The 72089-nt window shown below is 40.2% G+C and overlaps 4 protein-coding genes and 1 pseudogene across 4 annotated transcripts; all 5 read right to left on the reverse strand.

Annotated features, from left to right (window-relative positions):
• Positions 1-1962: 1962 nt before the first annotated feature.
• LOC150068879 (proline-rich nuclear receptor coactivator 2-like) lies at positions 1963-2363 on the reverse strand (annotated as a pseudogene).
• A 3133-nt stretch (positions 2364-5496) lies between these two features.
• LOC150068880 (olfactory receptor 7G2-like) lies at positions 5497-6432 on the reverse strand. The gene has a single exon (XM_090341862.1). It carries the CDS (start codon positions 6430-6432, stop codon positions 5497-5499), a length of 936 nt encoding a protein of 311 aa, XP_090197988.1.
• A 25323-nt stretch (positions 6433-31755) lies between these two features.
• On the reverse strand, positions 31756-32712 carry LOC150068881 (olfactory receptor 7E178-like). Its single transcript, XM_090329434.1, has one exon. It carries the CDS (start codon positions 32710-32712, stop codon positions 31756-31758), a length of 957 nt encoding a protein of 318 aa, XP_090185560.1.
• An 11034-nt stretch (positions 32713-43746) lies between these two features.
• Positions 43747-44682, reverse strand: LOC150068882 (olfactory receptor 7G2-like). Its single transcript, XM_090341837.1, has one exon. The coding sequence runs from the start codon at positions 44680-44682 to the stop codon at positions 43747-43749; it is 936 nt and encodes a 311-aa protein (XP_090197963.1).
• A 25932-nt stretch (positions 44683-70614) lies between these two features.
• Positions 70615-71571, reverse strand: LOC150068883 (olfactory receptor 7E178-like). Its single transcript, XM_090329448.1, has one exon. The coding sequence runs from the start codon at positions 71569-71571 to the stop codon at positions 70615-70617; it is 957 nt and encodes a 318-aa protein (XP_090185574.1).
• Between the last annotated feature and the right edge of the window lie 518 nt (positions 71572-72089).

Raw genomic sequence — 72089 nt, forward strand, 5'->3', positions numbered from 1 at the left:
ATTTCATTTACAAAAAAATTCAATATACAATACTGAGAATTCAAATCTGGCTGCATTCATTCCATTTCTTTTTATTCCTTTTTTAATTGTGATTAATAAAAGGGTTACATTATATTCACCAGATAGAAGGAGAATAACTTCACAAACATTGATACCCTTTCTCATGACATGGTTCCCATTTTCTCCCACCCTCCCCCCACCTTGATGTCTCCCCTTTCCTATCCAATTTCAAATAACCAAGTAAGCAAATATAAAATACATCAGATAAAAAGTGAGATTCTGTAACAATAAAAGATAACCAAGGGACAGCAAAAGAGATGAGAGATAACATAGTATATTAAGGACAGCAATCACTCATTCTATGGCTTTTGTTTCTATATCCTAGAGGTCCTTTCATTTAGCGTCATATTCTATGGCCTTATGTATTTAGGTTTTGCTCTCTTGCAAATCTCTACTAGGAGAGCCCAAGGTTTCCACAGTATATTACAAATGAGGGAAACCATTGAGCCTATGTTCCTTTGAGTCTGGCTTACTTCACTCAGTGTGATTTTTTTTATAAGTCTTTCCATTTCCTAACAAATGGGGCCATGTCATTCTTTCTGACAGCTGCTTAGAATTCCATTGTGTACACATATCACATCTTGTTGATCCACTCATCAACTGAGGGACATCTGGGTTGGTTCCATATATTTGCTATGGTAAATAGTGTAGAAGCCCTGTTTTTGTGATTGTCTCAACCTCTATAATGTTCCATATGTAGATCTGATATGTACCACTTTTACATTAATTTGCTATTTTACTAAAGAGAATTGAGAGAAAAAACCCAATGGTGCCATAATAAATATGTAATCGGTAGCACATGTATATAGTATGTTCATATATATACCTATATATACTGCCAGTATTGGACTTGAGCTCTTGTCCTGAGCCCTGTCCTTGGACTTTCTCAATGCTAGAGCTCTACAACTTGAGACTCAGCAGTACTTTTGGTGACATTTACATATTTAATAATATGAATAAGTAATAAACAATGATATTTACATATTTATAGCCTTTATTGTTGAATATATTTTAATATCTATAAGGCATTCCATCTATAACATTTCTTCATTATATTTGTCAATGTATTAAATATTATTTTACAATTATATATATAGTCCCTATCCTTTTCCAAATAAACAAATATATATACAATATATCAGATAACAAGGTACAAATGTCTGCAATCTTTATTTTTTGTGGGTCATGGAGCTTGAACTCGGCCTGGCATTGTCCATGAGCTCTTCAGCTCAAGGTTACCGCCCTACCCCTGGGCCTGGGTATTGTCCCTGAGCTCTTCAGCTTAAAGTCACTACCCTACCCTGAGCCAAGCTCCACTTCACATTTTCTAGAGATTATAGATAAGAATCTCAGGTTCTTTCATGCATTTTTTTTGGCCAGTCCTGGGCTTGATCTCAGGGCTTGACCACTGTCCTTGGGCTTTTCTCAAGGCTAGAGCTCTACCCCTTGGGCCACAGCACCACTTCCGACTTTTTCTATGTATGTGGTACAGAGGAATTGAACCCAGGTTTTGGTGCATGCTAGGCAAGCACTCTACCACTAGGCCAAACTCCTGGCCCTTCTTTGTATATTTTTACAAGTCAACCTAATCCGCAAACTGTAGGTTGCTATCTCTCCCAGTAGAAAGATGAATAATTCCTTTAACATTCCTCCCAAATCGAATCTTCAGTGATTTAACTTGCCAGTTACTCCGTTGAGAGCACTTACTTCCAAGTACAATCATTTCGTTAGCTGAGGTCTCACTGGTACTATTACACAGTGCACATTAAAACACGATAGAGTCTATGCTTTGACATCATTAGCAGTTTTCACAAATTCATTCTCTAAGGAAATTTGAGACAGGTCAAGCAGCATTACAATTGTGGCTCCATCTCAAGAGTATGTAGTGTTACGCCTGCACTTTCAGGTTTTCAGTTGGGAAGTCTTCTCTTCCTTAAGGGAAGGATTCCAGCACAGAGAACCCAGTGGCTGGGTGGCATCGGGAGAACAGTTGGAGAGGGAGTCATAGTAAATTTGGCTCCAGCATACTTAGGACTAGGTGGAGACTTCAAAAGTAAGCGAGGACTTCTTAAGTCCGAGTTCCAACCTGGATTATTTGCGAAGTTTTTGGTCTTCTGCCCATGTTGCATGGCTTGCCGTGTAGCTGCTGGCAATTTATAACCATGTCCTCTTTCTTTTCTCATAGGAACACTCTTCAACTGGGAATTCTGATCCCTGGTCTTCTGTCTGTGGAGCTGTGGCTGGTTCTCCCTGACATTTCCAGATGGAGGGTCTGGAAGGTTTGATCTCTTTGCACCACCCATGTTCAGCTTCTGGGTCCCCTTTCAGTGCGCTGTTCAGATTGCTGGGTTTCCACCTGGACTCTTCTTTGCCGCCAATCCCAGGATAACAGGTGTTGCTTGTCTTTGTCTCCACAGAGAAGTTTCCACGGATCAGCCTGCCGCGTTCTGTCTAAGAACTGAGGGCCAAGGTCTGAGTCTCCTCAGCACACAAGCTGGCGACGAGTCCTGGCAGCTTGGAACCCCCTGGATGGCAGTGGCTGTCTTCTGATGTGGAGGCGTCCTCCTGTCCAGGGGAAGACCAAGGCTCGGGTGGAGCGTGGCCAGGAAGATCCACGAGCTGGCTGTGGATGGCCTGAGCCTCAGACCCAACTCCTGCCTACAAAAAGGAGAGGGCAGCGGGCTGAGGTCTCTCCAGCTAATCAAGGTGTTGGTCTATGCCCTGAGGATGTGGCCAGTGGTAAAAAAGGTATCGCCCTGAGGGTGTGGCCAATGGGAAGAGAGGTATCGCCCTGAGGGTGTGGCCAATGGGAAGAGAGGTATCGGACTGAGGGTGTGGCCAGTGGGAGAGAGGCAATGCCCTGAGGGTTTGGCCAATGGGAGAGAGGCACCGCCCTGAGGTTGCAGCCAATGGGAGACCGGAAGCCGCCTCTTTCTGGGATTAGGGACGGAGTCAGCCCAGGATTTGAAATCCTGTGGGAGGAGCAATTAGGGAGTAACCGCCGGACCCGCCCCTTCGAGTCTGGCCTTGGACCTGCCCCCAACTACCCCACAAGACAGGGAGACCCACAGCTTGGGGTCGCCCTGGAGTCCTCAGGACTCCTCAGTAGGGCCTCATAGATGTTCAGAAGTCCCCTGGAGCCAAGGTGGCCTCGGGCCAATTTGGGCCAAGCTGGTCCAAGTTGGCCCCCATCTTGATTTTCCCCCTTTGCTATCCGATTTCAAATAACCAATTAAGCATATATAAAATATATCAGATAACAAGGTGAAATATTGAAGTAATATGAGATCACCAAGGGATGGCAAAATAGATGAGAGATAACATAGAACATAAAGCACAACAATCACTCATATGGCTTTTGTTTCCTTATCCTGGTAGTCCTTTCAGTGAGTGTCATACTATTTTGCCTTATGTATCTAGATTTTGTTGTATTGTAAATGTTTGCTAGGAGAGCCCAAGGTTTTTACTTATTATGACAAATGAGTGAGACTAATGGGCCTATGTTCCTTTGAGTGGACTTTCTTCACTTAATATAACTTTTTCTAAGTTTTTATTTCTGTTTTAAAATTTTTATTGACTGGATAATGTATAGAGGTGTTTAGTAACGTTTGTCAGGCAGCAGATCTATTACTTCTTGCACATTGATACCTTTTCTTATGTTTTTGTCACTGTTTCTCTCCCCTGCCACATTCATTCCATTTCTATCGGCTGGGTCATATGATATGGAATTACATTAAGTTCCTGGTACTTTGGAATAAACTTCAATGTAAAGATCACATTTGATTATAATTCTAATTTAATTTTAAGTTGTATTAAATTCCCATTTATCACTATGCAAAGACCGTATTTGGTCCTAAGTCTAGTTGAATGTTCAATATGCATCATCACAGGAAAGGAACAGTAAAGTACAAAAATATTGTTTGGAGGGGCTGGGAGTTTGGCCTAGCATACATGAAGACCTGGGTTCCATTCCTTGGTACCACATACATGGACAAAATGTCAGAGTGTTGCTGCGGCTCAAGTGGTAGAACTCTGTCCTTGAGAAAACCCCAGGACAGTGCTTAGACCATGAGCTCAAGCCCAGGAATGGCCAAGAAAAAGAAAAAGGGATATTATTTGGGAACCACCTCCTAAACTGTATCTTGAAGATCTCCATGCAAGTTTGGAGCAATGGCCACTATGGTGGACCAAACAATTTAAAATATCTGCAATCATGCCTGCCCCTGGAGACTCTCATCAGTTCATTAGTAAACAGAGACCATGCTATCTCATGTAGGGTCCTTGAAGCCTATATGATCTGATATTTTCAAGTGCTAGTGAACAATAATTATGTTATTAATTATCACTAATATCATTATCATAGTCTCATTAATCAGAAGTGTATTATTTTAATAGCTATTATGTATCATTATTATATATTAGAGTATTATGATTAATATTTTATTAGTGTTTATTAGTATTGACATCATTATTTTCTCACCATAATGGAGATATTGCATCTTTCTCTTTGAGAAACCTATCAAGGAACCCTGATAATTTTGGAAATGATTAAAAAAAACAAGCTGAACTTATATAAAGAAGACCTTGTAAGGACAGAAGGACAGATTTTTGAAGAAGACCCTGGTTATTATTTGAGTATAAAAATTCAATCATAGCTGGGCGTGGTGACTCATACATATAATCCTAGCTACTCAGGAAGCTGAGATCTGACGATCTTGGCCCAAAGCCAGCCCCGGGGATACAAAGATCTCTCATTAATCATTAGAAAATAGGAAGTGGGGCTGTGGCTCAAGGGTAGGGTGGTAACCTTGAGCTGAATACCTCAGGGACAGTACCCAGGCCAGAGTTTAAGGTCCATGACCCCTTTCTCCCCGCAAAATTCAATCATGTTGTGATTTTCTAAGAAACACAGCCCAAGTGTACTTATCTATATTATCAACGGAATTGAGGCTTCACACAGGAACTTGACATTAAAAATAAATCTATGAAGTGGCGCTGTGGCTCAAGGGGTTAGGGCAGAAGTCTTGAGCTGAAGAGCTCAGGGACAGTGTCCAGGCCCAGAGTTCAAGTCCCATGACCGACACACACACACACACACACACACCCCAATCTAACCTCTAGCCACCACTAACATTTTTCTTTTTTGGACACAGATTCATGAAATTTTTTAAAGAAAGAACCCACCATGCAGTTTCTGCCTTACTTGGTTTAGAAGAACAAAACAGATGGTGTAGACTGAGCTCACACAGGAAACGTTACTCAACGAGGCAGGTAAAATCAGAGACCAGATTGAAATCATAAATGGGATTGTAGTATATAATCATTGGATTTCGCCATTTTGCAAGTGGGGAACTTGGTGATGAACCATTCCAGGTCTTTGGGCTCATTGGTATGTCTACATTTTCATTAATTTTTGAAACCAAAATGTTGATACAATCACACAGAAAGCTTCCCAAGGAGGAGACGCTTGAAGGCATCCTTTATCTCTCTGTTTCTCAACCTATAGATGAAGGGGTTCAGCATTTGAGGGACCACAACATACATCATCGAGGCCACCATATTTTTAGTGGAAGAATTAGCCATCTCTGAGCTCATATACAACCCACAAGCTGTCCCATAGAATAAGGAGACCACAGAGAGATGAGCCCCACAGGTAGAAAAGGCTTTGTGTCTTCCCTTCACTGTGAGGATCCTCAAAACAGACGAGACAATCAGGGTGTAAGAGAAAATAATCCCCAAGAGGGGAACACCAGCAAAGGCACTAGTTGCCACGTAGGCAAGAATGGTATTGATAGAAGTGTCAGAACAGGCCTTGTTCATGATCTGGATGAGCTCGCAGAAGAAGTGGGGCAGTTCAAGGTCGGTGCAGAAGGACAATCTCAGCAGCATGAGGCTGTGGAGCAAAGCGTTCATGGAAATAACAAGCAGGGAAAGTATAACCAGCAGGACACAGAGGTGGGGATGCATGATGGCTGTGTACCTCAGAGGGTGACAGATGGCCACATAGTGGTCATAGGCCATCATTGTAAGGAGACAACTTTCTAACCCACCAAAAAGCAAGACAAAGCAGACTTGGGCAAGGCACCCAGCAGAGGAGATGCTGTGGTCCTGGGCCTGAATGTTCACCAGCACCTTTGGGATGGTAGTGGTGCTGGTGCAGACGTCAATGAAGGAGAGACTGGACAGGAAGAAGTACATGGGGGTGTGGAGGTGGGGGTCAGAGCTGACGGCGAGGATGATGAGCAGATTCCCCAGCACGGTGATCAGGTACATGGACAGGAAGAGGCTGAAGAGGAGGGGCTGGAGTTCTGGGTCATCTGTGAGTCCCACAAGGAAGAATCTAGCTATTGCTGTTTGGTTTATGACTTCCATGCTCCCTCTGGAAATTACTGGACTAGATGAAGTGAAACGTGAGATCACACGTGCTACTTGAAGGGCAGAGATCAAGAGGATCACAATGTCTATGAGACTCTTATCACCAATTAACCACCCCAAAACCCAAGAGTAGAGCTGTGATTCAAGTCCTACACTGCCAGCCTGGAGCAAATAAGACATCATACCTATGCCTTAAGTTCAAACCCCAGGAACAGCACAAAAAAGAAAAACGAAGGCTGGATTAATGTCCTACAGGAAAAACAAGTTTTGTGCTCTTGGAGAATCAGCCAGCAGAGTGAGAGTAGGTAAACACTAATGTCAGTACCAAGAGATTTTTGTCTACACACAGTAGACAGGAGGGCTGGTGATTAGAGTGTAGGCATTAATTCCCACAACCCCTACCCCATTTCCAAAGCATTGATCAGGGCCAGGGCACCAACCTGGCTGCCTCCACGCCTGGCCTCTTGCCTGGATGTAGAAGACAGGAGCTCTTTCTGTCATCAGGGCAGGGCAACACAGGGTTACAGGCATCTGATTCTTGCCCAGAACGGCTGCCCTGGCCTGGCTTGGGGCTTAGGCTTTGCTTCCTGACTGGCCTGGGCTGTGAAGGGACACGGCAGCTCCTCAGCCCCTGTAGCCCTCCTGCTCAATATCCAAAGCTCCTCATTACACAGCTTTTGTACTGTCACTGGAGTCCCAGGAGAGCATGTCCTGGAAGACTCTGGGCCCTGCGGGGAGGAGGTGAGTATGGTGGATCCACTGAGCTCTGAGTCCAAGCGTGTGACATCCACATCTGTGGGTTGCCTCTGCCCAACTGCTTTTTCCTATCTTGCGTGCACTGTATGTGTTGCTTGCCCAGCTGGCCTTGAACTATGTACTCCATGCAGCTTTGACTTCCGTCTTGTTCCACCTCCACCTACCGTGTGTTGAGATTTAAATTTTGTGCCACTGATACACAGGCTGCTATATTTGCTGTCTTTGATAATTTCTAATATTTATTTTTTTTGAATGTGGAAATGGTAAACAGGGCTGGGAATAGACAGATAACTTTAGAGTACCATTCAATGTACAATTGTATTAACCTCGCCTATGACTTGTTAGATGAATGTGTGACCTACCCTCAAATCAGTCAGTGTCCGTTATGGGTGCTGGTTGGCTTGTGCTTCTAATCCTCACTGCTTAGGAGGTGGAGCTTAGGCAGAAAAGTCTCCAAAGCTCTTTTCCAAATCAGCAAAGAGCCAGCAATGGAGCTCTGGCTCTAGTTGTAAAGTGTGAGCCTTGAAAGTAAGGGGCGGTGTTTAGGTCCTGATTCATGGCCCACGAATGCACTCGGGCATACGTACAATCAGTAGCATGAATTGAAGAGCACAGATTTGGCTGCTGAAGGGTGAAGGTGAATTTTGTGTTAAAGAAATCAAGTCAAATTCTTCTTGCACTGAACTTAGAGGAAAATAAAGAAGCTTTGGGAAGAGTACTTCGTATTCAAAGATCTTAAGAATTTGTGCTAAAGAGAAGAGATGGGATGGTATATGTCACAGAGGATCCAAAGTTTAGTGCTTGAAGTCAGAGCCTGGGCCCTGTGCCTAGCTTCTTTTGCTCAATGCTAGTTTTCTACCTTTTGAGCCACAGCACCAGTTCTCTTTATATGGTGCCATTTCTCTTTCTATAGTGCTAAGCAGTGAAACTCAGGGCTTCATGCATGTTAGGCAAAAACTCTACCACAAAACCACATTTCCAGCCTCAGAAATGGTTTTCATTGATGGAAATGCATATACCAGGTACATTGCATGCTGTTAGAAATAATCAGTTGGAAAGTTGGAGAGAATTACCTTAGCATGGTAAAAGTGTATGCAATCTATGCAGGAGAAGGATTAGACTTGCATGCATTCTCAGTGCCAAACTATGACTTGTCAAGAGAAAAGAGGAGAAATTTTCTTGGTTTCCACAAATAATGTAAATTTACCAGTACTCTATCGCTACGTAGACAGAGCTCTATTTTTTTAATGAAAATTCAACAAGCAACTTCCACTGTATGAATTTTAAGATTAAAGAAGCTTGTCCCCCAAAAAATACACTAAGGGAACGTTTTGCTGTTCACCTTGGAGACTGATGCTAAAATCTGAAAAGGTGATCCAAACAACGACATAGAAAAATTCAACTGGGCAAAAACCAAGAAGGGCTTGGCACAGTGGTTCATGCCTGTAACCCTAGCTACTCAGGATGCTGAACTCTGAGGAGCAAGGTTCAAAGTTAGTCCAGGCTCAAAAGCGCCTGAGACTCTTGTCACCAATTAACCTCCAGGAAATAGGAATTGAGGCTTGGCTCAAGGGTAGGTCAGTAGCCTTGAGCTGAAGAGCTCAGGGAAAGCGCCCAGGCTGAGTTCAAGCCCCATGACACATGGAAAAAATAAAAGCAAGAAGGCAAGAAGAAAGGAAAAGAACAGAGATTAAAACATAGAAGTGAGTCTGATGCTGAATGAGAAGTGACAAAGAAAGGGAGAGCCAAGGAGAAGAATTAAAGAAAGATAAAGTAGAGGGAGGAATAGAAAGTGTAGGAAAGAATTGAGTACAAGAGTTATGAAGGCAGAGGAAGAGGATGAGGAGGAGGCAAGGAGGAGGTTAAATAAGGTGAAGAACGTAGTATTTATATACTGAGCTCCTGCATGGCATCCTATCCTTTTCCTGTCTACTAACCGTTTTTAGAATCCCACCTTCAAGGGAGGACACACATGGAGCATTCCAGGAGATAGCTATATGTCACAGAAACTGCCTATCATCCTCCCCACTACTGGTGCTATGGAGGTGGAGGACTTCCTCTAAGCTGGGCCTTGGTGGTAGGGTGTCCAGATCCTGTTGGCACATAGTTACAGATCCAATAGTGGCAGAAGAGGGAAGTAGTAGTCTCAGGCATCTCAATTACTCCTCCTCCTACTACTACTACTGTACTGGTTCTGGAGCTTGAACTCAGGAGGACCTGGGCATTTTCCCTGAGCTATGATTTTTTTTTTACTACTACATGAGCCACATATCCACTTCTGACTTTTTGGTTGGTCATTGGAGATAAGAGTGTTATAGACTTTCATGACCAGTCTTTAAACTAGTGACTCAGATATGGAGTAACTGGGATTATAGGTGGGATCTACTGGTAGTTAGATAAGTTTTATTTATCTACTTATTTATTATTCAGCCTCAGTTTCCCCCTTGAATTGGCCATTACTGAAGACCCAGGAGTTAAACACCAACTTTCATCTGGGATGAAATGGATGGAAAAGAGGGGTGATCCAATTTCTGAATGTCCTAAAAAGTGAAGTCTATCGCATCTATACCAAGAGACAAAGGAAAGAGTTGAGAAAATGTACTAGAATTGTTTTTTTCATATATTTTAATTGTAATTATTAGAGGGATTATATTATTTTCACCAGATGGAAGGTGCATTACTTCACAAACATTGGTACCCTTTCTCATGTCTTGGTCCCCATTTCCCTCCTCCCACCCCGCATTTTTGAAATGCTGATTGATGGAGAAACCCAGCACTGGTGGCTGAACACCTGTAATTCTAGCTACTGCAGAGGATCAGATATGAGGATTGCATTTTAAAGCTAACCTGCGCAGAAAGTCTGTGAGACTCTTCTATTTAACCACATAAAGTCAGAAGTGGCTCAGGTGGTAGAGTACAAGCCTTAAGCAAAAAAGCTTAGGCCTTGAGTTCAAGCCCTGCAGATGACAAAATATTTAAAAGAATGCTTGGTGTAGTAGAATATAATCCTATCTCTACAGAAAGCAGAACTAGGAAGATGATTCTGCAAGTCCCATCCTAGAAGATAGCAAGGACTTTTTTCTTAATTTTATTTTATTGTGAGGGTGGTATATAGAGGGATACAGTTACATTTGTAAGGTAGTGAGTACAGTACTTCTTGAACATTGTCACCGCTTCCCATCATTTTCTCCTACTTACCCTTCTCCCAACCCCTCCCAAGTTGTAAAGTTCATTTCTAGTATATTGTCATGTGAATATCGCTGTTACACTGGTTCTCCCTTCGCCCTTTGTCTCGTCATCTTGTTTTTCCCCTGCGCCTGCCTGATTCATAAATACTTAAAACCCATCAGATACCAAAGTCAGATACAACAACATGGCATAAACCGTAATGGAAAAGGGAAAAAAAACAACAGAAAATCAAAAACAAAGTAAGAAAATAACTTCACATAGTATATTGAAAACAACATCTGCAAAAATAGACCTCTTTTTTCCCTATCCTGGAGTTCATTTGCCTTAGTCTCATGCTATGTGATCATATGCACATAACTATTGCACTCCTCTAATAGGAGAATCCTAGATGTATACTTATTATTATAAACGAAGGAAACCATGGAGTCTATGTTTCTTTGGGTTTGGCATACTCCACTTAACATGATGTTCCAAGTCTTTCCATTTCCTTTTGAATGGGGCAATGGCATTCTTTCTAATGGCAGCATAGAATTTCATTGTATGTAAGTATCACACTTTCTTGATCCACTCATCTACTGAGAAGCATCTGAGTGTGTCCATATCTTAGCTATGGTGAATAGCGCTGCAATGAACATGGTTGTGCTGGTAGCTTTAGACCTTGTTTATGAACGTTTGGGTAAGTGCCCAGGAGTGGAATTGCTGGGTCATAGGAGAGCTCTTGTTTAGTCTTTTGAGGAATCACCACACTGCTTTGCGGAGTGGTTGAATAAGTTTGCACTACTACCAACAGTGTTGTAGCATTCCCTTTCTGTCACATCCCCATCAGCATCTGTTGTTATTAGAGTTCTTGATAATATTCATTCTAACTGGAGTGAGGTGGAATTTTAAAGTTGTTTTCTTTTCCAGTTCTTTTATTATCAGAAATATCGAGCATTTCTTCATGTGTCTATAGTCCACTCTATTTCCTCTTCAGAGAAGTCTCTCTTTAAATTGTTCTTTTTTCAGTCCTGGGTACTGAATACTGTTCTTGGGAAGTGACATTCATTTTTATAACTAAGGCAATCCACAGTTACAATTATAGCCACAGTTGCCTGAAAATGGGCTATCGTAACCTACACTTGAGGAGGAAATGAAGAGAGGTACCTGGATGAAGACCTTGGCTCTCTGAGCACATTTGACCATCATCAGTCCCATAAGTCACGAAATACCTTCCTTCCTCAAGCATACCTGCAGTTGTTGCTCTGTAGATCATTTACTTTGTAGTGTTTGTAAGACAGTACACTAAGACTTTTTTCATATATTTTTATTGTAAGTAATAGATGGGTTACATTATATTTGCCAGATAGAAGATTCATTAATTCACATACATTGATACCCTTTTTCATGTCTTGGTCCCCATTTCTCTCCCTCCAACCCCAACTGTCGTCTTTTCCCCCCCTTCTCTGTCCAATTTCAAATAACAAAATACAAATATATCCAATATATCAGATAACAAAGTGAGATAATGTAACAATATGAGATAACCAAGAGGCACAAAAGAGATGAGAGATACCATAGTACATTAAGGACAACAATCTCTTTTTATATGGCTTTTGATTCTATATCCTAGAGGTCCTTTCATTTAGCATCATACTATATAGCCTTATGTATCTAGTTTTTGCTCTATTGCAAATCTCTGCTAGGAGAGACCAAGGTTTGTACTGATTATGCCAAAGAGGGAAACCATTGAGCCTATGTTCCTTTGAGTCTGGCTTACTTCACTTAATATGATTTTTTCTAAGACTTTCCATTTCCTAACAAATGGGGCGATGTCATTCTCTCTGACAGCCGCATAGAATTCCATTGTGTATAAATTTTCCTCTGAGGTCTACCTTTGCGGTGTTCCGAAGGAGCTGTTATTTTGTGTGCTCTTATTGTTACAATTCATAAACTGTTGGATTTCTGTTCTGATCTCCTCGATGACCATTGTTGATTCAATAATGTGTTGTTCAATCTCCATGAAATACAGGGTTTTCCTTGGTGGAGGTGGGTGTTCAGTTCCAATTTGATGCCTTTGTGGTCTGAGAGTGTGCACGGAATAATTTCAGTGTTTTTGAATCTGTCCAGGTTTGTTTTATGTCTTAAGATGTGGTCTATTTTGGAAAATGTTCCATGTGCTGCTGAAAAAAATGTATATTGTGTTGTTTTGTGGTGGAATATTCTGCAGATGTCTGTTATATGTAGTTGACTATATAGTTGTTGAATTCTAAGGTTTCTCTGTTGAGTTTTTGCCTTGCTGATCCGTCCATAGGTGACAGTGGTGTGTTAAAATCACCAACAATCACTGTGTTTCGCTCTATGTATGGTTTCAGTGAAAGTAAAGTTTGCTTGATGAAGTTCTGAGCTCCGGGATTGGGTGTGTAGATATTTAGGATCGTTATGTCTAACTGGAGGAAAGATCCCTTTAGTAGTTTGTAGTAACCTTCTTTGTCTTTTTTTTTCTCTTTTTTTCCCTTTTTTATTGTAATTAGTAAAAGGGTTACATGATATTTGCCAGATAGAAGGTGCAATAATTCACATACATTGATACCCTTTCACATGTCTTGGTACCCATTTTCCTCCCCCCCCCAACCGTCTTGATTTTCCCCCCTTCCCTATCAAATTTCAAATATCCAAATACAAATAAATTCAATATATCAGATAACAAAGTGAGATACTATACCAATATGAGATAACCAAGGGATAGCAAAGGAGATGAGAGACAACATAGTACATTAAGGACAACAATCATTCATTATATGGGTTTTGTTTCAACAACTCAAAAAAAAAATTATACACTATGATCAAACAGGATTCATCAGAGGGAGACAAAGCTCGTTCAACATATGCAAATCAATTAATATAATTCAACACATCAACAGGAGCAAGGACAAAAATCACATGATTGTCTCAATAGATGCTGAAAAGGCATTTGACAAGATCCAACACCCCTTTATGATAAAAGCTCTGGAGAAAGTAGGAATCCATGGAACATTCCTCATTATAATAAAGGTTGTGTATGACAAACCCACAGCTAGTATTATATTAATGGTGAAAAGCTAAAGGCATTCCCTCTAAAATCAGGAATGAGACAAGGATGCCCACTCTTTCCACTAATCTTTAACATAGTATTAGAATTCCTAGCCAGTGCAATAAGGCAAGAAGCAAACATAAAGAGGATCTAAGTAGGGAAAGAGGAAGTCAAACTATCCTTCTTTGCAGATGACATGATTTTGTATTTAAAGAATCCTACAGACTCTATTCCCAAGCTCCTTGAGCTGATTCAAAACTTTGTAAGGGTAACAGGCTATAAAATTAACCCTCAAAAATCAACTGCCGTCCTCTACACCAACAATGAGAGGAATGAGGCAACAATTAGGAAAGCAACTCCTTTCACAATAGCCTCAAAGAAAATAAAGTACCTAGGAATTATCTTAACTAAGAATGTAAAGGACCTTTTTGATGAAAACTTTAAAACCCTGAAAAAGGAAATTAAAGCAGAACTAAGGAAATGGAAAAACCTCCCATGTTCCTGAATTGGAAGAATCAACATTGTGAAAATGACAATCTTGCCAAGGGCTATCTACAAATTCACCACAATACCCATCAATATCCCAATGTCATTCTTTCAAGAATTAGAAGAGACAATCCAAAATTTCATATGGAATAATAAAACACCACGTACAGCAAAAACACTTCTTAGCAGAAAGAACAGTGCAGGAGGGATTTCAAAACCAAACTTTAGACTCAATTACAGAGCTATAATTATCAAAACAGCTTGGTACTGGCACAAGAACAGGCCTGAAGACCAATGGAATAGAACTGAAGACCCAGATATTAAACCACAGACCTATGGCCAGCTAATCTTTGACAAGGGAGCCAAAAAAATAGAATGGCAGAAAGATAGCCTCTTCACCAAATGATGCTGGCAGAACTGGTTAAGCACCCGCAGAAAACTAAAGTTGGGTCCTTCTTTGTCACCCTGCACTAGAATTAACTCCAAATGGATCAAAGACCTGGAGGGAAAAGCTGACACACTGAAAACTTTACAGGAAGGAATAGGAGATACACTAGGTCTCCATGGCACAGGTCGAAACTTTCTAAATAAAGACCAAGAATCACAAGAAATCAGAGAAGGCTGGATAACTTGGACTGCAATAAACTGCAAAGCTTTTGTATGGCAAAGGACATAGCTAGTAAATTAATTAGGAAGCCTACCGAGTGGGAGAAGATCTTCACCAACCATACAACGGACAAAGGCCTCATATCTAAAATATATCAACAGCTCAAACAATTGAATCACTCCAAAACTAATCTCCAAAGTAACAACCATCACATTAAAAGATGAGCCAAAGACTTAAAGAGAGTCTTCTCTGAAAAAGAAACAAAAACGGCCTATAGACACATGAAGAAATGCTCAACATCTCTGGTCATAAAAGAAATGCAAATCAAAACAACTCTAAGATTCCACCTCACTCCAGTTAGAATGGCCAGGATTAGGAAAACTAATAACAACAGATGCTGGAGGGGATGTGGCCAGGAGGGTTCACTACTACACTGTTGGTGGGGGTGCAAACTTGTTCAACCACTATGGAAAGCAGTATGGCAGTGCCTCAAAAGACTAAACAGAGCTCCCCTATGACCCAGCAATTCCACTACTTGGCATTTACCCAACTATCCAGAAACTAGGGCATACTAAATCCAGTACCACAACAATTTTCATTGCAGCATTATTCACCATAGCAAAGATATGGAACCAACCTAGATGTCCCTCAGTTGATGAGTGGATCAACAAGATGTGGTATTTATACACAATGGAATTCTATGCTGCTGTCAGAAAAAACGACATCGCCCCATTTGTTAGGAAATAGAAAAAATAACATTAAATGAAGTAAGCCAGACTCAAAGGAACTTACGCTCAATGGTTTCCCGCATTTGTCATTTTGTAGAAACCTTGGGCTCTAGTAGCAGAGATTTGCAATAGAGCAAAACCTTGATACATAAGGCCATATAGTATGAAACTAATTGAAAGGAACTCCAGGATATTGAAACAAAAGCCATATAATGTATGATTGTTGTCTTTAATGTACTATGTTATCTCTCATCTCTTTTGCTGTCCCTTGGTTATATCGTATTGTTACAGTACCTCATTTTGTTATCTGATATATTGGACATGTTTGTATTTGGTTATTTGAAATTGGATAGGGAAAGGTGGAAAACAAGATGAGGGGTGGGGGTGGGGTGGAGGGTAATAGGGACCAAGATATGTGAAAGGGTATCAATGTATGTGAATTAATGCACCTTCTATCTGGCAAATATCATGCAACCTTTTTATTAATCACAAAATATATATACATATATGTATAAAAATAATTCCATTGTGTAGAAATACCACATCTTCACATCAACTGAGGGACATCTGGGCTGGTTCCATATCTTTGCTATGATAAATAGTGCTGCAATGAACATCGTTGTGCTAGTGTATTTAGTATGTCCTTGTTTCTGGACGATTGGGTAAATATCCAGTAGTGGAATGGCCAGGGAGGTCCTTGTTTAATCTTTGGAGGAACTGCCATACTGCTTTCCATAGTGGTTGAACGAGTTTGCACTCCCACCAACAGTGTAGTAGTGATCCCTCCTGGCCACATCCCCTCCAGCATCTGTTGTTATTAGTTTTCTTGATCTTGCCATTCTAACTGGAGTGAGGTGGAATCTTAGAGTTGTTTTGATTTGCATTTCTTTTATGACCAGAGATGTTGAGCATATCTTCATGTTTTATAGGCCATTCTTGTTTCTTCTTCAGAGAAGACTCACTTTAAGTCTTTGGCTCATCTTTTAATGTGATGGTTGTTACTTTGGAGATTAGTTTTGGAGTGATTCAATTTTTTGAGCTATTGATATTTTTGATATGAGGACTTTGTCTGTTGTATGGTTGGTGAAGATCTTCTCCCATTCTGTAGGCTTCCTACTTAATTTACGAGCTATGTCCTTTGCTGCCGGGGCCTACAGGCAGCAAATTCAGGTTCCTGAAATAGGGGTCAGGGACTGGAAAAAATAGAAGAGAGACAAACACATGGAGTCCAGGAAGTCTGCAGCCCAGGTAAAGACTGCAGCCCTGTTTATTCTCAACTCAAGGCTTATATCCCTTCTGAAACCAGGGAACTTCCAGGTGTTACATTCATATGGTAAATCTCAGGTCATTTAAACAGAATAAGGCCAGAAAACTATAAGACAATAGAGCAATTGTCTGATGCAAATCAAGGTACAGTTTGATTCCACTCTGGCCTCCAACACTTTGCCATACAAAAGCTCTGAAGTTTATTGCAGTCCCACATATCCAGCCTTTCTCTGATTTGTTGTGATTCTTGGGCCTTATAAGAAAGTTTTGACCTGTGCCAAGGAGGCCTATTATATCTCCTATTCTTTCTTGTAAAGTTTTCAGTGTGTCTGCTTTTACCTCGAGGTCTTTGATCCAAATGGAGTTAATTCTAGTGCAGTGTGACAAAGGAGGATACAACTTAATTTTCTGCAGGTGCTTAACCAGTTCTGCCAGCACCACTTGTTGAAGAGGCTGTCTTTCTCCCATTCTATTTTTTTTCCTCCCTTATCTAAGATTAGGTGGCTATAGGTCTGTGGTTTAATATCTGCATCCTCAGTTCTATTCCATTGGTCTTCAGGCCTGTTCTTGTGCCAGTAGGAAGCTGTTTTGATAATTATAGCTCTGTAATTGAGTATAAAGTTTGTTATTGAAATTCCTCCTGCTCTATTCTTTCTGGTAAGAAGTGTTTTTGCTATCCCGGGTCTTTTATTAAAACATTGGGATAGTAATGGGTATGGTGTTGAATTTGTAGATAGCCCTTGGCAACACTGTCATTTTCACGATGTTGATTCTTCCAATCCAGTAGCATAGGAGGTTTTTCCATTTCCTCATTTCTGCTTTAATGTCCTTTTTCAGGATTTTAAATTTTCATCAAAAAGGTCCTTTACATTCTTAGTTAAAATAATTCCTAGTTACTTTATTTCCTTTGAGGCTATTGCAAAAGGAGTTGCTTTCCTGATTGTTGCCGCATTCCTCTCACTGTTGGCGTAGAGGTAGGCAGTTCATTTTTGAGGGTTAATTATATAGCCTGCTACCCTTCCAAAGTTTTGAATCAGCTCAAGGAGCTTTGGAGTGGAGTCTATAGGATTCTTTAAGTACAGAATCATGTCATCTGCAAAGAGGGAAAGTTTTACTTCCTCTTTCCCTGTTTGGATCATCTTTATTCTTGCTTATTGCCTCATTGCACTGGCTAGGAATTTTAGCCAGTTATGTTAAAGAGGAGTGGAGAGAGTGGGCATCCTTGTCTCATTCCTGATTTTAGAGGGAATGGCTTTAGCTTTTTGCCATGAAGCATAATACTACCTGTGGGTTTGTCATACACAGCCTTTATTATAATGAGGAATATTCCATGGATTCCTGGTTTCTCCAGAGCTTTTAACATAAATGGGATGTTGGATCTTGTCAAATGCCTTTTCTGCATCTATTGAGACAATCATGTGATTTGTGTCCTGTTGATAAGTTGAACTTTATTAGTTGATTTGCGTATATTGAACCAGTTTTGCCTCCCTATGATGAATGCTGTTTGATCATAGTATATAATTTTTTTGATGAGTTGTTGAGGATGCTTGGCCAGTAGTTTGTTGAGAAGTTTTGCATTGATGTTCATCAAAGAAATAGGTCTGTAGTTCTCTTTCTTTGATGAATCTCTGTCTATTTGGGGTTCTAAAAGCTTCTTGCATCTGGATGGGCCTGCCCTTCTGGACATTTGGGAAGTTCTCTGAGATGATTCCCTAAAGTATATTTCCAATACCATTGACCTCTTTCTCCAGACCTTCCTCAATACCAATTAGCCTTAAATTAGGCTTCCTAATTGTATCTTGGACCTACTGCAGTGTTTTCTCATATTTCCTGGATTTGGATTGACTCGTTTTCTGTTCTTTCTCTATAAAAACTAAACGATCTTCAACCCCAGAAATTCTCTCTTCTGCATTGTCTAATCTGCTATCGAAACTTTCTCCTTTATTTCTTCAACCCCCTTGCTTCTAATTGCTCATTTTTGATGGCTTGCATCTGTTATTTTAGATCATGTATGGATTTCCTTAGCTCCTTGATTTCCATTTGAGTAGTTAGCTCAGCAGCTTTATTCTCTTTGGACATTTGTTGGAGTTTGGTCACGTTTTTCTTTGTGGTTTCTATGAATGCGTTCATTTTTCTTTGAAAAACCTTTATTATGGCCTCCTTTATGGCTTCCCCTTTTTCACATATCACCTTGTTTATGGTTTTCTCTTGATTAGCTATGGCTTCCTCCCTTATCTCTTTCTATATTTTTTCACACTTTTTATAAATGATGTTTATCAATTGCATTTGTATAGCATTTGGAAGACTGTCCTCTCCATTTGCCACTGACTGCTCCATTGCCTGTTTATGTTGGGTGGGTGATGCTATTCCTTGATTTGACATTTTTCTTGAGTTTCTTGTTCTGTCCATTTGAAAATGGGAGCAAGATTAATACTAAACAAGATTATAATTTTTCAGCTATAGCCAACCCAGACCTTTTTAGTTTGCTGACAATAGATGTTTGCTCTTTTAGATTGGTAATATCACTCTCTCTTTCTTTTTGTGCACTTACATACAAATCTAATTCAACCACAGCTTATCAATTTATGACCAAAACAATAAGGCCCTCAGTCCAATCTCTATTGTATTTAAGTTCCTCTGGACCTAGAGTATAATTGAACACCTAGATACACAGCGTTGCTCAACAACCATCAAATGTAGATCCATGCATTATAAGAGATGAAGGATGAACAGATGACGAGAGATAGAAAAATAACATGAAAGACGACAAGGGAGGTAGGAAAAGAATACTGCAGGAGTGTAAGATTATTATAGTAATGAAGAAAAGGTATCATGTAAGGATAACTGACCTAAGATGATAGACAGGTAGAATATTTGAGTAGAAATTTAGAGGAGCTTAGATAAAACTTATGACAATATGAAGAGTAATAAGAGGAATATGTAGAGAAAAGAGCGGGGTAGATATAGGAGATTTCAATGATACAAACTTTAAAAGAAAAAAAAAACAAAACAACAAAATAAAAGAAAACAGAACACACACACACACACACACACACACACACACACAAAACAAAAAAACAAAAAACAAAAAACACACCAAAAAAAAAATAAAGAAAAGGTGTGGAGAGATTCCTCACTGTTGTGAGTTCTCACCCAATGGATACTAGGCTTGGGAACCAGGAGTTTAAAAAGCAGGTGATTGTATCAATATGGATATAATTTTTATTCAGACTGTACCCAAAGCTGTCACTGTGTTTCTAGAAACCACCAGAGTCACAGAAGGAATGCGAGAAAAGAGAGGAGGAAAAAAAAAGGAAAGAGAGAAGGAAGATGGTGCAACAAGTGGTGCTGGCAGAACTGGTTAAGCACCTGCAGAAAAGTAAAGTTGGATCCATCTTTGTCACACTGCACTAGAATTAACTCCAAATGGATCAAAGACCTCGAGGTAAAAGCCGACACACTGAAAACTTTACAAGAAGGAATAGGACATATACTAGGCCTCCTTGGCACAGGTTGAAACTTTCTTAATACGGACCAAGAATCACAACAAATCAGAGAAAGGCTGGATACATGGGACTGTATTAATCTGCGGAGCTTCTGTATGGCAAAGGACAAAGCTAGTACATTAATTAGGAAGCCTACTGAGTGGGAGAAGATCTTCACCAACCATACAACAGACAAAGGCCTCATATCTAAAATATATGAACAGCTCAAAAAATTGAATCACTCCAAAACTAATCTCCAAAGTAACAACCATCACATTAAAAGATGAGCCAAAGACATAAAGAGAGTCTTCTCTGAAGAAGAAACAAAAATGGCCTATAGACACATGAAGAAATGCTCAACATCTCTGGTCATAAAAGAAATGCAAATCAAAACAACTCTAAGATTCCACCTCACACCAGTTAGAATCGCCAGGATCAAGAAAAGGAATAATAACAGATGCTGGAGGGGATGTGGCCAGGAGGGATCACTACCACACGGTTGGTGGGAGTGCAAACTCGTTCAACCACTATGGAAAGCAGTATGGCAGTGCCTCAAAAGACTAAACATAGAGCTCCCCTATGACCCAGCAATTCCACTACTTGGCATTTCCCCAACCATCCAGAATCTAGGGCATACTAAATCCACTAGCACAATGTTCATTGCAGCATTATTCACCATAGCAAAGATATGGAACCAACCTAGATGTCCCTCAGTTGATGAGTGGATCAACAAGTTGTGGTATTTGTACACAATGGAATTCTATGCTGCTTTCAGAAAAAACGACATCGACCCTTTTGTTAGGAAATGGAAAGACTTAGAAAACATCATAGTAAGTGAAGTAAGCCAGATTCAAAGGAACTTAGGCTCAATGGTTTCCTTCATTTGTCATAATCAGTAGAAACCTTGGGCTCTACTAGCAGAGATCTGCAATAGAGCAAAACCTTGATACATAAGGCCATATAGTGTGAAGCTAATTGAAAAGACCTCTAGGATACTGAAACAAAAGCCATATAATGAATGACTGTTGCCCTTAATGTACTATGTTGTCTCTCATCTCCTTTGCTGTACCTTGGGTATCTCATATTTTTACAGTAGCTCATTTTGTTATCTGATATATTGAATTTATTTGTATTTGGTTATTTGAAATTTGATAGGGAAGGGGGAAAACCAAGATTGGGGAGGGAGCAGCGGGGGGGGGAGGGTAAAGTGTACCAAGACATGTGAAAGGGTATCAATGTATGTGAATTAATGTACCTTCTATATGGCAAATATCATGTAACCCTTTTATTAATTACAATAAAAATATTTAAAAAAAGGAAAGAATCATAACATTAGAAAAAAAGATGTAGGTAAAATGGCAAAGAGAAAAATAAGAACACCTAAAAATGCAAATGAAAAGGGGTAGAAGAACAAACAAAAAAATAAAGAAAAAGGGTATTCTTCACCTTTTTGGGGGGGGGGGCAGGATAGGAAACTTGTGTCTCCACTAAATTCGGGATCCAAACACTTCACAAAGTCTTTTTCTCTTGTGATTTGGCTTTGCAGTTTTTCGGGTCAGATTGGTGTTTGGTGATTTATTGGAGAGGAGAGTTCACAGACTGCACTGTCTGGGCTGACTTCCAATGGTGATTCTCAATTCTCAGCCTTCTGAGTAGCTAGAATTACTGCTGTGAGCCACTGGCACCCAGTTGCTAAATGCACTTCTGATTTAGAATATTCTCAAGATAGCATGAGTTCGCCAGGACACAATGTATTGTTAAATCAAGCACGTGAATGTCAAAATGTTTTCCAAATGCAGACAGGTGGATTTGCTGTTTCCTTGAACCCACAGATCAAAATAGAAAACCTTAATGTGGACAGTGGGCTGCTTTGTAGACCAGGAACCAAAGCGCTCTCTTGATGTCCTTGTTCTTCAAACTGTAGACAAAGGGGTTCAGCATGGGGGTGACCATGGTGTACCCTACAGAGGCCACCATCACCTTCCTGGGGGCATCTGAAACAACTGAACTGCAGTAGGCTCCCAGGCCTGTCCCATAAAACAAGCACACGACAGACAGGTGAGAGCCACAGGTGGAGAAGGCTTTGTATTTCCCCCTGGCTGATGGGACTCTAAGAACAGTAGAAACAATTTGGATGTAAGAATACAGGATCCCTGAGGCTGGAATCCCCCCAAAGAAAGCACCAATCAGATAGATGAAGAGGTTTTTGGTGGAAATATAATCACAGGCAAGCTTCAGGAGTTGAGAAGGGTCACAGAAGAAACTGGGAATTTCTATACCTGTACAGAAAGTAAGTCTCAACATCATTAAGCAATGTAATAGGGAATCCAGAAAACTGAGGAATAATGACAGCAGGACCAAGAAGCCACAGAGGTGGGGGTTCATCTTGGGAACTATGGCAGAGATGAAACCAAGGTCAGCCATGGAGAGGATGGAGAGGAAGAAGTACATGGGGGTGTGGAGGTGGGGGTCAGTGGTGACAGCCAGGATGATGAGCAGATTTCTGAGCATGGTGATCAGGTACATGGACAGGAAGAACCCAACTAGACCAACTAGTAGACCGGAGTTCTGGGTCATCAGAGAGTCCTAGGAGTTGAAACTGTGCTAATCCTGTGTAGTTTCGTGGTTCCATGAAGCTTGCACTCCTTATGAAAAATATACAATTATTGGAATAAATAAATGTAAAGGCAATCAACAATATGTCTACATTGTAAGATTTATATGCTCAAAATCCATTATTCACACTTGATTTTTGCAATGATTTGGATAAAATGGAAATGTGTCCTCAAAAGCCCACATGATCTAAGCAACATTTTGAGAAGGAGAATATGTATCCCTCGAGAAATGGGATCCAGTGCTTCTGTATCACACCAAGGTTTGATTTATTCCTTAACCATGAAAAGAAGATGTAAACCAGAAAGGAAAAGAAAAGAGAGACAGACATATTGATGGAGAAAAGAGTGAGAAAGGAAAAAGAAAGAAGCGAGGAGAAAGAAATGAAGAAAGGAAAAAGGAAGGATGAAAGAAAAGAGAGGGAGGGGGAGGAAGGAAGCGATGAAAGGGAAGGAAGGCAGAAAGAAAGGAAGGAACAGAGGGAGGGAGGGAAGGAAGAATAGAGGGAGAAAGGGAAGGAACAAAAGAAAGATGGATGGAAGGAAGGAAGGAATGAAGGAAAGCAAAGGCAAGGAGGAAGGAAGGAGGGAGAGGATAGGTGAAGAAAGGAGAAAGTGTAATTTTAAGATAGCCACCAAGGGGAAATGTGCTATCTGGGACAATGGCAGATTGTGTGAACATCCAGAAACAACAATCTCTCTGTGGCCATAACTGCTGGAGCTGTCATAGAATAGAGCTTGACTCCTGCAGGTTAACCTACCAGCTCCACTTAGAGCAAATAATCTCTGCTCTGAGTGTTGGGCAGAGAGGAAAGTTGAAACAGAATGGATCCGGGATGGATGAATGAAACACAGACAGTGTTTCTGTTCTGCCTGCATTTCCACTCCCTCTTGGCTTTCACTGCTGTTCAGTTCGGACCCAGATGTTGCTGGTTCATGGATGTGGCTAAAGACAGTACCTGCAGTAATTAGCTATGAGTGAGCAAATTACTTCATGCCAAGCATAAGTGGGTCCACAGAAAAATCTCCACGGAATTGCTTATCCTGTAAAAGCAGCATGTATAGTTCTTTTTAAAAAAATAATACAGTCAGTCTTTAGCTATCTGAATGATCAATAATATTCAACTATATAATGATGGTGTGTGTGTGTGTGTGTGTGTGTGTGAAGTGTGAATTCAATGTGTAGTCTACTAAATTAAGAAGAATGAAGGACAGGTTGGGTGTGTAGAATAGCTAACCAGGAACCAGAGATATGAGGATCATTTTTCAAAGCCATAATGGACAAGAAAGTCCATGAGATTGTCATCTCATATTAACTGTAGAATTCCGGAAACAAGGGTATGACTCAAATGATAGAATATCAGACTAGAGCCAAATAGCAGTTTACAGCCCAGGGCCTGGGTTCAATGCCCAGTATTGATAACAAAATGATGATGATGATGATGATGATGATGATGATGATGATGCTGCTGCTGCTGACCTTTTGTCTTATTATCTTGGAAATAATAGGTGGTTTATATTTTGCTTTTTTCCTTATGGAGAGGAGGAATTGTGGTAAGACAGGTAGAGAGAAATAAGGGCCACACAAAAAAATCTCAAGTTCACAGTCTAGGATTTGGAAGCCCTGGGGAAAATATTCTTTATTTCTTCCAAGATTAATGTTATATTGTCTGTCTATCTATCTATCTATCTATCTATCTATCTATCTATCTATCTATGTATTTACTATTTATTATACATCTTGAGATATATGTGGATAGATATTTATAGATGCAAATATAGATGTATATAACCAGCACTGGGTAAACTCAGGGCCTGGGTGCTGAACCACAGCTTAAAAAAACATAATAAAGTTGATGAACAGGGGGGTTACAATTACTTAAGTTATGTAAAGGGTAGATTTCTTTTTTGGACCATGTCACCCCTTCCCCCTCTCTTCCACATTTTCTGTCCCTGAGCTTTGTTCTTCAAGACTAGCAGTCTACCATTGGGGCCACAGCTCCACTTCTGATCACTTTCAACATTAATTTCCTGAAAAAGGACATAAGAGACACCTGCTCTGATGAAAAAGTGCACTCATAACCTAAGCAGGACAAAAACAAAGGCCCTGAGAGTCTCCCCCCTTCACCATAAGTGAGAACATAAACTTCATAGACCTCCAAGCTGAAGCCCTTACATACCTTATGCCTTCCTGTCTGGCTGCTCCCACCAGGCTTTGGCTTAGGAGGAGAAAGCAAGGTTGGGCCGGTCTTTCCCAAATCCCACATGTCCCATAGCACTTCCTTGTTGCACTAGATCTTTGCTGTGATACAACCAGAGAGCATTTATTTTCTGCCCCTACGTCTTGCTTAGTCTGAGCTATTGCAAGCTCGGTGCTTGGGGCTGGCAGAAAGACGTGACAATACATGTGTCTCTTTGTACAGGTGAAGAACCAAGAAGGCAGATAATGTGATAGAAATGCATTAGGCTGGAAGGAGACAATTGGAGGAGAAGCAGGCAGAAGGGATATTTATAATCAACTGATGTCGGGGCTCAACACACCATGCTGATCATTAGTCAAGTTGTTGCTCATACACTAATCTCTAAGGAATCGCTCTTCTCCATGGAGACATAGAAATGTTAACTGTGCAAAGGAGGAAATATGCAATATGTACTTAGGCCTTCTTAGTGAATGATAATCCTCATTATCCACTGTTGGGGGAAGTTCAAGAGTCAAACCCAGAGGTATGGGGTTACACATCCTCTCCCACGGTGGGGATATCATGAATTAATGCACCACATTGATTTCCTAGGGAGTTTGGCCTAGTGGTAGAGTGCTTGCCTAGCATGCACGAAGACCCTGGTTTGATTCCTCGGTACCACATACATAGAAAACTCTGGAAGTGGTGCTGAGGCTCAAGCCTTGAGATAGCCCAAGGACAGGGCTCAGGCCCTGAGCTCACGCCCAAGACTGGCAAAAAAGAAGAAAAGAAAAGAAAAGCAATAACTCAACAAGTAGCAGAAATGACCAGGTGATAATGTGCTATGAACTTGAGTGAGGACATCTTATAAAGTGGTCAGAAAACAACAACAACAACAACAACAACAACAACTCTGTAGTTGCTAGGGCCTAGGCTTCCTTATTAGTGCATTCTCCTTTCTAAGCCATGACTGCTATAGGATCTTCAGTATCTGATTATGAAAAGAGCAGAATGCAGACATAGTAATTATCTTTGAGTGAAATATTAGTGTGTGTGTGTGTGTGTGTGTGTGTGTGTGTGTGTGTGTGTTAGTTTGTTTTCATGCCAGTCTGGGGCTTGAACTCAGAGTTTGGGTGCTGCCCTTGTGCTTTTGTGCTCAAAGCTACTGCCTTACCACTTGAGCCACAGCTCCACTTCTGGCTTTTTTTTGCATAATTAACTGGAAATAAGAATCTCATTATCTCCAATGTCAGGTTCCTGAGTAGCTAGGATTACTCAGTACTTGGGTATGAACCAGTGGTGCTCAGCTAAAATGTACTTTATTATTCTTTTGATTTTTAAGTAATTTTACAAAGGGGCTTCAGTTCTATATGTCAGTACATTAGTACAGTGCATCTAGACCAATATCCTCCCTTTCATCTCTGAATGAAAAGTTTTAACAGGAAACAGAACTTGTGTGGACTGAGGCGAACACTGTGGATGGCAGATAGCAGATTCGTCAAATAAATTTAAGAAGTAAACCCTAAACCCAGAAGTACCCTGTGATCCATCGATATCACTGTTGGGTAGTCATCCAGAAGATTGGAAGTCAGCAGAAATGTACAGCCATGTTCTTTGCTGCAGTATTCACCATAGCCAAGTCAAGTTATGGAGACAGACCAGAAGCATTCCAATGGATCAAGAAAGTGTGATGAACACAAACACACACACACACACACACACACACACACACACACACACACACAGAGGCATTCATTCACCTATCCAGAAAAATAATAAGTCATATGTAGGGAAACAGATGGACCTGTGGAAAAATTATGTTAAGTAAATTATGTCAGGCTCTTAGAGCAAAGGATAAATGTTTTCTTCCATGAGCAGAAGCTAGATTTAAACTACAATCCTGTGTACATAAACAATTCACTACAGTCTAATGAAATAAATATCAGGATGCTGGACCATGTTTTATTGGGGTGGGGAGAGGCCAAGGAAGGAGGGGCAGATGAATGAAGAGAGGGAGCGTGGGCAAGACAGTCTTCATATTTACTGTACATAGGTGAAAATGGAACTAGGTAACTTGAAGTGGGATTAGGAGAGGTGAAGAGGCGGTGTCATTGATCAAGATACATTGTACTCATAAACATACATGTTGAATCAAAACGCCTTAAAGATAACTTAAAAAAAAAAGAGTTGTTCTCTTTTTTAAAAAGTTTTTGCTGGTCCTGGGGTTTGAACACAGGGCCTGGGCACTGTCCCTGAACTTTGTTGCTGAAGGTTGATAATCTGCCATGTGTTTCTTTTTTTTCATATATTTTTATTGTACTTAATAAAGGTGCTACATTATATTCACCAAATAGAAGGTGCATTACTTCACAAACATTGATACCCTTTCTCATGTCTTGGTTCCCATTTCCCTCTCCCCATCCCCTCCTCTCAGGGTGGTCTTTCTTAACAAGTATTTTCAGTGGCTTATTTACTTACTACATTGATAGTGGGGGTATAGTTTGGGATTCAACAAATTTAACTTTACCGGAAAAATGTATTTCCTGTTTTCTCAGCCTTATACAACTATTTTTAGAAAGAAGGTTGAATTTCAATATGTCCATTGAAGTGTGTTCACAAAACAAAACAAAAAAAAAACAGATGCAGACATAAAGATATCATGATAATAAATTATTGTCCTTAATAGGTGAAGAAAATTTTAGAAATAAGTGTTTGTTCTGAGTGTCTTATTCACAAAGAAGTTCCTTTTCTTCTGTGATTCATTATGCTGCAAAAGATGAAGATCCTTACTCATTCCATAATGCATACCTACATTGACAACAATATTCTATATGTATTTTTAAATGTTGTTTGTAAATTCAAAATTGATCTTGTACATATTAAGTATGACCTCAGAGTGGAGATCAGACATTGTTAAAAAGTGATCAGATTGAAGGACCCTCAAAAAATCTCCCTTAGGATTCTATCCTTTGAGAGTTTGTAAGTAGATTTACAACTCTACCAATGTTATAAAAATTGAGAAACAGTGATTCCGGAAAGGAAAGTAGAATTAGAAATGAGAACCAAAAGGCAACAAATATAAACTCATGACGGGATATACAATTTGCCCAAGGCCATCTTTTACTTACAAGGACAAATTTATTCCTGATATGTGGTCTAAGACAAAAACATATTTAACATGCCCTTCATTTTTTTCCCTTCTTGTCTCAAGGTAATTTGAACAAAATAATGTTGTACAGAAGCTTTTTCTTTTCTTCCCCGATATCATTGAAGGCAGATACTGCTATCCTCATTTTGTTATGTTCCCCTTGAATCTCTCATGGACTAATATCCTGAGCCAAATCACTTCATGCGATGACAGCTGACTGTTGGAAAATCTCCAGAGAAATATCATAGTGAGGCCAATACTAAATTAGAACTCTCCTTTTGATGTGAATTGAAGCCATTTTTTCTTGGCATATAATACATTTAATATCAGTTACCTTCAAGAAATTGTTCTGCAAATGTCACCTGCATCATTGTTTTAGAAGCTTGGTCAAATGAGCCATTTAAAATTTTAAAAAAGCAACTTTTTCTTTGATCTTAAACACAATGTCAATTCCACATTATTTATTAAAGCAACAATTAAAAAGTTCAATTGGTTATGAAAAATGCTTCCTGCATTGGACAGTAGTCATGAATGTGCATAAATGGAGAGTTCTAAAATCACTAACCATGACAGAATATTGATTTATGATGTAATTACTGGATTCCTATAATCCACACTACCCTCTAAAACCAGCTACTTTAGCTATAATAACTTAAATGATTTTATTTTATTTTTATTTTTTTTAAATTAAAAAAGTTTTTTATTGTAGGGGCCGGGAGTTTGGCCTAGTGGTTAAAGTGCTTGCCTAGCATGCATGAAGACCCGGGTTCGATTCCTCGGTACCACACATATAGAAAAAAGCCGGAAGTGATGCTGAGGCTCAAGTGGTAGAGCTCTAGCCTTGAGAAAGTCCAAGGACAGTGCTCAGGCCCTGAGCTCAAGCCCAGGACTGGCAAAAAAAAAAAAAGTTTTTTATTGTAATTAGTAAAAGGGTTACATGATATTTGCCAGATAGAAGGTGCATTAATTCACATACATTGATACCCTTTCACATGTCTTGGTACCAATTTCCCTCCTCCCCCCTACACCCCCCACCCGTCTTGGTTTTCCCCCCTTCCCTATCAAATTTCAAATATCCAAATACAAATAAATTCAATATATCAGATAACAAAGTGAGATACTATACCAATATGAGATAACCAAGGGACAGCAAAGGAGATGAGAGACAACCTAGTACATTAAGGACAACAATCATTCATTATATGGCTTTTGTTTCAATCTCCTGGAGGTCCTGTCAATTAGCTTCACATTATATGGCCTTATGTATCAAGATTTTGCTCTATTGCAGATCTCTGCTAGTAGAGCCCAAGGTTTCTACTGATTATGAAGAATGAGGGAAACCATTGAGCCTAAGTTCCTTTGAGTCTGGCTTACTTCACTTAATATTATTTTTTCTAGGTCTTTCCATTTCCTAACAAAAGAGGCAATGTCATTCTTTCTGACAGCAGCATAGAATTCCACTGTGTACAAATACCACAACTTGTTGATCCACTCATCAACTGAGGGACATCTAGGTTGGTTCCTTATCTTTGCTATGGTGAATAGTGCTGCAATGAACATTGTTGTGCTAGTGTATTTAGTATGTCCTTGTTTCTGGATGGTTGGGTAAATGCCAAGTAGTGGAATTGCTGGGTCATAGGGGAGTTCTATGTTTAGCCTTTTGAGGCACTGCCACACTGCTTTCCATAGTGGTTGAACGAGTTTGCACTCCCACCAACAGTGTAGTAGTAATTCCTCCTGGCCACATCCCCTCCAGCATCTGTTGTTATTCGTTTTCCTGATCCTGGCCATTCTAACTGGAGTGAGGTGGAATCTTAGAGTTGTTTTGATTTGCATTTCTTTTATGACCAGAGATGTTGAGCATTTCTTCATGTGTCTATAGGCCATTTTTGTTTCTTCTTCAGAGAAGACTCTCTTTGGCCTATTTTTTAATGGGATGGTTGTTACTTTGGAGGTTAGTTTTGGAGTGATTCAATTTTTTGAGCTGTTGATATATTTTTAGATATGAGGGCTTTGTCCGTTGTTCGGTTGGTGAAGATTTTCTCCACTCGGTAGGCTTCCTAATTAATTTACTAGCTATGTCCTTTGCCATACAAAAGCTCTGCAGTTTAATGCAGTCCCACTTATCCAGCCTTTCTCTGATTTGTTGTGATTCTTGGTCCTTATTAAGAAAGTTTCGACCTGTGCCAAGGAGGCCTAGTGTATCTCCTATTCCTTCCTGTAAAGTTTTCAGTGTGTCAGCTTTTACCTCCAGGTCTTTGATCCATTTGGAGTTAATTCTAGTGCAAGGTGACAAAGAAGGATCCAACTTTAGTTTTCTGCAGGTGCTTAACCAGTTCTGCCAGCACAACTTGTTGAAGAGGCTGTCTTTCTTCCATTCTATTTTTTTGGCTCCCTTGTCAAAGATTAGGTGGCCATAGGTCTGTGGTTTAATATCTGGGTCCTCAGGCCTGTTCCTGTGCCAGTACCAAGCTGTTTTGAGAATTATAGCTCTGTAATAGAGTCTAAAGTTTGGAATTGAAATTCCTCCGGCGCTGTTCTTTCTGCTAAGAAGTGTTTTCTTTCTGCCATGTGTGTCTTTTCTTTTCTTTTCTTTTACTTTTGTCCCATCCTGGGATCAGGCTCAGGGCCTGAGTATTGTCCTTTAGGTTTTTTTTTTCTCAAGGCTAGAACTCTACCACTTGAGCCACAGCACCACTTCTGGATTTTTTCTATGTATGCGGTACCAAGGAATCAAACTTCATGCATGCTAGGCAAGTACTCTACCCCCAGGCCATGCTTCCGGTACCAAAAGATTTGTTCTTAAATTGCATTACAGTAGTTCACTCCTGTAATCCTAGATACTGAAGAGGCTGAGATCTGAGGATCGTGATCACAGCCATCTCTGGCAGAAAAGTCCACGAGATAGCTATCTCCAATTAACTAGCAAAAGGAAATAAAAGTTGGAAATGGAGCTGTGGCTCAAGTGGTAGAATGCAAGCCTTGAGCACTAAAAGCTCAGGGACAGTGCCCAGACCTTGGGTTCAAGCACCAGCCAACACAAAACATAATTATTCACTATAAATTCTTATGAGTCAGCCATGAAATTTGTCTAGGTCTTCTATTGGAAAGAATATAAACAATAGAGGTATCTTCAAGTTGAGGATTATTGTTGCACTATTCATAATACACTAGTGCTGGATTCATCCTGAGGATCAATCAACCCATGAGTGGATAAAGACAATGTAGTTGGTATATGAACATTATTTATTCAGTCATACTGAAATAGAAAATTAGGTCACTTGGAGGACAAGACAGATCTGGAGACCATCCTATTCAGCAAATAGCAGGCATCCATCCATTTTCAATCACAAGTAGAATCTAAACCTGTGACATACAATGACATGGACACCGAAGGATTATTTGTGTGGAATCTTGGGAGAAGGAAAATGAGATGATGAGAGAAGAAGAGTATGAACACATACACCTTGGATGAAAGCATAATTATATTCACAAAGATATTCTATTCACTAAAAGTTTAAGAACCAGTTATAGGGAAGGGATACTATGAAAGGGTAAAAGATTGGAGGAATAGGGCCCCAGCTCCCCATCTTCCAAATATTCTACCACCATCTCCAAATGGAGGCAAACCAAATCTTGAATCTCTAAGGCTTCCAAGAACATTGCTGGTCTCAACCCTAGGAGGGGAACTCTCCTCTTCATGCAGGAATGTGAAATAAGGTTGCCCATAAGAGTGACCGAAATGAGACTAGCTGCATAGGCATACTTTCCAAAATCAGGTGTGTTCTTTTGGCAGTCTATTCTGACCAGCAGGTTAGAAAGGAGAGCCTGGGCATTGACGATGGGCTGGTTTGCAGGCAAGCCACCAAATTGCTCTCTTGATGTCCCTGTTCCTCAAACTGTAGATGAAGGGGTTCAGCATGGGGGTGACCACGGTATAGCCCAAAGATGTCACCATCACTTTCTTGGGGGTGTGAGAGACAATAGAACTGAAGTAGGCCCCCAGGCCTGTCCCATAAAACATGGTTACCACTGACAGGTGAGAGCCACACATGGAGAAGGCTTTGTATTTCCCACTGGATGACTGGACTCTCCGAATGGCAGAAATAATTCGAATATAAGAGTACAATATCACTGAAATCGGACCACTACCGAAGAATACACCAAAAACATATAACAATATTTGATTAGTAGATGGATCCTCGCAGGCTAGGTTGAGCAATTCAGACGGGTCACAGAAAAAGTGACGGATTTCTCCTCTTTTGCAGAAGGTAAGTTGTGACACCAGTAAGAAGTGTGCCTGGAACTCCAAAAAACTAATAAAACATGACAGGAGAACCAACAAGCCACAGAGGCGGAGACTCATGATGAGTGAGTAGTGGAGAGGGTGGCAGATGGCCACCAAGTGGTCATAGGCCATCACAGCCAGCAGCACACTGTCCAAGCATCCAGAAAAGAAGAAAAAGGACACCTGGGTCAGGCAGCCAGCGTAGCTGATGGATTTGCTGTGATTCCTCAGGTCCACCAGCATCTTGGGGACAGTGGTGGAGATGAAGCCCAGGTCAGCCAAGGAGAGGATGGAGAGGAAGAAGTACATGGGTTTGTGGAGGTGGGGGTCAGAGGTGATGGCCAGGATGATGAGCAGATTACCCAGCACAGTGATCAGGTACATAGACAGGAGTAACCCAAAGAGGATGGGTTCCACTTCTGGATCATTAGACAGTCCCAGGAGCAGGAATTCCAAGATGGCGGTTTCATTCTGTGCCTCCATATTTCCTGGATACCTAGTGTGAGGGAAGAGATGGATGGAATAAATGCAGCAGGGTAGGGGTCACATGTTTAAAGCTCTATCTTTTGGATTCCAGTAATTTGGGATGATGATTCAGACTTCAAGTCTGAATCTTCCAGTGTGATGCACATTAAACTTAAGCAGTATAAATAGCTTGGGAAAGGTGTAAATGTTTTTCTACAGAGCATTATACATTCAGAGCAGAATCTATACCTTTGGTCTGGTTTTGTGGATCCTTTAAGAAATTGAACAGAAATTGACTTATAAAATGGTTAATCCTCTGTACAACATCTTAATAACAAGATTAAAAAAAAAGAAATAGGGAAGTGGTGCTGTGGTACAATGGGTAGGGCGGTAGCCTTGAGCTGAAGAGCTCAGGGACAACACCCAGGCCCAGCGTTCAAGCCCCAAGATGAACAAAAAAGTATAAGAAAAGGAAATAGGGAAAGAAATGGAATGCAGAGCTTGGATGCCATTTAATAGTAGTGTACTTTCCTAGCAACCTTGAGGTCCTAGATTGAATGTCTCATCAAGAAGGAAAGAAAGAGTGGAGGGAGGGAGGAAAGGACTGAAGATGTGTGTGTGTGTGTGTTTGTGTGTGTGTGTGTGTGTGTGTTGTGTGCTGGTGCTAGGACTTGAACTGAGGGCCTTGTTCTTGCCTGACTTTTTCATTCAAGTCTGGCCCTGCACCACTTGAGCTATAGGTCTTTGTTGTTCTTTGTTAGTTTCTTGGGAATAAGAATATCATAGAGTTTGCTTCTGGGCTGGCTTTGAATCACAATCCTCACTCAGATCTCAGCCTTCTGAGTAGCTAGGATTATAGGTGTGAGCAACTGGCTTCCTGGCTATCACTTTGTTTTTTTTTTTGTTTTTTTTTTTTATTTATTTTTTATTGTAATTAGTAAAAGGGTTACATGATATCTGCCAGATAGAAGGTGCATTAATTCACATACATTGATACCCTTTCATATGTCTTTGTACCCATTTTCCTCCCCCCCTCACACCCCCCACCTGTCTTGGTTTTCCCCCTTCCCTATCAAATTTCAAATATCCAAATACAAATAAATTCAATATATCAGATAACAAAGTGAGATACTATACCAATATGAGATAACCAAGGGACAGCAAAGGAGATGAGAGACAACCTAGTACATTAAGGACAACAATCATTCATTATATGGCTTTTGTTTCAATATCCTGGAGGTCCTGTCAATTAGCTTCACATTATATGGCCTTATGTATCAAGATTTTGCTCTATTGCAGATCTCTGCTAGTAGAGCCCAAGGTTTCTACTGATTATGAAGAATGAGGGAAACCATTGAGCCTAAGTTCCTTTGAGTCTGGCTTACTTCACTTAATATTATTTTTTCTAAGTCTTTCCATTTCCTAACAAATGGGGTGATGTCATTCTTTCTGACAGTAGCATAGAATTCCACTGTGTACAAATACCACAACTTGTTGATCCACTCATCAACTGAGGGACATCTAGGTTGGTTCCTTATCTTTGCTATGGTGAATAGTGCTGCAATGTACATTGTTGTGTTAGTGTTTCTGGATGGTTGGGTAAATGCCAAGTAGTGGGATTGCTGGGTCATAGGGGAGTTCTATGTGTAACCTTTTGAGGCACTGCCTCAAAAGGTATTCTTTAAAAAGGTATTCTTTAAAAAGAGCTTGCAACACCCTAAATACTTTTTTCAAAAATCTTTCTTTGCCAGTCCTGTGCCTTGAACTCAGGGATTGGACACTGTCCCTGGCCTTTCTCAAGGCTAGAGCACTTCCACTTGAGCCATGGCACCACTTTTGGTGTTTTCTAGTATGTAGTACTGAGGAATCGAACCTGGGTCTTCGTGCATGCTAGGCAAGCACTCTACCACACGGCCAGATCCCAGGCCGCTTTTTATTTTTGTTTTATTAATATGGTGTATTGTTGTAGAGGTGATGTACAACGGGGTTACAAATGCACATGGCAGGTGGCAAGTAGATTTCCTTTCACACACTGTCTTCTGTCCCCTCATTCTCTCACAGTCCCTTTCTCCCATCTGTATCCACAAGCTGTAAATTTTATTTTCATCAGTGTTCAGCGAGCTCCATTGCTGCATTATTTTCCTCCCTTTTCCCTCAAGTTCTCTATCCTCCCACCAACCCTTCCAAAGGTGTACTCAAGAATACACCATACGTAAATAAAGAAGAGAGAGTCATCAGACAGAGTTTGGCCTAGTTCTAGAGTACTTGCCTAGCATGCACAGAGGCTTGTATTCAATTACTTTGTACCACATACATGGAAAAAGTCGGTAGTGGTGCTGTGGCTCAGGTGGTAGAACTCTAGCCTTGAGAAAGGCCAGGGAGAGTGCCTAGGTCCTGAGTTCAAGCCCCAGGCCTAGAGAAACAACAACAAAAGAAGAACTCTCACCATTGCCTATGGGAGTAGATTTAATTTCTACAGTTTTTTCAATTGATGGCAACACTCTTAAGAAAATATTTGCACCTCCTACTTTTCAAACGAATCCGTGAAATATATTTGCAACAGATAAAGCAGTTTTGGTTGCAAGGTCTGAAACATTCTCTGCTATTATTAATTTTCTACATTGATTTTTTTCCAAGAGGAAAGAAAACCTTACTCTATCTAATATATGACCATCTTGCCCAGTTCAACAATCAAAACTGTCTCTCAAGTCTTGTCTCAGAGACAGCTACACAGTATTTTTTGTTGGCTGTGGGGCTCAAACTCAGGGCCTGGGTGCGTCCCTGAACCTCTTTGTGCTCAAGGATAACACTCTACCCCTTGAACTACAGCACCACTTCCAGTTTTTGAGTGGTGTAATTGGAGACAAGAGTCTCATGGAGACTTTTCTGCCCTGGCTGGCTTTGATAACTGATCCTCAGTTATCAGCCTCATTAATAGCTAGGATTAGAGGCATGAACCAATAGCATCTAGCCCTACACAGAAATTTACAATTTGCATATAAAATAGAGTAGCATACATTTTTTTTCTGAGAAACACACAGTTCCTAGATGTTGTATGATACGAGAATGGAATTTACAACATTATGTCATGTTACTTTCTCAAGATAGGGTCTCACTATGGAGCCAGCAAAGCCTAGAATATGCCATACATTCTAGTCTGAACTCGGACTTAGAATCTTCTCCTCAGTTTCTGGTGTATCTGACTTTGATCACATATATGAGATTTTTTTTCTACGACCTTGAACTCCTGGGCTCAATTTTTCTTCTGTATCTAAGTTGTTGGGCAGTAGAGGTATGTGTTGCCTCACCTGGACTGAACCACTGTTGAAGGTGGAAGTATACTGGTGAAAGGAAATACTGAGAACAGCTTAAATGCTCTTTGGTTTGATTATACTATTGAGGGATCAGAGGTCATGGTGCTTATGGGTGGTTCTATATGAAAGAGTGAAAGATCTTACAATCAGACACACTTACATTCTTCATTCCCCCTCTTTTTAAATATATGATGACTTGCCAAACACTGGTGGCTCATGCCTTTCATCCTAGCTACTCAGAGACTGAGGTCTGAGGATTGTGGTTAAAACCAGTATGGGCAGGAAAGATAATGAGACTCTTTTCTCCACTTAACCATAAAAAGCCAGGCATGGAGTGGTAGCTCAAGAGATAGATTGCTAGCTTTGGGTAACCTAGCTTAGAGACAGCATCTAGGTCCTGAGTTCAAGCCCCAGAACTGGTACACACACACACACACACACACACACACACACACACACCACAAATTATTCACACAATTTTTTACCCTTGTAGATTATCAAATGGGAAATATGTGGTGTTATAAGAAATCTGGGTTACAGATATTAGTTATTTCTGGGTACTAATCTGGTGGAATCAAGGCACAGGTAAGTGAAGGCACAGTTCACTGATGCACAAATCGCATATGCTCTGTTTTTTCAGATCAATGAAGCATTCGCTCAATATTTGGGAATATTAGGGGGTGGGGATTTTGGAAGACAGAGTCTCAGTATATAACTGCATTTGTGACTTGTGGGTGCTTGTTTTCTTTTCTTTTTTTTTTTTTTGGTCTTGGTCTTGAGAATGTGTTCTACTTTTTATCTCAGGTTGGCTTGGAACAGAGTCCGTATACTCCTAGCCAAAAGCGAAACTTAAGCTCAAGTGGGAGAGTGCTACCTTTCAGCAAAGAGACCTCAGGTACAATATCTAGGCCATGAGTTCAGCATTGTCCCAGGACCAGCACACATGCACTCTCTGTCTCTGTCTCTGTCTCACTCTCTCTCTCTCTCTCTCTCTCTCAAACATGTTACACTTCTAAAAATTAACATGATAATGTAAATTGACCTTTTTTATTATAGAGAGAAGAAAGTGTAATCATACAGTTAAAAAGGCAACAAGCTCAATTCAAACACATAAAACAAACAAAAACTACCTTAACTCAGACTCTGGGTCCTTGTAATTTTCTAGGAATGTGACTTATATAGCATGGTTATCACCTTCAAATCATTATCATCATCACCATCATCTCCCTCATCTTCATGACTACGTCAGGGCTTTGGGGACAATGTAGAGGTACCTTTTTCTTGCTTTGGTAAGATAGATTGCCTACATAGCCAAGGCATAGTAGGGCAGGAATGCCTGCCTTCACATCAATGAAGACACAAAATTTCCTAAGCCTAGGAGTTGAATTGTACGTCCTGATACCCTCCCATCTGAGTACCCGGGCATCCCGCTGGTCCTGATGAGGAAAAGCCAGGATTGCCTCTGACTCTGTGCATCCAGACTGGACCTTGGGACTTACTGAGATGTGGTTTGTCCTGCTGCAGCCATGAAGTTCCCTTGTTTCATCTGTGATGGTAGTTCAGGCTCTGTTCTCAGAGGTGACTCGAAGAGAGAATGGCTCAGGCGCCTTCTCAAGCAGATCACCCTGGAGACATAGAAACAGATTAGTCTAGGTTCTTACTTGCAATCTTTAGGGTAGAATGGGCCATTTTAATTTTCTGACCTTGTGGCTCAATGCACAGAACCCAATTAGTCCAATTATTAGACCAATTAGTCTCTGTTTCCCTAGTGTCCATGGCTCTGAGAGTCAGAATTAAGAAAGTCAAGGAGAAACATGAATTACTAGGAAATGTCTATTTTTTGTTTTATTTTAATGCAGTGATTTTATTACTTATAGAAGTGCTATATAATGGAAAGACATATTTCACTGATTAAATTTTCTAAAAAAGTTTATTTTAATGTTGATATACAGAGGAGTTACAATTAGGTAATGAGTACATCTTTTTTCTCCAGGATTTTACCCTTCCAATCCCCTCTCACCCAGACCACCCCCCATTGAATTGTATTATTAGTCCATTCTCAACATAGTGAGTGTCACTGCTGAATTAGTTCATCCTTTGTCCGACCATTTCTGTGTTCCACCCTTTCCCTTCTCCAAATCAGGTAAACTTACATGCAGATTAAGAGGTACAGAAATCAAAAACAGCAACAAAAGGTTGGGTTTTTTGTTTTGTTTTGTTTTGTTTTTTGTTTTTTTCTGCCAGTCGTGGGCTTGAGCTCAGGGCCTGAGCACTGTCCTTGGACTTTCTCAAGGCTAGAGCTCTACCACTTGAGCCTCAGGACCACTCTGGCTTTTTCTATATATGTGGTACCAAGGAATGTAACCCGGGTCTTTGTGCATGCTAGGCAAGCACTTTTACCACTAGTCCAAACTCTCGGCCAAAAAGGGGAAATTTTTTAAGCATCATTTTACATGATCATATGCAAATAGCTATTGAGCCCTTGTGATCCCCTCCTAAGAATATCGTCCTTGGGTCTCACTGTGTGAATGTTCAGAGTCCTGTTTGATTGGTCATATCCAAGTGTAACTTTTGGAAAAGCACATTTTAAAATCAAGTAAAAAGTGGTAGCAATTTATGGCAGCTTTTTCATGTATTTTTTATTGTAATTAATAGAAGGGTTACATTGTATTTACCAGATAGAAGGTGCATTACCTCACAAACATTGATTCTCTTTCTCATGTCTTGGTTCCCATTTCCCTCACCCACCTCGCCTCTTGCTGGGATTAGGGGCAGAGTCAACCCAGGATTTGAATTCCTGTAGAAAGAGCAACTAGGGAGTAACTGCTGGCCCCGCCCCCTCGGAGTCTGGCCTTGTACCTGCCCCCAACTTCCCCACAGGTGGGGGAGACCCAGAGATTGGGGTCTCCCTGGATTCTTCAGTAGGGCCTCCCAGGTGTTCTGAAGTCCCCTAGAGCTGAGGTGTCCCCGGGCCAATTTGGGCCAAGTTGGTGAGGACCTCGCTGTGCCTCACTGCCTTCCATTTTATAAATTGTCCTCCTTTCCCTCGGTCCCTCCCACTCACCCCCTCCCATCCCTAGGTGCATGTCCAGGGAGCACCAATGCTGCATTGTTCACCACCCTTTTCCTCTTATGTGCTACATCCCCTCGGATCTCCCAAAGATGTGCAGAGGAGCCAACCGAGCCCAAAGAAAAGAGAACAAGAAGTACCAAGGAAAGAAAAGATAGAAAAGAAAAGAGAATGTCCCCACTATCTCTCCTACTCATCTCATGCTGAGATCGTTGATCTCATTTCATCAAAGCACACAATTGTCATCATAAGACCACAGCTTTTAAAATTAAAAGAAATGTTTATTCTCTCATTCTATTAAGCCAGTATAACCCTCATCCCCAAACCAGACAGAGATTCATCAAAGAAAGAGAACTATAGACCTATTTCTTTGATGAACATCAATGCAAAACTTCTCAACAGAATACTGGCCAAGCATCCTCAACAACTCATCAAAAAATTATACACTATGATCAAACAGGATTCATCACGGGGAGGCAAAGCTGGTTCAAAACGCAAATCAATTAATATAATTCAACACATCAACAGGAGCAGGGACAAAATAACATGATTGTCTCAATAGATGTAGAAAAGGTTTTGACAAGATCCAACACCCCTTTATGTTAAAAGCTCTGCAGAAACTAGGAATCCATGGAACATTCCTCAATATAATAAAGGCTGTGTATGACAAACCCACAGCTAGTATTATACTTCATGGCAAAAAGCTAAAGCCATTCCATCTAAAATCAGGAATGAGACAAGGATGTCCACTCTCTCCACTCCTCTTTAACATAGTCTTAGAATTTCTAGCCAGTGCAATAAGGCAAGAAGCAAGTATAAAGTGGATCCAAATAGGGAAAGAGAAAGTAAAACATTCCCTCTTTGCAGATGACATGATCCTGTATATAAAGAATCATATAGACTCTACTCCAAAGCTCCTTGAGCTGATTCAAAACTTTGGGAGGGTAGCAGGCTATAAAATTAACCCTCAAAAATGAACTGCCTTCCTCTATGACAACAGTGAAGAATACGGCAACAATCAGGAAAGCAACTCCTTTTGCAATAGCCTCAAAGAAAATCAAGTACCTAGGAATTATCTTAACTAAGAATGTAAAGGACCTTTTTGAGGAAAACTTTAAAATCCTGAAAAAGGAAATTAAAGCAGAATTAAGAAAATGGAAAAACCTTTCAGGCTCCTGGATTTGAAGAATCAATATCGTGAAAATGAAAATCTTCCCAACGGCTATCTACAAATTCAGTGCAATACCCATCAATATTCCAGTATCTTTCTTTAAAGAAATAGGAGCGGCAATTCAAAATTTCATATGGAATAATAAAAGACCCCATATAGCAAAAACAATTCTTAGCAGAAAGAACAGTGCAGGCGGGATATCAATACCAAACTTTAGACTGTATTACAGAGCTATAATTATCAAAACAGCTTGGTACTGGCACAAGAACAGGCTTGAAGACCAATGGAATACAACTGAAGACCCAGATATTTAACCACAGACCTATGGCCACCTAATCTTTGACATGGGAGCCAAAAAAAAAGAATGGAAGAATGATAGCTTCTTCAACAAGTGGTGCTGGCAGAACTAGTTAAGCACCAGCGGAAAACTAAAGTTGGATCCTTCTTTGTCACCCTGCACTAGAATTAACTCCAAATGGATCAAAGATCTCGAGGTAAAAGCCAACACACTGAAAACTTTACAAGAAGGAATAGGAGATACACTAGGCCTCCTTGGCACAGGTCGATACTTTCTCAATAAGGATCAAGAATCACAACAAAGAAAATAGAACAAGAAGTATCCAGGAAAGAAAAGATAGAAAACAATGTCCCCACTATCACTCTTAATCATCTCATGCTGAGATCGGTGATCTGATTTCATCAAAGCTCACAATTGTCATCATAAGACCACAGCTTTTATACTAAAAATAAATGTTTATTCTTACTCTAAACACTTAAAATTAAATTACTCTTTTTAAATAAAATATCATGACCAGGGGAAAAGTAATGCGAGAAGGATGTACAGCCCAGAGGGAAATTTTATTGATTGCCTTTATTCATTACCATTAAACTTTATCAAATTTAAAATGAAAGTAAATGACTATAATAAATGGTACCAGAATATATTAGGGAATGATAATAAAACTTTAGGTTCCTATGACATTGCCATTTCATTTACCAAAAAATTCTATATACAATACTGAGAATTCAAATCTGGCTGCATTCATTCCATTTCTTTTTATTTCTTTTTTTATCCTGATTAATAGAAGGGCTACATTATATTCACCAGATAAAAGGTGAATAACTTTACAACATTGATACCCTTTCTCATGACATGGTCCCCATTTTCTCCCACCCTTCCCCCATCTTGATTTTCCCCCTTCCGTATTCAATTTCAAATAACCAATTAAGCACCTATAAAATATATCAGATAACAAGGTGAAATACTGAAATAATATGAGATCACCAAGGGATGGCAAAATAGATGAGAGTAACATAGAACATAAAGGACAACAATCACTCATTATATGGCTTTTGTTTCCTTATGCTGGTCGTCCTGTCAGTTAGTGTCATACTATTTGGCCTTATGTATCTAGATTTTGTTCTATTGTAAATGTATGCTAGGAGAGCCCAAGGTTTCTACTTATTATCACAAATGAGTGAGACTATTGGGCCCATGTTCCTTTGAGTTTGACTTACTTCAGTTAATATAAATTTTTCTAAGCTTTATTTCTGTTTTAAAATTTTTATTGTCTGGATAATGTATAGAGGTGTTTAGTTACATTTGTCAGGTGGTAGATCTATTACTTCTTGCACATTGATACCTTTTCTTATGTTTTTGTCACTGTTTCCCTCCTCTGCCACATTCATTCGATTTCTACCGGCTGGGTCATATGATATGGAATTATATTAAGTTCCTGGTACTTTGGGGTAAACTTCAATGTAAAGATCACATTTGATTATAATTCAAATTTAATTTTAAGTTGTATTAAGTTCCCATTTTTTCCGTATGCAAAGACCGTATTTGGTCCTAAGTCCAGTTGAATACTCAATATGCATCATCAGAGGAAAGGACCAGTAAAGTACAAAGATATTATTTGGAGGGGCTGGGAGTTTGGCCCATGAAGACCTGGGTTCCATTTCTTGGTACCACATACATGGACAAAATGTCAGAAGTGTTGCTGTGGCTCAAGGGGTAGAACTCTGTCCTTGAGAAAACCCCAGGACAGTGCTTAGAACCTGAGCTCAAGCCAAGAAAAAGAAAAGGGATATTATTTGGGGACCACCTCCTAAACTGTATCTTGAAGATCTCCATGCAAGTTTGGAGCAATGGCCACTATGGTGGACCAAACAATTTAAAATATCTGCAATCATGCCTGCCCCTGGAGACTCTCATCAGTTCATTAGTAAACAGAGACCATGCTATCTCATGTAGGGTCCTTGAAGCCTACATGATCTGATATTATCAAGTGCTAGTGCACAATAATTATGTTATTATTAATTATCACTAATATCATTATCAGTCTTATTAATTAGAAGTGTATTATTTTAATAACTATTACATATCATTATTATATATTACAGTATTATGATTAATATTTTATTAGTGTTTATTAGTATTGATATCATTATTTTCTCACTATAATGGACATATTGCATCTTTCTCTTTGAGAAACCTATCAAGGAACCCTGATAATTTTGGAAATGATTAAAAAAAACAAGCTGAACTGATACAAAGAAGACCTTGTAAGGACAGAAGGACAGATTTTTGGAGAAGACCCTGGTCATTATTTGAGTATAAAAATTCAATCTTAGCTGGGTGTGGTGGCTCATACCTATAATCCTAGCTACTCAGGAAGCTGGGATGTGAGGATCTTGGTAAAAAGCCAGCCCGGGCAATACAAAGATCTCTAATTAATCACTAGAAAATAGGAAGTGGGGCTGTGGCTCAAGGGTAGGATAGTAACCTTGAGTTGAATAGCTCAGGGACAGCGCCCAAGCCCAGAGGTGGGGCGGTAACCTTGAGCTGAAGAGCTCAGGGACAGTACCCAGGCCAGAGTTTAAGGTCCATGACCCCTTTCTCCCCCAAAAATTCAATCATGTTGAGATTTTCTAAGAAATACAGCCCAACGTGTACTTATCTATATTATCAACTGAATTGAGTCTTCACACAGGAACTTGACATTAAAAATAAATCTATGAAGTGGCGCTGTGGCTCAAGGGGGTAGGGCAGAGGTCTTGAGCTGAAGAGCTCAGGGACAGTGTCCAGGCCCAGAGTTCAAGTCCCATGACCGACAGACACACACACACACACACACACACACACACACACACACACACACACACACCAATCTAAGCTCTAGCCACCATTAACATTTTTCTTTTTTGGACACAGATTCATGAAATTTTTTAAAGAAAGAACCCACCATGCAGTTTCTGCCTTACTTGGTTTAGAAGAACAAAACAGATGGTGTAGTCTGAGCTCACACAGGAAACGTTACTCAACAAGGCAGGTAATATCGGAAACCAGATTGAAATTATAAATGGGACTGTAATATATTATCATTGGATTTCGCCATTTTGCGAGTGGGGAACTTGGTGATGAACCATTCCAGGTCTTTGGGCTCATTGGTATGTCTACATTTTCATTACTTTTTGAAACCAAAGTGTTGATACAATCACAGAGAAAGCTTCCCAAGGAGGAGCCGCTTCAAGGCATCCTTTATCTCTCTGTTCCTCAAACTATAGATGAAGGGGTTCAGCATTTGAGGGACCACAACATACATCATCGAGGCCACCATATTTTTAGTGGAAGAATTAGCCATCTCTGAGCTCATATACAACCCACAAGCTGTCCCATAGAATAAGGAGACCACAGAGAGATGAGCCCCACAGGTAGAAATGGCTTTGTGTCTTCCCTTCACGGTGGGTATCCTCAAAACAGAAGACACAATCAGGGTGTAAGAGAAAATAATCCCCAAGAGGGGAACACCAGCAAAGGCACTAGTTGCCACGTAGGCAAGAATGGTATTGATAGAAGTGTCAGAACAGGCCTTGTTCATGATCTGGATGAGCTCGCAGAAGAAGTGGGGCAGTTCAAGGTCGGTGCAGAAGGACAATCTCAGCAGCATGAGGCTGTGGAGCAAAGCGTTCATGGAAATAACAAGCAGGGAAATTATAACCAGCAGGACACAGAGGTGGGGATGCATGATGGCTGTGTACCTCAGAGGGTGACAGATGGCCACATAGCGGTCATAGGCCATCATTGTAAGGAGACAACTTTCTAACCCACCAAAAAGCAAGACAAAGCAGACTTGGGCAAGGCACCCAGCAGAGGAGATGCTGTGGTCCTGGGCCTGAATGTTCACCAGCACCTTTGGGATGGTAGTGGTGCTGGTGCAGACATCAATGAAGGAGAGACTGGACAGGAAGAAGTACATGGGGGTGTGGAGGTGGGGGTCAGAGCTGACGGCCAGGATGATGAGCAGATTCCCCAGCACGGTGATCAGGTACATGGACAGGAAGAGGCTGAAGAGGAGGGGCTGGAGTTCTGGGTCATCTGTGAGTCCCACAAGGAAGAATCTAGCTATTGCTGTTTGGTTTATGACTTCCATGCTCCCTCTGGAAATTACTGGACTAGATGAAGTGAAACGTGAGATCACACGTGCTACTTGAAGGGCAGAGATCAAGAGGATCACAATGTCTATGAGACTCTTATCACCAATTAACCACCCCAAAACCCAAGAGTAGAGCTGTGATTCAAGTCCTACACTGCCAGCCTGGAGCAAATAAGACATCATACCTATGCCTTAAGTTCAAACCCCAGGAACAGCACAAAAAAGAAAAACGAAGGCTGGATTAATGTCCTACAGGAAAAACAAGTTTTGTGCTCTTGGAGAATCAGCCAGCAGAGTGAGAGTAGGTAAACACTAATGTCAGTACCAAGAGATTTTTGTCTACACACAGTAGACAGGAGGGCTGGTGATTAGAGTGTAGGCATTAATTCCCACACCCCTACCCCATTTTCAAAGCATTGATCAGGGCCAGGGCACCAACCTGGCTGCCTCCACGCCTGGCCTCTTGCCTGGATGTAGAGGACAGGAGCTCTTTCTGTCCTCAGGGCAGGGCAACACAGGGTTAGAGGCATCTGATTCCTGCCCAGAACGGCTGCCCTGGCCTGGCTTGGGGCTTAGGCTTTGCTTCCTGACTGGCCTGGGCTGTGAAGGGACACGGCAGCTCCTCAGCCCCGGTAGCCCTCCTGCTCAACATCCAAAGCTCCTCATTACACAGCTATTGTACTGTCACTGGAGTCCCAGGAGAGCATGTCCTGGAAGACTCTGGGCCCTGCGGGGAGGAGGTGAGTATGGTGGATCCACTTGTTAGACTCCCGATTCAGCGGGATGTCTTCCAGGCAGAGCCCCCTTCCCAAGGAACAGCGAGACCACTCAGTCGGATGCAATCAGCAAGAGGTTTATTCAGGAACACGAGTACCCGGGGCAACAAGGTCTTCTAGGAGACTTGCGCGCCTAGGCTGGGGAGAGGGGGATATTTATGGGTGGCTGAAGCAGGTTACAGAAGCAGAAGCATAGTTACAGAGTAATGATTGATTATGATCACATTAGGTAAGACTCAGCTAGGGGCTCAGCTAGGGGTTTATTGAATTTCCACTTGGTTAAACAGGCAGTAGACTGCATGTCTTGTTTCTGGCCTTATTTTATTGTTTTACTCCTGGAATTTCCTCCTCTTATTCAGGTTCAGTTTCACTGACTCGAACCAACTCAAACTGCACATCCTGTTGGCTGTTTTTCCATCCCATTGTATAAACTGTAGCTACTTGCACTATTCTAAAGGCCATTCTTCTAAGACTTTGGATTATGTTTGTGTTGTGAAAGTGGTTGCTATTGGTTACTATTACATTATGGAGAGATTTCATATTTCTCAACATTATGGGGAAATTTCATATTTTTCACACTGAGCTCTGAGTCCAAGCGTGTGACATCCACATCTGTGGGTTGCCTCTGCCCAACTGCTTTTTCCTATCTTGCGTGCACTGTATGTGTTGCTTGCCCAGCTGGCCTTGAACTATGTACTCCATGCAGCTTTGACTTCCGTCTTGTTCCACCTCCACCTACCGTGTGTTGAGATTTAAATTTTGTGCCACTGATACACAGGCTGCTATATTTGCTGTCTTTGATAATTTCTAATATTTATTTTTTTTGAATATGGAAATGTTAAACAGGGCTGGGAATAGACAGATAACTTTAGAGTACCATTCAATGTACAATTGTATTAACCTCGCCTATGACTTGTTAGATGAATGTGTGACCTACCCTCAAATCAGTCAGTGTCCGTTATGGGTGCTGGTTGGCTTGTGCTTCTAATCCTCACTGCTTAGGAGGTGGAGCTTAGGCAGAAAAGTCTCCAAAGCTCTTCTCCAAATCAGCAAAGAGCCAGCAATGGAGCTCTGGCTCTAGTTGTAAAGTGTGAGCCTTGAAAGTAAGGGGCGGTGTTTAGGTCCTGATTCATGGCCCACGAATGCACTCGGGCATACGTACAATCAGTAGCATGAATTGAAGAGCACAGATTTGGCTGCTGAAGGGTGAAGGTGAATTTTGTGTTAAAGAAATCAAGTCAAATTCTTCTTGCACTGAACTTAGAGGAAAATAAAGAAGCTTTGGGAAGAGTACTTCGTATTCAAAGATCTTAAGAATTTGTGCTAAAGAGAAGAGATGGGATGGTATATGTCACAGAGGATCCAAAGTTTAGTGCTTGAAGTCAGAGCCTGGGCCCTGTGCCTAGCTTCTTTTGCTCAATGCTAGTTTTCTACCTTTTGAGCCACAGCACCAGTTCTCTTTATATGGTGCCATTTCTCTTTCTATAGTGCTAAGCAGTGAAACTCAGGGCTTCATGCATGTTAGGCAAAAACTCTACCACAAAACCACATTTCCAGCCTCAGAAATGGTTTTCATTGATGGAAATGCATATACCAGGTACATTGCATGCTGTTAGAAATAATCAGTTGGAAAGTTGGAGAGAATTACCTTAGCATGGTAAAAGTGCATGCAATCTATGCAGGAGAAGGATTAGACTTGCATGCATTCTCAGTGCCAAACTATGACTTGTCAAGAGAAAAGAGGAGAAATTTTCTTGGTTTCCACAAATAATGTAAATTTACCAGTACTCTATCGCTACGTAGACAGAGCTCTATTTTTTTAATGAAAATTCAACAAGCAACTTCCACTGTATGAATTTTAAGATTAAAGAAGCTTGTCCCCCAAAAAATACACTAAGGGAACGTTTTGCTGTTCACCTTGGAGACTGATGCTAAAATCTGAAAAGGTGATCCAAACAACGACATAGAAAAATTCAACTGGGCAAAAACCAAGAAGGGCTTGGCACAGTGGTTCATGCCTGTAACCCTAGCTACTCAGGATGCTGAACTCTGAGGAGCAAGGTTCAAAGTTAGTCCAGGCTCAAAAGCGCCTGAGACTCTTGTCACCAATTAACCTCCAGGAAATAGGAATTGAGGCTTGGCTCAAGGGTAGGTCAGTACCCTTGAGCTGAAGAGCTCAGGGAAAGTGCCCAGGCTGAGTTCAAGCCCCATGACACATGGAAAAAATAAAAGCAAGAAGGCAAGAAGAAAGGAAAAGAACAGAGATTAAAACATAGAAGTGAGTCTGATGCTGAATGAGAAGTGACAAAGAAAGGGAGAGCCAAGGAGAAGAATTAAAGAAAGATAAAGTAGAGGGAGGAATAGAAAGTGTAGGAAAGAATTGAGTACAAGAGTTATGAAGGCAGAGGAAGAGGATGAGGAGGAGGCAAGGAAGAGGTTAAATAAGGTGAAGAACGTAGTATTTATATACTGAGCTCCTGCATGGCATCCTATCCTTTTCCTGTCTACTAACCGTTTTTAGAATCCCACCTTCAAGGGAGGACACACATGGAGCATTCCAGGAGATAGCTATATGTCACAGAAACTGCCTATCATCCTCCCCACTACTGGTGCTATGGAGGTGGAGGACTTCCTCTAAGCTGGGCCTTGGTGGTAGGGTGTCCAGATCCTGTTGGCACATAGTTACAGATCCAATAGTGGCAGAAGAGGGAAGTAGTAGTCTCAGGCATCTCAATTACTCCTCCTCCTCCTCCTACTACTGTACTGGTTCTGGAGCTTGAACTCAGGAAGGACCTGGGCATTTTCCCTGAGCTATGATTTTTTTTTTACTACTACATGAGCCACATATCCACTTCTGACTTTTTGGTTGGTCATTGGAGATAAGAGTGTTATAGACTTTCATGACCAGTCTTTAAACTAGTGACTCAGATATGGAGTAACTGGGATTATAGGTGGGATCTACTGGTAGTTAGATAAGTTTTATTTATCTACTTATTTATTATTCAGCCTCAGTTTCCCCCTTGAATTGGCCATTACTGAAGACCCAGGAGTTAAACACCAACTTTCATCTGGGATGAAATGGATGGAAAAGAGGGGTGATCCAATTTCTGAATGTCCTAAAAAGTGAAGTCTATCGCATCTATACCAAGAGACAAAGGGAAGAGTTGAGAAAATGTACTAGAATTGTTTTTTTCATATATTTTAATTGTAATTATTAGAGGGATTATATTATTTTCACCAGATGGAAGGTGCATTACTTCACAAACATTGGTACCCTTTCTCATGTCTTGGTCCCCATTTCCCTCCTCCCACCCCGCATTTTTGAAATGCTGATTGATGGAGAAACCCAGCACTGGTGGCTGAACACCTGTAATTCTAGCTACTGAAGAGGATCAGATATGAGGATTGCATTTTAAAGCTAACCTGCGCAGAAAGTCTGTGAGACTCTTCTATTTAACCACATAAAGTCAGAAGTGGCTCAGGTGGTAGAGTACAAGCCTTAAGCAAAAAAGCTTAGGCCTTGAGTTCAAGCCCTGCAGATGACAAAATATTTAAAAGAATGCTTGGTGTAATAGAATATAATCCTATCTCTACAGAAAGCAGAACTAGGAAGATGATTCTGCAAGTCCCATCCTAGAAGATAGCAAGGACTTTTTTCTTAATTTTATTTTATTTTCAGGGTGGTATATAGAGGGATACAGTTACATTTGTAAGGTAGTGAGTACAGTACTTCTTGAACATTGTCACCGCTTCCCATCATTTTCTCCTACTTACCCTTCTCCCAACCCCTCCCAAGTTGTAAAGTTCATTTCTAGTATATTGTCATGTGAATATCGCTGTTACACTGGTTCTCCCTTCGCCCTTTGTCTCGTCATCTTGTTTTTCCCCTGCGCCTGCCTGATTCATAAATACTTAAAACCCATCAGATACCAAAGTCAGATACAACAACATGGCATAAACCGTAATGGAAAAGGGAAAAAAAACAACAGAAAATCAAAAACAAAGTAAGAAAATAACTTCACATAGTATATTGAAAACAACATCTGCAAAAATAGACCTCTTTTTTCCCTATCCTGGCGTTCATTTGCCTTAGTCTCATGCTATGTGATCATATGCACATAACTATTGCACTCCTCTAATAGGAGAATCCTAGATGTATACTTATTATTATAAACGAAGGAAACCATGGAGTCTATGTTTCTTTGGGTTTGGCATACTCCACTTAACATGATGTTCCAAGTCTTTCCATTTCCTTTTGAATGGGGCAATGGCATTCTTTCTAATGGCAGCATAGAATTTCATTGTATGTAAGTATCACACTTTCTTGATCCACTAATCTACTGAGAAGCATCTGAGTGTGTCCATATCTTAGCTATGGTGAATAGCGCTGCAATGAACATGGTTGTGCTGGTAGCTTTAGACCTTGTTTATGAACGTTTGGGTAAGTGCCCAGGAGTGGAATTGCTGGGTCATAGGAGAGCTCTTGTTTAGTCTTTTGAGGAATCACCACACTGCTTTGCGGAGTGGTTGAATAAGTTTGCACTACTACCAACAGTGTTGTAGCATTCCCTTTCTGTCACATCCCCATCAGCATCTGTTGTTATTAGAGTTCTTGATAATATTCATTCTAACTGGAGTGAGGTGGAATTTTAAAGTTGTTTTCTTTTCCAGTTCTTTTATTATCAGAAATATCGAGCATTTCTTCATGTGTCTATAGTCCACTCTATTTCCTCTTCAGAGAAGTCTCTCTTTAAATTGTTCTTTTTTCAGTCCTGGGTACTGAATACTGTTCTTGGGAAGTGACATTCATTTTTATAACTAAGGCAATCCACAGTTACAATTATAGCCACAGTTGCCTGAAAATGGGCTATCGTAACCTACACTTGAGGAGGAAATGAAGAGAGGTACCTGGATGAAGACCTTGGCTCTCTGAGCACATTTGACCATCATCAGTCCCATAAGTCACGAAATACCTTCCTTCCTCAAGCATACCTGCAGTTGTTGCTCTGTAGATCATTTACTTTGTAGTGTTTGTAAGACAGTACACTAAGACTTTTTTCATATATTTTTATTGTAAGTAATAGATGGGTTACATTATATTTGCCAGATAGAAGATTCATTAATTCACATACATTGATACCCTTTTTCATGTCTTGGTCCCCATTTCTCTCCCTCCAACCCCAACCGTCGTCTTTTTCCCCCCCTTCTCTGTCCAATTTCAAATAACAAAATACAAATATATCCAATATATCAGATAACAAAGTGAGATAATGTAACAATATGAGATAACCAAGAGGCACAAAAGAGATGAGAGATACCATAGTACATTAAGGACAACAATCTCTTTTTATATGGCTTTTGATTCTATATCCTAGAGGTCCTTTCATTTAGCATCATACTATATAGCCTTATGTATCTAGTTTTTGCTCTATTGCAAATCTCTGCTAGGAGAGACCAAGGTTTGTACTGATTATGCCAAAGAGGGAAACCATTGAGCCTATGTTCCTTTGAGTCTGGCTTACTTCACTTAATATGATTTTTTCTAAGACTTTCCATTTCCTAACAAATGGGGCGATGTCATTCTCTCTGACAGCCGCATAGAATTCCATTGTGTATAAATTTTCCTCTGAGGTCTACCTTTGCGGTGTTCCGAAGGAGCTGTTATTTTGTGTGCTCTTATTGTTACAATTCATAAACTGTTGGATTTCTGTTCTGATCTCCTCGATGACCATTGTTGATTCAATAATGTGTTGTTCAATCTCCATGAAATACAGGGTTTTCCTTGGTGGAGGTGGGTGTTCAGTTCCAATTTGATGCCTTTGTGGTCTGAGAGTGTGCACGGAATAATTTCAGTGTTTTTGAATCTGTCCAGGTTTGTTTTATGTCTTAAGATGTGGTCTATTTTGGAAAATGTTCCATGTGCTGCTGAAAAAAATGTATATTGTGTTGTTTTGTGGTGGAATATTCTGCAGATGTCTGTTATATGTAGTTGACTATATAGTTGTTGAATTCTAAGGTTTCTCTGTTGAGTTTTTGCCTTGCTGATCCGTCCATAGGTGACAGTGGTGTGTTAAAATCACCAACAATCACTGTGTTTCGCTCTATGTATGGTTTCAGTGAAAGTAAAGTTTGCTTGATGAAGTTCTGAGCTCCGGGATTGGGTGTGTAGATATTTAGGATCGTTATGTCTAACTGGAGGAAAGATCCCTTTAGTAGTTTGTAGTAACCTTCTTTGTCTTTTTTTTTCTCTTTTTTTCCCTTTTTTATTGTAATTAGTAAAAGGGTTACATGATATTTGCCAGATAGAAGGTGCATTAATTCACATACATTGATACCCTTTCACGTCTTGGTACCCATTTTCCTCCCCCCCCAACCGTCTTGATTTTCCCCCCTTCCCTATCAAATTTCAAATATCCAAATACAAATAAATTCAATATATCAGATAACAAAGTGAGATACTATACCAATATGAGATAACCAAGGGACAGCAAAGGAGATGAGAGACAACATAGTACATTAAGGACAACAATCATTCATTATATGGGTTTTGTTTCAACAACTCATCAAAAAAATTATACACTATGATCAAACAGGATTCATCAGAGGGAGACAAAGCTCGTTCAACATATGCAAATCAATTAATATAATTCAACACATCAACAGGAGCAAGGACAAAAATCACATGATTGTCTCAATAGATGCTGAAAACGCATTTGACAAGATCCAACACCCCTTTATGATAAAAGCTCTGGAGAAAGTAGGAATCCATGGAACATTCCTCATTATAATAAAGGTTGTGTATGACAAACCCACAGCTAGTATTATATTAATGGTGAAAAGCTAAAGGCATTCCCTCTAAAATCAGGAATGAGACAAGGATGCCCACTCTTTCCACTAATCTTTAACATAGTATTAGAATTCCTAGCCAGTGCAATAAGGCAAGAAGCAAACATAAAGAGGATCTAAGTAGGGAAAGAGGAAGTCAAACTATCCTTCTTTGCAGATGACATGATTTTGTATTTAAAGAATCCTACAGACTCTATTCCCAAGCTCCTTGAGCTGATTCAAAACTTTGTAAGGGTAACAGGCTATAAAATTAACCCTCAAAAATCAACTGCCGTCCTCTACACCAACAATGAGAGGAATGAGGCAACAATCAGGAAAGCAACTCCTTTCACAATAGCCTCAAAGAAAATAAAGTACCTAGGAATTATCTTAACTAAGAATGTAAAGGACCTTTTTGATGAAAACTTTAAAACCCTGAAAAAGGAAATTAAAGCAGAACTAAGGAAATGGAAAAACCTCCCATGTTCCTGAATTGGAAGAATCAACATTGTGAAAATGACAATCTTGCCAAGGGCTATCTACAAATTCACCACAATACCCATCAATATCCCAATGTCATTCTTTCAAGAATTAGAAGAGACAATCCAAAATTTCATATGGAATAATAAAATACCACGTACAGCAAAAACACTTCTTAGCAGAAAGAACAGTGCAGGAGGGATTTCAAAACCAAACTTTAGACTCAATTACAGAGCTATAATTATCAAAACAGCTTGGTACTGGCACAAGAACAGGCCTGAAGACCAATGTAATAGAACTGAAGACCCAGATATTAAACCACAGACCTATGGCCAGCTAATCTTTGACAAGGGAGCCAAAAAAATAGAATGGCAGAAAGATAGCCTCTTCACCAAATGATGCTGGCAGAACTGGTTAAGCACCCGCAGAAAACTAAAGTTGGGTCCTTCTTTGTCACCCTGCACTAGAATTAACTCCAAATAGATCAAAGACCTGGAGGGAAAAGCTGACACACTGAAAACTTTACAGGAAGGAATAGGAGATACACTAGGTCTCCATGGCACAGGTCGAAACTTTCTAAATAAAGACCAAGAATCACAAGAAATCAGAGAAGGCTGGATAACTTGGACTGCAATAAACTGCAAAGCTTTTGTATGGCAAAGGACATAGCTAGTAAATTAATTAGGAAGCCTACCGAGTGGGAGAAGATCTTCACCAACCATACAACGGACAAAGGCCTCATATCTAAAATATATCAACAGCTCAAACAATTGAATCACTCCAAAACTAATCTCCAAAGTAACAACCATCACATTAAAAGATGAGCCAAAGACTTAAAGAGAGTCTTCTCTGAAAAAGAAACAAAAACGGCCTATAGACACATGAAGAAATGCTCAACATCTCTGGTCATAAAAGAAATGCAAATCAAAACAACTCTAAGATTCCACCTCACTCCAGTTAGAATGGCCAGGATTAGGAAAACTAATAACAACAGATGCTGGAGTGGATGTGGCCAGGAGGGTTCACTACTACACTGTTGGTGGGGGTGCAAACTTGTTCAACCACTATGGAAAGCAGTATGGCAGTGCCTCAAAAGACTAAACATAGAGCTCCCCTATGACCCAGCAATTCCACTACTTGGCATTTACCCAACTATCCAGAAACTAGGGCATACTAAATCCACTACCACAACAATTTTCATTGCAGCATTATTCACCATAGCAAAGATATGGAACCAACCTAGATGTCCCTCAGTTGATGAGTGGATCAACAAGATGTGGTATTTATACACAATGGAATTCTATGTTGCTGTCAGAAAAAACGACATCGCCCCATTTGTTAGGAAATAGAAAAAATAACATTAAATGAAGTAAGCCAGACTCAAAGGAACTTACGCTCAATGGTTTCCCGCATTTGTCATTTTGTAGAAACCTTGGGCTCTAGTAGCAGAGATTTGCAATAGAGCAAAACCTTGATACATAAGGCCATATAGTATGAAACTAATTGAAAGGAACTCCAGGATATTGAAACAAAAGCCATATAATGTATGATTGTTGTCCTTAATGTACTATGTTATCTCTCATCTCTTTTGCTGTCCCTTGGTTATATCGTATTGTTACAGTACCTCATTTTGTTATCTGATATATTGGACATGTTTGTATTTGGTTATTTGAAATTGGATAGGGAAAGGTGGAAAACAAGATGAGGGGTGGGGGTGGGGTGGAGGGTAATAGGGACCAAGATATGTGAAAGGGTATCAATGTATGTGAATTAATGCACCTTCTATCTGGCAAATATCATGCAACCTTTTTATTAATCACAAAATATATATACATATATGTATAAAAATAATTCCATTGTGTAGAAATACCACATCTTCACATCAACTGAGGGACATCTGGGCTGGTTCCATATCTTTGCTATGATAAATAGTGCTGCAATGAACATCGTTGTGCTAGTGTATTTAGTATGTCCTTGTTTCTGGACGATTGGGTAAATATCCAGTAGTGGAATGGCCAGGGAGGTCCTTGTTTAGTCTTTGGAGGCACTGCCATACTGCTTTCCATAGTGGTTGAACGAGTTTGCACTCCCACCAACAGTGTAGTAGTGATCCCTCCTGGCCACATCCCCTCCAGCATCTGTTGTTATTAGTTTTCTTGATCTTGCCATTCTAACTGGAGTGAGGTGGAATCTTAGAGTTGTTTTGATTTGCATTTCTTTTATGACCAGAGATGTTGAGCATATCTTCATGTTTTATAGGCCATTCTTGTTTCTTCTTCAGAGAAGACTCACTTTAAGTCTTTGGCTCATCTTTTAATGTGATGGTTGTTACTTTGGAGATTAGTTTTGGAGTGATTCAATTTTTTGAGCTATTGATATTTTTGATATGAGGACTTTGTCTGTTGTATGGTTGGTGAAGATCTTCTCCCATTCTGTAGGCTTCCTACTTAATTTACGAGCTATGTCCTTTGCTGCCGGGGCCTACAGGCAGCAAATTCAGGTTCCTGAAATAGGGGTCAGGGACTGGAAAAAATAGAAGAGAGACAAACACATGGAGTCCAGGAAGTCTGCAGCCCAGGTAAAGACTGCAGCCCTGTTTATTCTCAACTCAAAGCTTATATCCCTTCTGAAACCAGGGAACTTCCAGGTGTTACATTCATATGGTAAATCTCAGGTCATTTAAACAGAATAAAGCCAGAAAACAATAAGACAATAGAGCAATTGTCTGATGCAAATCAAGGTACAGTTTGATTCCACTCTGGCCTCCAACACTTTGCCATACAAAAGCTCTGAAGTTTATTGCAGTCCCACTTATCCAGCCTTTCTCTGATTTGTTGTGATTCTTGGTCCTTATAAGAAAGTTTCGACCTGTGCCAAGGAGGCCTAGTATATCTCCTATTCTTTCTTGTAAAGTTTTCAGTGTGTCTGCTTTTACCTCGAGGTCTTTGATCCAAATGGAGTTAATTCTAGTGCAGTGTGACAAAGAAGGATACAACTTAATTTTCTGCAGGTGCTTAACCAGTTCTGCCAGCACCACTTGTTGAAGAGGCTGTCTTTCTCCCATTCTATTTTTTTTCCTCCCTTATCTAAGATTAGGTGGCTATAGGTCTGTGGTTTAATATCTGCATCCTCAGTTCTATTCCATTGGTCTTCAGGCCTGTTCTTGTGCCAGTAGGAAGCTGTTTTGATAATTATAGCTCTGTAATTGAGTATAAAGTTTGTTATTGAAATTCCTCCTGCTCTATTCTTTCTGGTAAGAAGTGTTTTTGCTATCCCGGGTCTTTTATTAAAACATTGGGATAGTAATGGGTATGGTGTTGAATTTGTAGATAGCCCTTGGCAAGACTGTCATTTTCACGATGTTGATTCTTCCAATCCAGTAGCATAGGAGGTTTTTCCATTTCCTCATTTCTGCTTTAATGTCCTTTTTCAGGATTTTAAATTTTCATCAAAAAGGTCCTTTACATTCTTAGTTAAAATAATTCCTAGTTACTTTATTTTCTTTGAGGCTATTGCAAAAGGAGTTGCTTTCCTGATTGTTGCCGCATTCCTCTCACTGTTGGCGTAGAGGTAGGCAGTTCATTTTTGAGGGTTAATTATATAGCCTGCTACCCTTCCAAAGTTTTGAATCAGCTCAAGGAGCTTTGGAGTGGAGTCTATAGGATTCTTTAAGTACAGAATCATGTCATCTGCAAAGAGGGAAAGTTTTACTTCCTCTTTCCCTGTTTGGATCATCTTTATTCTTGCTTATTGCCTCATTGCACTGGCTAGGAATTCTAGCCAGTTATGTTAAAGAGGAGTGGAGAGAGTGGGCATCCTTGTCTCATTCCTGATTTTAGAGGGAATGGCTTTAGCTTTTTGCCATGAAGCATAATACTACCTGTGGGTTTGTCATACACAGCCTTTATTATAATGAGGAATATTCCATGGATTCCTAGTTTCTCCAGAGCTTTTAACATAAATGGGGTGTTGGATCTTGTCAAATGCCTTTTCTGCATTTATTGAGACAATCATGTGATTTGTGTCCTGTTGATAAGTTGAACTTTATTAGTTGATTTGCGTATATTGAACCAGTTTTGCCTCCCTATGATTAATCCTGTTTGATCATAGTATATAATTTTTTTTGATGAGTTGTTGAGGATGCTTGGCCAGTAGTTTGTTGAGAAGTTTTGCATTGATGTTCATCAAAGAAATAGGTCTGTAGTTCTCTTTCTTTGATGAATCTCTGTCTATTTGGGGTTCTAAAAGCTTCTTGCAACTGGATGGGCCTGCCCTTCTGGACATTTGGGAAGTTCTCTGAGATGATTCCCTGAAGTATATTTCCAATACCATTGACCTCTTTCTCCAGACCTTCCTCAATACCAATTAGCCTTAAATTAGGCTTCCTAATTGTATCTTGGACCTACTGCAGTGTTTTCTCATATTTCCTGGATTTGGATTGACTCGTTTTCTGTTCTTTCTCTATAAAAACTAAATGATCTTCAACCCCAGAAATTCTCTCTTCTGCATTGTCTAACCTGCTATCGAAACTTTCTCCTTTATTTCTTCAACCCCCTTGCTTCTAATTGCTCATTTTTGATGGCTTGCATCTGTTATTTTAGATCATGTATGGATTTCCTTAGCTCCTTGATTTCCATTTGAGTAGTTAGCTCAGCAGCTTTATTCTCTTTGGACATTTGTTGGAGTTTGGTCACGTTTTTCTTTGTGGTTTCTATGAATGCGTTCATTTTTCTTTGAAAAACCTTTATTATGGCCTCCTTTATGGCTTCCCCTTTTTCACATATCACCTTGTTTATGGTTTTCTCTTGATTAGCTATGGCTTCCTCCCTTATCTCTTTCTATATGTTTTCACACTTTTTATAAATGATGTTTATCAATTGCATTTGTATTGCATTTGGAAGACTGTCCTCTCCATTTGCCACTGACTGCTCCATTGCCTGTTTATGTTGGGTGGGTGATGCTATTCCTTGATTTGACATTTTTCTTGAGTTTCTTGTTCTGTCCATTTGAAAATGGGAGCAAGATTAATACTAAACAAGATTATAATTTTTCAGCTATAGCCAACCCAGACCTTTTTAGTTTGCTGACAATAGATGTTTGCTCTTTTAGATTGGTAATATCACTCTCTCTTTCTTTTTGTGCACTTACATACAAATCTAATTCAACCACAGCTTATCGATTTATGACCAAAACAATAAGGCCCTCAATCCAATCTCTATTGTATTTAAGTTCCTCTGGACCTAGAGTATAATTGAACACCTAGATACACAGCGTTGCTCAACAACCATCAAATGTAGATCCATGCATTATAAGAGATGAAGGATGAACAGATGACCAGAGATAGAAAAATAACATGAAAGACGACAAGGGAGGTAGGAAAAGAATACTGCAGGAGTGTAAGATTATTATAGTAATGAAGAAAAGGTATCATGTAAGGATAACTGACCTAAGATGATAGACAGGTAGAATATTTGAGTAGAAATTTAGAGGAGCTTAGATAAAACTTATGACAATATGAAGAGTAATAAGAGGAATATGTAGAGAAAAGAGCGGGGTAGATGTAGGAGATTTCAATGATACAAACTTTAAAAGGAAAAAAAAACAAAACAACAAAATAAAAGAAAACAGAACACACACACACACACACACACACACACACACACACACAAAACAAAAAAACAAAAACAAAAAACAAACCAAAAAAAAAAAAAAGAAAAGGTGTGGAGAGATTCCTCACTGTTGTGAGTTCTCACCCAATGGATACTAGGCTTGGGAACCAGGAGTTTAAAAAGCAGGTGATTGTATCAATATGGATATAATTTTTATTCAGACTGTACCCAAAGCTGTCACTGTGTTTCTAGAAACCACCAGAGTCACAGAAGGAATGCGAGAAAAGAGAGGAGGAAAAAAAAAGGAAAGAGAAAAGGAAGATGGTGCAACAAGTGGTGCTGGCAGAACTGGTTAAGCACCTGCAGAAAAGTAAAGTTGGATCCATCTTTGTCACACTGCACTAGAATTAACTCCAAATGGATCAAAGACCTCGAGGTAAAAGCCGACACACTGAAAACTTTACAAGAAGGAATAGGACATATACTAGGCCTCCTTGGCACAGGTTGAAACTTTCTTAATACGGACCAAAAATCAGAACAAATCAGAGAAAGGCTGGATACATGGGACTGTATTAATCTGCGGAGCTTCTGTATGACAAAGGACATAGCTAGTAAATTAATTAGGAAGCCTACTGAGTGGGAGAAGATCTTCACCAACCATACAACAGACAAAGGCCTCATATCTAAAATATATGAACAGCTCAAAAAATTGAATCACTCCAAAACTAATCTCCAAAGTAACAACCATCACATTAAAAGATGAGCCAAAGACATAAAGAGAGTCTTCTCTGAAGAAGAAACAAAAATGGCCTATAGACACATGAAGAAATGCTCAACATCTCTGGTCATAAAAGAAATGCAAATCAAAACAACTCTAAGATTCCACCTCACACCAGTTAGAATCGCCAGGATCAAGAAAAGGAATAATAACAGATGCTGGAGGGGATGTGGCCAGGAGGGATCACTACCACACGGTTGGTGGGAGTGCAAATTCGTTCAACCACTATGGAAAGCAGTATGGCAGTGCCTCAAAAGACTAAACATAGAGCTCCCCTATGACCCAGCAATTCCACTACTTGGCATTTCCCCAACCATCCAGAATCTAGGGCATACTAAATCCACTAGCACAATGTTCATTGCAGCATTATTCACCATAGCAAAGATATGGAACCAACCTAGATGTCCCTCAGTTGATGAGTGGATCAACAAGTTGTGGTATTTGTACACAATGGAATTCTATGCTGCTTTCAGAAAAAACGACATTGACCCTTTTGTTAGGAAATGGAAAGACTTAGAAAACATCATAGTAAGTGAAGTAAGCCAGATTCAAAGGAACTTAGGCTCAATGGTTTCCTTCATTTGTCATAATCAGTAGAAACGTTGGGCCCTACTAGCAGAGATCTGCAATAGAGCAAAACCTTGATATATAAGGATATATAGTGTGAAGCTAATTGAAAAGACCTCTAGGATACTGAAACAAAAGCCATATAATGAATGACTGTTGCCCTTAATGTACTATGTTGTCTCTCATCTCCTTTGCTGTACCTTGGGTATCTCATATTTTTACAGTAGCTCATTTTGTTATCTGATATATTGAATTTATTTGTATTTGGTTATTTGAAATTTGATAGGGAAGGGGGAAAACCAAGATTGGGGAGGGAGCAGCGGGGGGGGGGGAGGGTAAAGTGTACCAAGACATGTGAAAGGGTATCAATGTATGTGAATTAATGTACCTTCTATATGGCAAATATCATGTAACCCTTTTATTAATTACAATAAAAAATATTTAAAAAAGGAAAGAATCATAACATTAGAAAAAAAGATGTAGGTAAAATGGCAAAGAGAAAAATAAGAACACCTAAAAATGCAAATGAAAAGGGGTAGAAGAACAAACAAAAAAATAAAGAAAAAGGGTATTCTTCACCTTTTTGGGGGGGGGGGCAGGATAGGAAACTTGTGTCTCCACTAAATTCGGGATCCAAACACTTCACAAAGTCTTTTTCTCTTGTGATTTGGCTTTGCAGTTTTTCGGGTCAGATTGGTGTTTGGTGATTTATTGGAGAGGAGAGTTCACAGACTGTACTGTCTGGGCTGACTTCCAATGGTGATTCTCAATTCTCAGCCTTCTGAGTAGCTAGAATTACTGCTGTGAGCCACTGGCACCCAGTTGCTAAATGCACTTCTGATTTAGAATATTCTCAAGATAGTATGAGTTCGCCAGGACACAATGTATTTTTAAATCAAGCACGTGAATGTCAAAATGTTTTCCAAATGCAGACAGGTGGATTTGCTGTTTCCTTGAACCCACAGATCAAAATAGAAAACCTTAATGTGGACAGTGGGCGGCTTTGTAGACCAGGATCCAAAGCGCTCTCTTGATGTCCTTGTTCTTCAAACTGTTGACAAAGGGGTTCAGCATGGGGGTGACCATGGTGTACCCCACAGAGGCCACCATCACCTTCCTGGGGGCATCTGAAACAACTGAACTACAGTAGACTCCCAGGCCTGTCCCATAAAACAAGCACATGACAGACAGGTGAGAGCCACAGGTGGAGAAGGCTTTGTATTTCCCCCTGGCTGATGGGACTCTAAGAACAGTAGAAACAATTTGGATGTAAGAATACAGGATCCCTGAGGCTGGAATCCCCCCAAAGAAAGCACCAATCAGATAGATGAAGAGGTTTTTGGTGGAAGTATAATCACAGGCAAGCTTCAGGAGTTGAGAAGGGTCACAGAAGAAACTGGGAATTTCTATACCTGTACAGAAAGTAAGTCTCAACATCATTAAGCAATGTAATAGGGAATCCAGAAAACTGAGGAATAATGACAGCAGGACCAAGAAGCCACAGAGGTGGGGGTTCATCTTGGGAACTATGGCAGAGATGAAACCAAGGTCAGCCATGGAGAGGATGGAGAGGAAGAAGTACATGGGGGTGTGGAGGTGGGGGTCAGTGGTGACAGCCAGGATGATGAGCAGATTTCTGAGCATGGTGATCAGGTACATGGACAGGAAGAACCCAACTAGACCAACTAGTAGACCGGAGTTCTGGGTCATCAGAGAGTCCTAGGAGTTGAAACTGTGCTAATCCTGTGTAGTTTCATGGTTCCATGAAGCTTGCACTCCTTATGAAAAATATACCATTATTGGAATAAATAAATGTAAAGGCAATCAACAATATGTCTACATTGTAAGATTTATATGCTCAAAATCCACTATTCACACTTGATTTTTGCAATGATTTGGATAAAATGGAAATGTGTCCTCAAAAACCCACGTGATCTAAGCAACATTTTGAGAAGGAGAATATGTATCCCTCGAGAAATGGGATCCAGTGCTTCTGTATCACACCAAGGTTTGATTTATTCCTTAACCATGAAAAGAAGATGTAAACCAGAAAGGAAAAGAAAAGAGAGACAGACATATTGATGGAGAAAAGAGTGAGAAAGGAAAAAGAAAGAAGTGAGGAGAAAGAAATGAAGAAAGGAAAAAGGAAGGATGAAAGAAAAGAGAGGGAGGGGGAGGAAGGAAGCGATGAAAGGGAAGGAAGGCAGAAAGAAAGGAAGGAACAGAGGGAGGGAGGGAAGGAAGAATAGAGGGAGAAAGGGAAGGAACAAAAGAAAGATGGATGGAAGGAAGGAAGGAAGGAAGGAAGGAAGGAAGGAAAGCAAAGGCAAGGAGGAAGGAAGGAGGGAGAGGATAGGTGAAGAGAGGAGAAAGTGTAATTTTAAGATAGCCACCAAGGGGAAATGTGCTATCTGGGACAATGGCAGATTGTGTGAACATCCAGAAACAACAATCTCTCTGTGGCCATAACTGCTGGAGCTGTCATAGAATAGAGCTTGACTCCTGTAGATAAACCTGCCAGCTCCACTTCGAGCAAATAATCTCTGCTCTGAGTGTTGGGCAGAGAGGAAAGGGGAAACAGAAGGGATCCGGGATGGATGAATGAAACACAGACAGTGTTTCTGTTCTGCCTGCATTTCCACTCCCTCTTGGCTTTCACTGCTGTTCAGTTTGGACCCAGATGTTGCTGGTTCATGGACGTGGCTAAAGACAGTACCTGCAGTAATTAGCTATGAGCGAGCAAATTACTTCATGCCAAGCATAAGTAGGTCCACAGAAAAATCTCCACGGAATTGCTTATCCTGTAAAAGCAGCATGTATAGTTCTTTTTAAAAAAATAATACAGTCAGTCTTTAGCTATCTGAATGATCAATAATATTCAACTATATAATGATGGTGTGTGTGTGTGTGTGTGTGTGTGTGTGTGTGAAGTGTGAATCCAATGTGTAGTCTACTAAATTAAGAAGAATGAAGGACAGGTTGGGTGTGTAGAATAGCTAACCAGGAACCAGAGATATGAGGATCATTTTTCAAAGCCATAATGGACAAGTAAGTCCATGAAATTGTCATCTCATATTAACTGTAGAATTCCGGAAACGAGGGTATGTCTCAAATGATAGAATATCAGACTAGAGCCAAATAGCAGTTTACAGCCCAGGGCCTGGGTTCAATGCCCAGTATTGATAACAAAATGATGATGATGATGATGATGATGATGATGATGATGATCTTTTGTCTTATTATCTTGGAAATAATAGGTGGTTTATATTTTGCTTTTTTCCTTGTGGAGAGGAGGAATTGTGGTAAGACAGGTAGAGAGAAATAAGGGCCACACAAAAAAATCTCAAGTTCACAGTCTAGGATTTGGAAGCCCTGGGGAAAATATTCTTTATTTCTTCCAAGATTAATGTTATATTGTCTGTCTATCTATCTATCTATCTATCTATCTATCTATCTATCTATCTATCTATGTATTTACTATTTATTATACATCTTCAGATATATATGGATAGATATTTATAGATGCAAATATAGATGTATATAACCAGCACTGGGTAAACTCAGGGCCTGGGTGCTGAACCACAGCTTAAAAAAACATAATAAAGTTGATGAACAGGGGGGTTACAATTACTTAAGTTATGTAAAGGGTAGATTTCTTTTTTGGACCATGTCACCCCTTCCCCCTCTCTTCCACATTTTCTGTCCCTGAGCTTTGTTCTTCAAGACTAGCAGTCTACCATTGGGGCCACAGCTCCACTTCTGATCACTTTCAACATTAATTTCCTGAAAAAGGACATAAGAGACGCCTGCTGTGATGAAAAAGTGCACTCATAACCTAAGCAGGACAAAAACAAAGGCCCTGAGACTCTCACCCCTTCACCATAAGTGAGAACATAAACTTCATAGACCTCCAAGCTGAAGCCCTTACATACCTTATGCCTTCCTGTCTGGCTGCTCCCACAGGCTTTGGCTCAGGAGGAGAAAGCGAGGTTGGGCCAGTCTTTCCCAAATCCCACATGCCCCATAGCACTTACTTGTTGCACTAGATCTTTGCTGTGATACAACCAGAGAGCATTTATTTTCTGCCCCTACGTCTTGCTTAGTCTGAGCTATTGCAAGCTCGGTGCTTGGGGCTGGCAGAAAGACGTGACAATACATGTGTCTCCTTGTACAGGTGAAGAACCAAGAAGGCAGATAATGTGATAGAAATGCATGAGGCTGGAAGGAGACAATTGGAGGAGAAGCAGGCAGAAGGGATATTTATAATCAACTGACATCGGGGCTCAACACACCATGCTGATCATTAGTCAAGTTGTTGCTCATACACTAATCTCTAAGGAATCGCTCTTCTCCATGGAGACATAGAAATGTTAACTGTGCAAAGGAGGAAATATGCAATATGTACTTAGGCCTTCTTAGTGAATGATAATCCTCATTATCCACTGTTGGGAGAAGTTCAAGAGTCAAACCCAGAGGTATGGGGTTACAGGTCCTCTCCCACGGTGGGGATATCATGAATTAATGCACCACATTGATTTCCTAGGGAGTTTGGCCTAGTGGTAGAGTGCTTTCCTAGCATGCACGAAGACCCTGGTTTGATTCCTCGGTACCACATACATAGAAAACTCTGGAAGTGGTGCTGAGGCTCAAGCCTTGAGATAGCCCAAGGACAGGGCTCAGGCCCTGAGCTCACGCCCAAGACTGGCAAAAAAGAAAAGAAAAGAAAAGAAAAGCAATAACTCAACAAGTAGCAGAAATGACCAGGTGATAATGTGCTATGAACTTGAGTGAGGACATCTTATAAAGTGGTCAGAAAACAACAACAACAACAACAACTCTGTAGTTGCTAGGGCCTAGGCTTCCTTATTAGTGCATTCTCCTTTCTAAGCCATGACTGCTCTAGGATCTTCAGTATCTGATTATGAAAAGAGCAGAATGCAGACATAGTAATTATCTTTGAGTGAAATATTAGTGTGTGTGTGTGTGTGTGTGTGTGTGTGTGTGTGTGTGTGTGTGTTAGTTTGTTTTCATGCCAGTCTGGGTGCTGCCCTTGTACTTTTGTGCTCAAAGCTACTGCCTTACCACTTGAGCCACAGCTCCACTTCTGGATTTTTTTGCATAATTAACTGGAAATAAGAATCTCATTATCTCCAATGTCAGGTTCCTGAGTAGCTAGGATTACTCAGTACTTGGGTATGAACCAGTGGTGCTCAGCTAAAATGTAATTTATTATTCTTTTGATTTTAAGTAATTTTACAAAGGGGCTTCAGTTCTATATGTCAGTACAGTAGTACAGTGCATCTAGACCAATATCCTCCCTTTCATCTCTGAATGAAAAGTTTTAACAAGAAACAGAACTTGTGTGGACTGAGGCGAACACTGTGGATGGCAGATAGCAAATTCGTCAAATAAATTTAAGAAGTAAACCCTAAACCCAGAAGTACCCTGTGATCCATCGATATCACTGTTGGGTAGTCATCCAGAAGATTGGAAGTCAGCAGAAATGTACAGCCATGTTCTTTGCTGCACTATTCACCATAGCCAAGTCAAGTTATGGAGACAGACCAGAAGCATTCCAATGGATCAAGAAAGTGTGATGAACACAAACACACACACACACACACACACACACACACACACACACACACACACACACAGAGGCATTCATTCACCTATCCAGAAAAATAATAAGTCATATGTAGGGAAACAGATGGACCTGTGGAAAAATTATGTTAAGTAAATTATGTCAGGTTCAGAGAGCAAAGGATACATGTTTTCTTCCATGAGCAGAAGCTGGATTTAAACTACAATCCTGTGTACATAAACAATTCACTACAGTCTAATGAAATAAATATCAGGATGCTGGACCATGTTTTATTGGGGTGGGGAGAGGCCAAGGAAGGAGGGGCAGATGAATGAAGAGAGGGAGTGTGGGCAAGACAGTCTTCATATTTACTGTACATAGGTGAAAATGGAACTAGGTAACTTGAAGTGGGATTAGGAGAGGTGAAGAGGCGGTGTCATTGATCAAGATACATTGTACTCATAAACATACATGTTGAATCAAAACGCCTTAAAGATAACTTAAAAAAAAAGAGTTGTTCTCTTTTTTAAAAAGTTTTTGCTGGTCCTGGGGTTTGAACACAGGGCCTGGGCACTGTCCCTGAACTTTGTTGCTGAAGGTTGATAATCTGCCATGTGTTTCTTTTTTTTTCATATATTTTTATTGTACTTAATAAAGGTGCTACATTATATTCACCAAATAGAAGGTGCATTACTTCACAAACATTGATACCCTTTCTCATGTTTGGTTCCCATTTCCCTCTCCCCATTCCCTCCCCTCAGGGTGGTCTTTCTTAACAAGTGTTTTCAGTGGCTTATTTACTTACTACATTGATAGTGGGGGTATAGTTTGGGATTCAACAAATTTAACTTTACCGGAAAAATGTATTTCCTGTTTTCTCAGCCTTATACAACTATTTTTAGAAAGAAGGTTGAATTTCAATATGTCCATTGAAGTGTGTTCACAAAACAAAACAAAAAAAAAACAGATGCAGACATAAAGATATCATGATAATAAATTATTGTCCTTAATAGGTGAAGAAAATTTTAGAAATAAGTGTTTGTTCTGAGTGTCTTATTCACAAAGAAGTTCCTTTTCTTCTGTGATTCATTATGCTGCAAAAGATGAAGATCCTTACTCATTCCATAATGCATACCTACATTGACAACAATATTCTATATGTATTTTTAAATGTTATTTGTAAATTCGAAATTGATCTTGTACATATTAAGTATGACCTTAGAGTGGAGATCAGACATTGTTAAAAAGTGATCAGATTGAAGGACCCTCAAAAAATCTCCCTTAGGATTCTATCCTTTGAGAGTTTGTAAGTAGATTTACAACTCTACCAATGTTATAAAAATTGAGAAACAGTGATTCCGGAAAGGAAAGTAGAATTAGAAATGAGAACCAAAAGGCAACAAATATAAACTCATGACGGGATATACAATTTGCCCAAGGCCATCTTTTACTTACAAGGACAAATTTATTCCTGATATGTGGTCTAAGACAAAAACATATTTAACATGACCTTCATTTTTTTCCCTTCTTGTCTCAAGGTAATTTGAACAAAATAATGCTGTACAGAAGCTTTTTCTTTTCTTCCCCGATATCATTGAAGGCAGATACTGCTATCCTCATTTTGTTATGTTCCCCTTGAATCTCTCATGGACTAATGTCCTGAGCCAAATCACTTCATGCGATGACAGCTGACTGTTGGAAAATCTCCAGAGAAATATCATAGTGAGGCCAATACTAAATTAGAACTCTCCTTTTGATGTGAATTGAAGCCATTTTTTCTTGGCATATAATACATTTAATATCAGTTACCTTCAAGAAATTGTTCTGCAAATGTCACCTGCATCATTGTTTTAGAAGCTTGGTCAAATGAGCCATTTAAAATTTTAAAAAAGCAACTTTTTCTTTGATCTTAAACACAATGTCAATTCCACATTATTTATTAAAGCAACAATTAAAAAGTTCAATTGGTTATGAAAAATGCTTCCTGCATTGGACAGTAGTCATGAATGTGCATAAATGGAGAGTTCTAAAATCACTAACCATGACAGAATATTGATTTATGATGTAATTACTGGATTCCTATAATCCACACTACCCTCTAAAACCAGCTACTTTAGCTATAATAACTTAAATGATTTTATTTTATTTTTATTTTTTTAAATTAAAAAAGTTTTTTATTGTAGGGGCCGGGAGTTTGGCCTAGTGGTTAAAGTGCTTGCCTAGCATGCATGAAGACCCGGGTTCGATTCCTCGGTACCACATATATAGAAAAAAGCCGGAAGTGATGCTGAGGCTCAAGTGGTAGAGCTCTAGCCTTGAGAAAGTCCAAAGACAGTGCTCAGGCCCTGAGCTCAAGCCCAGGACTGGCAAAAAAAAAAAAGTTTTTTATTGTAATTAATAAAAGGGTTACATGATATTTGCCAGATAGAAGGTGCATTAATTCACATACATTGATACCCTTTCACATGTCTTGGTACCCATTTCCCTCCTCCCCCCTATACCCCCCACCCGTCTTGGTTTTCCCCCCCTTCCCTATCAAATTTCAAATATCCAAATACAAATAAATTCAATATATCAGATAACAAAGTGAGATACTATACCAATATGAGATAACCAAGGGACAGCAAAGGAGATGAGAGACAACCTAGTACATTAAGGACAACAATCATTCATTATAAGGCTTTTGTTTCAATATCCTGGAGGTCCTTTCAATTAGCTTCACATTATATGGCCTTATGTATCAAGATTTTGCTCTATTGCAGATCTCTGCTAGTAGAGCCCTAGGTTTCTACTGATTATGAAGAATGAGGGAAACCATTGAGCCTAAGTTCCTTTGAGTCTGGCTTAATTCACTTAATATGATTTTTTCTAGGTCTTTCCATTTCCTAACAAATGGGGCAATGTCATTCTTTCTGACAGCAGCATAGAATTCCATTGTGTACAAATACCACAACTTGTTGATCCACTCATCAACTGAGGGACAGCTAGGTTGGTTCCTTATCTTTGCTATGGTGAATAGTGCTGCAATGAACATTGTTGTGCTAGTGTATTTAGTATGTCCTTGTTTCTGGATGGTTGGGTAAATGCCAAGTAGTGGGATTGCTGGGTCATAGGGGAGTTCTATGTTTAGCCTTTTGAGGCACTGCCACACTGCTTTTCATAGTGGTTGAACGAGTTTGCACTCCCACCAACAGTGTAGTAGTGATTCCTCCTGGCCACATCCCCTCCAGCATCTGTTGTTATTCGTTTTCCTGATCCTGGCCATTCTAACTGGAGTGAGGTGGAATCTTAGAGTTGTTTTGATTTGCATTTCTTTTATGACCAGAGATGTTGAGCATTTCTTCATGTGTCTATAGGCCATTTTTGTTTCTTCTTCAGAGAAGACTCTCTTTGGCCTATTTTTTAATGGGATGATTGTTACTTTGGAGGTTAGTTTTGGAGTGATTCAATTTTTTGAGCTGTTGATATATTTTTAGATATGAGGGCTTTGTCCGTTGTTCGGTTGGTGAAGATTTTCTCCCACTCGGTAGGCTTCCTAATTAATTTACTAGCTATGTCCTTTGCCATACAAAAGCTCTGCAGTTTAATGCAGTCCCACTTATCCAGACTTTCTCTGATTTGTTGTGATTCTTGGTCCTTATTAAGAAAGTTTCGACCTGTGCCAAGGAGGCCTAGTGTATCTCCTATTCCTTCCCGTAAAGTTTTCAGTGTGTCAGCTTTTACCTCCAGGTCTTTGATCCATTTGGAGTTAATTCTAGTGCAAGGTGACAAAGAAGGATCCAACTTTAGTTTTCTGCAGGTGCTTAACCAGTTCTGCCAGCACAACTTGTTGAAGAGGCTGTCTTTCTTCCATTCTATTTTTTTGGCTCCCTTGTCAAAGATTAGGTGGCCATAGGTCTGTGGTTTAATATCTGGGTCCTCAGTTCTATTCCATTGGTCTTCAGGCCTGTTCCTGTGCCAGTACCAAGCTGTTTTGAGAATTATAGCTCTGTAATAGAGTCTAAAGTTTGGAATTGAAATTCCTCCGGCGCTGTTCTTTCTGCTAAGAAGTGTTTTCTTTCTGCCATGTGTTTCTTTTCTTTTCTTTTCTTTTACTTTTGTCCCATCCTGGGATCAGGCTCAGAGCCTGAGTATTGTCCTTTAGGTTTTTTTTTTCTCAAGGCTAGAACTCTACCACTTGAGCCACAGCACCACTTCTGGATTTTTTCTATGTATGCGGTACCAAGGAATCAAACTTCATGCATGCTAGGCAAGTACTCTACCCCCAGGCCACGCTTCCGGTCCCAAAAGATTTGTTCTTAAATTGCATTACAGTAGTTCACTCCTGTAATCCTAGATAGTGAAGAGGCTGAGATCTGAGGATCGTGATCACAGCCATCTCTGGCAGAAAAGTCCACAAGATACCTATCTCCAATTAACTAGCAAAAGGAAATAAAAGTTGGAAATGGAGCTGTGGCTCAAGTGGTAGAATGCAAGCCTTGAGCACTAAAAGCTCAGGGACAGTGCCCAGACCTTGGGTTCAAACACCAGCCAACACAAAACATAATTATTCACTATATATTCTTATGAGTCAGCCATGAAATTTGTCTAGGTCTTCTATTGGAAAGAATATAAACAATAGAGGTATCTTCAAGTTGAGGATTATTGCTGCACTCTTCATAATACACTAGTGCTGGATTCATCCTGAGGATCAATCAACCCATGAGTGGATAAAGACAATCTAGTTGGTATATGAACATTATTTATTCAGTCATACTGAAATACAAAATTAGGTCACTTGGAGGACAAGACAGATCTGGAGACCATCCTATTCAGTAAATAGCATGCATCCATCCATTTTCAATCACAAGTAGAATCTAAACCTATGACATACAATGACATGGACACCGAAGGATTATTTGTGTGGAATCTTGGGAGAAGGAAAATGAGATGATGAGAGAAGAAGAGTATGAACACATACACCTTGGATGAAAGCATAATTATATCCACAAAGATATTCTATTCACTAAAAGTTTAAGAAGCAGTTATAGGGAAGGGATACTATGAAAGGGTAAAAGATTGGAGGAATAGGGCCCCAGCTCCCCATCTTCCAAACATTCTACCACCATCTCCAAATGGAGGCAAACCAAATCTTGAATCTCTAAGGCTTCCAAGAACATTGCTGGTCTCAACCCTAGGAGGGGAACTCTCCTCTTCATGCAGGAATGTGAAATAAGGTTGCCCATAAGAGTGACCGAAATGAGGCTAGCTGCATAGGCATACTTTCCAAAATCAGGTGTGTTCTTTTGGCAGTCTATTCTGACCAGCAGATTAGAAAGGAGAGCCTGGGCATTGACGATGGGCTGGTTTGCAGGCAAGCCACCAAATTGCTCTCTTGATGTCCCTGTTCCTCAAACTGTAGATGAAGGGGTTCAGCATGGGGGTGACCACGGTATAGCCCAAAGATGTCACCATCACTTTCTTGGGGGTGTGAGAGACAATAGAACTGAAGTAGGCCCCCAGGCCTGTCCCATAAAACATGGTTACCACTGACAGGTGAGAGCCACACGTGGAGAAGGCTTTGTATTTCCCACTGGATGACTGGACTCTCCGAATGGCAGAAATAATTCGAATATAAGAGTACAATATCACTGAAATCGGACCACTACCGAAGAATACACCAAAAACATATAACAATATTTGATTAGTAGATGGATCCTCGCAGGCTAGGTTGAGCAATTCAGAAGGGTCACAGAAAAAGTGACGGATTTCTCCTCTTTTGCAGAAGGTAAGTTGTGACACCAGTAACAAGTGTGCCTGGAACTCCAAAAAACTAATAAAACATGACAGGAGAACCAACAAGCCACAGAGGCGGAGACTCATGATGAGTGAGTAGTGGAGAGGGTGGCAGATGGCCACCAAGCGGTCATAGGCCATCACAGCCAGCAGCACACTGTCCAAGCATCCAGAAAAGAAGAAAAAGGACACCTGGGTCAGGCAGCCAGCGTAGCTGATGGATTTGCTGTGATTCCTCAGGTCCACCAGCATCTTGGGGACAGTGGTGGAGATGAAGCCCAGGTCAGCCAAGGAGAGGATGGAGAGGAAGAAGTACATGGGTTTGTGGAGGTGGGGGTCAGAGGTGATGGCCAGGATGATGAGCAGATTACCCAGCACAGTGATCAGGTACATAGACAGGAGTAACCCAAAGAGGATGGGTTCCACTTCTGGATCATTAGACAGTCCCAGGAGCAGGAATTTCAAGATGGCGGTTTCATTCTGTGCCTCCATATTTCCTGGATACCTAGTGTGAGGGAAGAGATGGATGGAATAAATGCAGTAGGGTAGGGGTCACATGTTTAAAGCTCTATCTTTTGGATTCCAGTAATTTGGGATGATGATTCAGACTTCAAGTCTGAATCTTCCAGTGTGATGCACATTAAACTTAAGCAGTATAAATAGCTTGGGAAAGGTGTAAATGTTTCTCTGCAGAGCATTATACATTCAGAGCAGAATCTATACCTTTGGTTTGGTTTTGTGGATCCTTTAAGAAATCGAACAGAAATTGACTTATAAAATGGTTAATTCCTCTGCACAACATCTTAATAACAAGATTAAAAAAAAAGAAATAGGGAAGTGGTGCTGTGGTACAATGGGTAGGGCGGTAGCCTTGAGCTGAAGAGCTCAGGGACAACACCCAGGCCCAGAGTTCAAGCCCCAAGATGAACAAAAAAGTATAAGAAAAGGAAATAGGGAAAGAAATGGAACGCAGAGCTTGGATGCCATTTAATAGTAGTGTACTTTCCTAG

This window comes from Megascapheus bottae, chromosome 1 (genome assembly GCF_031878675.1).
Source record: "Megascapheus bottae isolate mThoBot1 chromosome 1, mThoBot2.hap1, whole genome shotgun sequence".
NCBI classification, from domain to species: Eukaryota; Metazoa; Chordata; class Mammalia; order Rodentia; family Geomyidae; genus Megascapheus; species Megascapheus bottae.

Bases quoted from the DNA above. Each gene is read 5' to 3' on its own strand.
- LOC150068880 (XM_090341862.1), bottom strand. From the start codon at position 6,432: ATGGAAGTCATAAACCAAACAGCAATAGCTAGATTCTTCCTTGTGGGA.
- LOC150068881 (XM_090329434.1), bottom strand. From the start codon at position 32,712: ATGGAGGCACAGAATGAAACCGCCATCTTGGAATTCCTGCTCCTGGGA.
- LOC150068882 (XM_090341837.1), bottom strand. From the start codon at position 44,682: ATGGAAGTCATAAACCAAACAGCAATAGCTAGATTCTTCCTTGTGGGA.
- LOC150068883 (XM_090329448.1), bottom strand. From the start codon at position 71,571: ATGGAGGCACAGAATGAAACCGCCATCTTGAAATTCCTGCTCCTGGGA.